The sequence below is a fragment of the Mustela erminea genome, chromosome X (genome assembly GCF_009829155.1).
Source record: "Mustela erminea isolate mMusErm1 chromosome X, mMusErm1.Pri, whole genome shotgun sequence".
Taxonomy (NCBI): Eukaryota; Metazoa; Chordata; class Mammalia; order Carnivora; family Mustelidae; genus Mustela; species Mustela erminea.
In genome coordinates, this window is record NC_045635.1 from 106,949,181 (window position 1) to 107,021,269 (window position 72,089).

Here is a 72,089-nt window from a genome sequence, read left to right on the forward strand (position 1 = left end):
TCTAATGTGTCATTCAATGCTCTTGTTTCTTTACTGATTTTCTGCTTTGATGATTTGTCTATTACTGAGAGAGGCGTGCGTGGGGGCATGGATATTTCCAATAGTTAGATCATCTTGGTGTATAGTACCTTTAAGAATGATTCAGTGTCCTTCTGTATCTCTGACTTCAGTCTTTAGTTTAAAATCTAATTTATCTGATATGAGAATCTCTACCCCGGCCTTCTCTTGAGGCCCATTCGCATGAAAGTTGTTTATCCAATCCTTCACTTTCAGTCTGGGTGTATCCTTAGGTTCAAAATAGGTCTCTTGTAGACTACATATGGATGAGTCCTGTTATTTCATCCAATCTGAAACCCTGTGTCATTTATTGGTGCATTAGGCCATTCACGTTGAGAGTGATTATTGATAGATACATTTTTATTGACATCGTGTTACCTTTGAAGTCTTTCTTTCTGCAGATTGACTCTATATTTCTGTTCAATGATATTTTAAAGATTTTTTTTCTCTTTTATAGAACCCCCATTAATATTTCTTACAGTGTTGGCTTGGTGGTTGCATAGTCTTTTAAGTCTTGCCGGTCTTGGACACTCCTTATCTCTCCATCCAACTTGAATGTCAGTCTTGATGGATAAAGTATTCTTGACTACATGTTCTTCTCATTCAGTGCCCTGAATATATCTTGGCAGCCCTTCCTGGCTCTCCACGTTTCTGTGGATAGGTCTGACATTATTCTGATGGGTTTTCCTCTGTACGTAAGGATCTTCTTTGTCCTGGCTGCTTTCAAGAGTGTTTGCCTACAATTATAATTCTTCATTCTTACTATTAGGTGTCTCGAGGTCTTTTGAGAATCTATAATCTTGGGAAGAAACCGTTGTGCCTCTAGTACATGAACGCTGGTTCCATTCGTGAGACTGGGAAAATTTTCATGAAGAACTTGTTCTACTATATCTTCTAGACTTCTTTCTTTCTCCTCCCCTTCAGGGGTTCCAATAATTCTGATGTTGGAACATTTCATGACATCATTTATTTCCCTGATTCTGTTTTCATGGCTTCTAAGCTGTTTGTTCCAGGCTTCATCCTGATCCTTTCTATCTGTTTGTCCTCCAGATCACTAATTCTATCTTCTGTTTCAGTTACCCTAGCTTTTAGAGAATTTAGATTAGTTTGGAACTCATTGAGAGCATTGTGAACCTCATCCCTGGTGGCTTTCAGTTCTGCCCTAATCAATTCCGTTTTGTCATCCATGGCTTTCTCCAACCTAGCTATTGCCTGGATAATTGTTAACCTGAATTCCCTTTCTGACATATTGTCTATGTCGATAGCCATTAGCTCTGTTGCAGAAGGCCCCTCCTCTGTATTTTTCCTCCATTGGGCATTCCTCCTCCTAGTCATTTTGGTGAGAGATGACTGAACGGATTTAGCTGGATGTATAGACTATGGTGCAGTCAAGGTGTACCCTGGAATGCTTCGGAGCAATCAGGATTCCCCACCCAAATGAGAGAAAATAGAAAAGAAAAAGAAAAAAGAGAGAGAGAGAGAGAGACAGGAAAAAAGAGGGAAGATAGAAGGCTCAGCCCAAATGGGCCTCAAGGTAAGATTTATGAAGTATACAAACAAAAACAGACAAACAAAAAGACTGATAAAAGTATATGGCAAGAGAAAAAAATATATATATAAAAGCAAAAAAAAAAAAAAAAGAACCTCATCAAAAAGAACCCCAAGTATAAGATTTTATATACATCAGGACAAACACCAATACACAGAAACATTCGCAGATGATAAAGATGGGAGACTGGTTATAAATTCTCAGTGTGGGCAAGGAAGGTTATTTTGATTCATCCTGGATGTATCTTGATATCTTTGTTAAAGGACTCAACTTTCCTGAGATAAAGAGGGATTAAAAATTGGTTTACCTATAGGGGTAGCACTGGTTGGGGAGAGGGGGTTACCTTGAAGTTTAACTCTATATGAATATTAGAAAATAAAAATAAAAAAGAATAAACTAGGCTAAACTAAAATTTTTTTAAAAATTAAAAAAATAGAAAAGCAAAAGAAAAACACGGGTGTAAGTATCAAAAAGTTCAGGTTAGAAGGTTATTATGGAATTTGATGTACTGGACATCTCACTGTGATGGTAAATATGTTAAAAAATTATCTATATAAAAAAGGAACCACAATAGTGGGAACGAGTTAAAAATAAAAGTTGTATCTATGAAGTAGTAGTGTTTGTTCTCTTATCATCTTTTCTTTTTTTAATTTCTTGGTTGGTTTTCTGGGGGAGGGGCCTGCCCCCTGTCTTTTTAGTCAGTGAGGTTCCCTGAGTTAAGTCCTCTCGCCCTCCTCAAGGGGGTGGGCTCTGTGTAAACTGGTTTTCAGGCTTTTGTTCTCTGGAGGTTTTTATGTTTGTTCATTTTTTATTTGTTTGTTTGTTTGTTTTTTCTTCTCTCCTTGAAGCTTTTGATGATTTTTGGAAGTTTAGAGGAAAGCAAACTGCACCCCGACCTCCCTCTCAGAGAGAAGCCTCAGTCTGCTCCCTTGTGGGTGCTGCAGAGCTGCTGGCAGAGCAGGTTCTGAGTCTCTGTCCCTGGGGATCAGGATCTCCTGCTTGTACCCAAATCCACAGCAGCAGCAGCTGTCTGGGCAGCTTCAGACCGCCAGAGAGGTTCCAAGCAACAATTGGACACTGAGGTTTTTCCGCTGGCCCAGGCTTGGAGTGCCTGGTCTTTTTGGGTCTGAGAACACCGGGCTGGCACCTATACACACTTCTCCCAGGGGAGGGTGTGGTGCAGGTGCATCTCAGGCTCTGATAGTATGGCGTTGGTCTAAGAGCACTGGCTGGGCCTTCAAGCACCTTTCTCAAGGGAGGGTGTGGGGCACACGCGTCCCAGGCTCTTATAGCACCGCGCAGCGTTCTGCCATGGGGCGCAATCTCTCTGGCTCAGTGCCAGGGGACGTTGTCCTGGGTCTGGGGACTTAAGCCCCTGTCCGTAACCACACCAATTCCCACAATTTCCCCCCAGGATCCTTTGCTCTTTTTGAGTGCTTTCAACCAGACTCCAAGTTAATGCTGGTCCCCAGATGCAGGGCACTCTCATATTGGGGTATTACTTTCCAATCGGTCACCTCTGGTGGCTCCCTCCCCCTTTTGTTTATCTTCCAGTATCAGTCCGACATTCCCACTCTGCTTTACCTGCCCCAGGCACCTTCTGCTCCCGTAGAGATCCATATGTGTATAATTCTGATCTCAGGCTGATTTCATGGATGATCGGAGTTCTTTGGTAGGTAATCAGGTCACTTTAGCATACAGGTTGAAACGGCGACTCCTCCTACTTCCCCGCCATCTTGTCTCCCCTAGAGCCACCTTCCTACTTTTTTTTTTTTTCAGATTCCACATGTAAGTGAAATCACATGGCATTTGTCTATTTCAGTCTGGCTAATTTCACCTAGCATAATACCAACTAGGTTCATCCATGTTGCCACAAATGGCAAGATTTCTTTCTTTGTGGCTGAGTATTGTTTCATTTTGTGTGTGTATCACATCCTCTTTATCCATCCTTCCTTCAATGGACACTCAAGTTTCTTCTATACCTTGGCTATTGTAACCCATACTATAATTAACATAGGGGTGCATATATCTTTTCAAATTAGTATTTTCATTGTTTTGGAGTAAATAGAAGTGAAATTATTGGACCATATGTCATTTCTATTTTTAATTTTTTTAGGGACCTTCATTCTGTTTTCCACAGTGGCTATAGTAATTTACATTCCCACAAGGGTACATTTTTTCCTACCTGCTTTCTAACAGTTGTTATTTCTTGTCTTTCGATTTTAGCCATTCCAACAGGTGTAGGTGATACCTCATTGTGGTTTTGATTTTAATTTCCCTGATGATTAGTGATGTTGAGCATTTTATTCATGTTGCCTGTTGGCCATCTGCGTGTCTTCCTTGGAATAATGTTTATTCATTTTCCTCCAAAAGAAAAAAAGAAAAAAGAAAGGTTGTAACTCTAACGTATGACATAACAGTTTGCACTGACATAAGCTCCTCAGAAAGCAACAGATAATATTCTGCATATTTAAAAATGTACATACATAATTATATATTATTTCAAATCCTAGGTACATTCCCAAGAAAAACTCCTGCATATATGCACAAAGAGATATTTATACACTATTTTTCATATCAAAAGCCATGAAGATCAGTTCAAACACCCATCAGTAGATGCATAAAATTATGGTATATGAACACAATAGAATATTAATATATATGTTAAAATTGGAGAAATAATCTATGTATATCAGCATTGATATAATTAAGAGCACATTAAAATGTAAAAGGAAATTGTACCATGATACGATCAGTATAATGCCATTAATACATATTTAAGACATATAAATACCAAAACCAAATAGCATATAGTTTTTACTTATACACAAATACAGATATGTTACAGAATATTAAATAATATTATAATTATGAAATCATTTACAATAGTGTTATGCTTTGATGAGGTTGAAAGCAGAATCAGACTGAGGAAAGAACAAGGGATTTAAACAATGTTCTCCATGTGAGTACATATCATATACATGTGACATGAATTTAAAAATGAAAAATATTTTTGCTATTATAAAATAATTTTGTTAATTGTAAAAAAGTACTTTCATGCTTGTTTATTATAATTTTTACATATTTTCCCAAATTTTTAGTGAATATTAATAAAGAATAACAACAAAAGAACCTTAACAGAATAATTACATTTAGAAGCACTGAAATTTTCCACAGTGACTGAAAACTAAGATCTAATTGGAGAAATTTCCTTTAAGTCTTAAATTTTCATGTTGTATGACCCTAGGTTCTAGGCTTTGTTATGCTGTTTAAACACAACTGACATCAACTAAAATAGCATTAATAAAAATGTAAGTGTGCCATTACTTAAGACTGAATGACCATTATTCATATCATTTTCTGAAAATACTTTTTTTGCTTTCTGAGTGTAAGACAAGCTTGCTCAAATGTATAAGCAGGTAAGAACTGTTGAGCAGAAGGATGAGCCCTACTGGGAATTTCACAGCTAGTTTCCACTAGGTAAGCACATGATCTTTTAAATTTCTCATGGATGAAAGTAATGTGTATAATACACTAAGCTTTTCCTGAAGTTTAAAATTAGAGTTGATCTTGCTTAAAATGCAAGATTTGCAATCTACCTTAAGGTAAGGAGGTATTGTAGTAATTTACCAACTTTACAAAATCAATAGTCATTTCTAGCCTATCCAGCTCTCCCAATTTTTGCATTTTTTACATTTTTGCAGAATTATCTCCTAGCATCTCTGTAGTAATTCACATTGATTGCAATATACTTGATCAGAGACAAAGCAATAAAATGCACACCCCAATGCTGCTAAAGTCAGCAAATAAGCCAGTTATGGTTTCATTTTCTGTTCTTGCTTTTTGAGACTTTTTTAAAAGTTTTGTGTCAGGGATTTTTATTCTCTTGAACTTAGAAACCATCTTCACACCAGGCTTTGCTAAACCATCTAATCCAACTCATTATCCCAAATGTTAATAATTGCATTTCAATAATGGCTTTCATTAAAGTACTTCCAGGCACTTAACACACATCAATTAAGGTACAGCACACCCCTGTGAAACAGGTCAGGATTATTATATCCTCTGAGACTCAATGAGGTTACTGACTGAAGGTCATGGAGCAAACAACCAAGTAAGTCGAAGACCACAGTTTGAACTAAATTCTTGTTTTCTCCCCTAATATTATATTTGTCTTCCTGAATGATCTCTGCATTTTATTTGCCTTTAATTATAAATGAAGTAGAAAACCATAATTCAAATGGTATGAACTTAAAATATATTACTATAGGTAGCTTAACAAATTCAGATCTATATAATATTGATCAATTTATGTCATAATTTCTAAACATTGTTGGGGTTTTATACTTCCTGTTCATAGTAAATCATTATTTCAACCCACTTGGATTTTAAGTATTAATGCTCTTTAGTCTTATATATAATTTTCTCATGAATTCCCTAAGTCAGATTATACTTATCTATGGGTTAGATTACTCATTATCTACTTCTTATAGAAGCCAAGTCAGTTCTCATAATCCCCCCATGTAATGAATATTTGGTCACTGTCATACCCTGGAAGGTATTAAAATGGTTAATAGATAAATAACTGCTTTTTGATGGAGTATTTGGTAGTACTTACTTTGAAAAGCATTTCCATTTGCCAGTTACTTTATTATGGAGCACTAGAGCAGAGTCCACAGAAACTCATCTGGAAAAGATTTGGTAAGGGGAAACTGAAATAATGGAAAGAATGGTGAGTGACTCATAATATACCCAGGAAACAGTATTAGGACTTGTGTGTATAGAAAGATGAAAGTTATGGGAGATATGATAAAATTTTACAAAACCAAAAGTTCTGTGGCAAATGATGTTCAGGGCTTTGAAATAGGACTGTACCTTTCCTTGAATTTTCAAAGAGTCATCTTAGAACCATGGGATATATATATTAAAACAGTAGGCTATATTCACATGATGTGTTAATCTCCCAAAAATGGCATTATGATACTGTTATGCTGAAAATAAATATATTTTTTAAAAATGGCATTAGCAGAAAGTAAAAGTAAAAGATTCAAAATTGCATTACATACATGCTGTAGCAATTGTTCAAATGCATGCATAATTTACTAGATTATAGATGTTTTAGGAAAACAATCAGATTGTAAAATTTATTGTTTATTTTGAAAAGATGTTATCTGGGTTATTTAGAGCTTATTTCTTGAAAGCTAGATATTGAGTTTTAATTCCATTTATATAAAATGACTGTCCATATAGACCATTTAACTAATTTGAATAAATCACTTGGTCACTGAATATATTGAAGCAAAGATGCACCATGTTCCCTGAGAGCTAATGGTCTTTTTTATCATCCAACCTCTCAATACCTCTATACCAAATTTCTGTTGTAGGATAGAATGTTTTATGTGTTTAGTGACTGAATATCAGAGCTATGCTTATGGGCAAATAGACTTCTAAACCTTTGTATGTTTAGTTCAAATCACTTACTTAATTAAAATATTCTGCATATTTATCTTCCTTTTCGGGGGTTTTCTTGTGCTATAAATATTTTGTTTTTGGTTTTGTGTTTTCATAGTCTACCCAAATATTAATGAAGAAAAGGAGAAAATACTTTTTGAATGAAAACTTAAATGAGTAGAAAACCATAATGCAAAATATGATACATATAACACATGGATAACAATGTTAATGATGAAGTGATTTCATATCTAAAATCTCATTTCACCCTAGATGGTTTCCTTAGCACTTAATTATTTTAGGAGAACCTGAACAAGGAGAACATGATAGGCTCTGGACTCTATGCTTCTCTCCTAATCTACACCAGACATTTTGCAAATTACCTGTGCATTATTTTCCAATTATAGACAAAGTTGGTAATGGTAGGTGGTGACAATGCCTACTAAATTGAAATCCTTTTGAATTTTATATGACAAGCTCTTGCTCACATTTTTGGGCTAGCAAACATGAATAAAACCATGGAATAACTCTAAAACTAATTCTAAAATTTAAAAAATACAACTACTACTACATTATATTTGGAGATTTCTTTAAAACAGAACTGACTAAAATTTCAGTGATATTGTAATATTTCAAAAAGTAGTCTGTGACTACATATAAATCAAGAAAAACTACTATTTCAGGAAGTGGGGCAGTACTCAATAGCAAACTTAGAACAAGTGCAGTTTTCCAGATTTTACTGCATGCCAGTTATGAAAAAAACCTTCTGTGAGCTGATTAAAGAATATGGTGGAAGAAGTGATGGAAAACAGTGAAAACTACTAACTTCAGATGGTTTATTTTGAAATGTATTTCTATATAATATTGAGGTAGTTACTTTATAAAGGTCAAAGAATGCAAAAGAAAATATCAAGAATAGCTGAATATTTTTTTAAAAGATGTTATGTGTTTATTTGACAGAGAGAGATCACAAGTAGGCAGACAGGCAGGCAGAGGTGGGGGGCTGGGGGAAGCTCCCTGCTGAGCAGAGAGCCTGCTGCAGGGCTTGATCCCTGGACCCTGAGATGGTGACTGGAGCCAAAGGCAGAGGCTTAATCCACTGAGCCGACCAGGCACCCTAAGAATAGCTGCATATTAATGTAGATGAATGTTAATTAAATTTCCTTATTCTTTGATAAGAATTTACAAGATCATGCATTCTATTCTGGACACCACATGAAGATAAAGTGAGAAAAGGGAAAGGCCACTGAAATCTTAGGATGGCCACTGAAAATCTTAGCTTTGACTCTTTAACTCCAGGTAAGAAGGAGAAAAGAAGTATAATTAAAACAAAACAAAATGTAAAAACAATTCATTTCATTGATGGGAATTTTTGAGAATATATAACCCAAAACTGCAGCTTTCATTTTAGTGCAGATAACTATAATACGTACTTTTTAAATTTATTTTTTATTTATTTTCAGAATAACAATATTCATTATTTTTGCACCACACGCAGTGCTCCATGCAATCCATGCCCTCTATAATACCCACCACCTGGTACCACAAACTCCCACCCCCTGCCCCTTCAATACCCTCAGATTGATTTTCAGAGTCCATAGTCTCACATGATTCACCTCCCCTTCCAATTTCCTGCAACTCCCTTCTCCTCTCTAACTCCCCATGTCCTCCATGCTATTTGTTATGCTCCACAAATAAGTGAAACCATATGAGAATTGACTCTTGATGCTTGATTTATTTCACTCAGCATAATTTCTTCCAGTCCCATCCATGTTGCTACAAAAGTTGGGTATTCGTCCTTTCTGATGGAGGCATAATGCTCCATAATGTATATGGACCACATTTTCCTTATCCATTTGTCTGTTGAAAGGCATCTTGGTTTTTTCCATAGTTTGGTGACCGTAGCCATTGCTGCTATAAACATTGGGGTACAGATGGCCCTTCTTTTCACGACATCTGTATCTTTGGGGTAAATACCCAGGACTGCAATTGCAGGGTCATAGGGAAGTTCTATTTTTAATTTCTTGAGGAATATCTACACTATTCTCCAAAGAAGCTGCACCAACCTGCATTCCCACCAACAGTGGAAGAGCATTCGCCTTTCTCCACATCCCCTCCAACACATGTTGTTTCCTGTCTTGTTGATTTTGGCCATTCTAACTGGTGTAAGGTGATATCTCAATGTAGTTTTAATTTGAATCTCCCTGAGGACTAATGATGATGAACATTTTTTCATGTGTCTGATAGCCATTTGTATGTCTTCATTTGAGAAGTGTCTGTTCATATATTCTGCCCATTTTTTGATATGATTGTCTGTTTTGTGTGTGTTGAGTTTGAGGAGTTCTTTATAGATCCTGGATATCAACCTTTTGTCTGTACTGTCCTTTGCAAATATCTTCTCCCATTCCATGGGTTGCCTCTTTGTTTGTTTGTTTGTTTTAATAAATAACAATATAAAATAAAAGAACAGAGAGATCTGAAATAATTACTTGAGCTCCTAGGTGAAGTAGCAATAAATGAAATAGCAATTCCTCAAATCACCAGGACACTTACTCTGTTGTCTCTTATAGAATATTCTTAGACTTCTATCAGCTACACTTTTGGAAGGACATATTAAACTTGATTGAATGATTTTACACTACACTATACTCACACTTTAGGGAAATAAGCAGCCAGGACAGTGTAATGTTTAGAATTAATGTATTAAAATGTGAAGAGGAAATTTGCCATTGTGCACTATTTATTGGCATAGAAATTAGAGTAGGACTGAAACTCCATGAGACAGATAAAAAATTGACCCCTATTTCTGTACTCTCTATATATAGATAATGCTGATGTTAGTGTGTAGCTAAAGCTTGACACCTTAACAGAGAAGAAATTTGTCTAAAAATCGTCTCCTATTGGAAAAGAGAAAAATACAGTTCTCGAAATCACAACACAAAGATGGGAAAAGTGTCGTCCTTACTTCCAAAACACTTATATTTAATGAAAGGTAGAGATACAGATATGTGAATAGGTACTCTGAATACAAAGAAATATTACTAAGTTCAAAATAAAATATGTGAAGTACTGTATAAATAAAGAGAAAAAAGTCATTAATTTTTATTACTATCAATAATGATTTCTTTGGGGATGACCGAGTGGCTCAGATGGTTGAGTGGCTGCCTTCAGCTCAGGTCAGGATCCCAGTGTCCTGGGATCAAGTCCCACATTGAGCTTTTTGCTCAGTGGGGAGCCTACTTCTCCCTCTGCCTCTGCCAACTGCTCCCCATTCTTGTGCTCTCTTTCTCTAACAAATAAATAAAATATATTTTTAAAAAGGTAGTAAGGGGTGCCTGGGTGGCTCAGTGCATTAAAGCCTCTGCCTTCAGCGCAAGTCATAATCCCAGGGTCCTGGGATCAAGCCCCACATCAGGCTCTCTGCTCAGCAGGGAACTTGCTTCCTTCTCTCTCTCTGACTGCTTCTCTGCCTACTTGTGATCTCTGCCTGTCAAATAAACAAATAAAATCTTTTTAAAAATAAATAAAAATTAAAAATTAAAAAATGGTATTAAGTACATAAGAAGATGAAACCAAGTGTGTGAAGAATAAAATAAAACATAGAAAGATAAGGAAGAAAATTTTAAAACATTGGAGAATATCTATAATTAAAATGTGAATAAAACTAAAGGAATTAGAAGAAAGAAAGAAGACGTGATCAAATGGAACAGTAGCTAGGAGAGAAATATATCTCATAAAGGAAGGTGTTGGGAGAAAATAATATTAAGAAAAGTGTGCAGTAACCAAATTCTGTGAGAGATAATAAAAATACAGTAAACAAAGTTGGTTAATGAATTTAGTAATTAACCCGTTATTATATCCCATGGGGTTAATAAGAAGGTATGTAGTAAAGAGGTATATAAATAGGATATATTCATCATTTTTTCTATGAGTACAAGAAGACACAGAAAGATAGCTTGAGAAGATGTTGTCCTGAGGAAGTTTTATAATCACTTATTCTCAATGGAGATATTTAAAGTTAATGGGCTAAATAGAATAGCCTAGAAAAGCCTAGAGGCAAAGAATGACAATGAAATACAGAAACGAACACATTATATATGTTCAGAGATCTGAGATGAGGTATGAAGGGATATGGATGAATAGAAGAGACATCACTTCAGAATTTGAATGGAGGAAAGAAAAATCAAAAGAGTATGTGGAGACATTGTGAAGAAGAAGGTTAAAAGAGCTCACACTGGGTAATTGCCATTTTCTTAGTTAATGGGGAATGTAGGAAAGCAAATTTATTTGGAGTTTAAAAGGAATGAGAAACGGGGCTCCTGGGTGGCTCAGTTGGGGAAGCTTCTGACTCTTGGTTTTGGCTCAGGTCATGATCTCATTGTCATGATATCGAGCCTATGTCAGGCTCTGCATTCAACTGAACATAGAGCCTGCTTAGGATTCTCTTTCTCCTCTCCCTCTTCATCCCCCTACAACTGCTCATTCTCTCTCTCTCTCTCTCTCTCTCAACAATAAATGAATGGTTAAATAAATAAATAAATAAATAAATAGTGATAAAGACTCAAAAACACTAACAGGGAGTGTTGAAATAACTAGATAAACTAACTGAACAGTGTTGTTAGGACTTGACTGGGGAAGATCGATGTGGATTTTTTTCCTAAAACTTCCCTGATTTCTAAGCATCCTTAGTGTTCAGTCACCTGGTATCAGGAGCAAGGTACATGGACATCTTATTTGATCAAGGTTTGGAAACGAACCAATGAAGGGAGGTGTGTTAAAAGCAGGAAGGATTTCAGAGATTAAGAAAATAAAGAGAATGTGAGAATATGGCGTTCTGGGTGTAATGGGAGTAAAGGACCACAGGAGATTATGGATTAGAGAGAAATGTCTTATTTTAAATTTCAGATGCAGACAAGTTATATTTGCTGCCACAAGAGAATAAGGCTACATTGAAGTAAAAGTAAATAACTTCTTAATATAAAAAGTAAGTAATTGCAGTGGCAGATAGTCACATGGATTATGCATGTGAAAATTAATGTCACCTTGGAGTGGTGTGGAAGAGTTTGTGTGGAAGAAAACATTTAGAAACATTATTTGGGAGGCGGACATGGGGTGGGTGATTCCAGTAGGGAGGATGAAAACCTGCAGGTGTATTTGAATTACAGTGAGTTTAAAAGAAGGAGTGTTAGCTGAAGGAGAGTGATAGAAACATGAAAGGCAAGCAGTTGATATGAGTGAGAAGGTAGAACTGCTTTCTTAGCCCTGAAATGAAGAGATTGTGCAGCTTCTCTTCTCAGAATAAAATCTAACAAATTTATGAAGATATTTTCCTGTATTAATGTTATGATATTTATTCATTTATCTGTCATACTGTCATCTACAGTTGAGTTAAATGTGTGTGTGTGTGTGTGTGTGTGTGTGTGTGCACATGGTGTGAGTTAGCAGTCTGGTTCTATTTTCCTTAATATCAATATCCAGTTGAATCGACCCCATTTATCAAAAAGCATTTTCTTTTCCTACTTATCTTCCGTGACAGCTTTGAAATTAAATAAAACTCCATGTATATGTGGTTTGTTTCTGGACTCACAATTCTGTTACATTGTTATATTTTTCTATCCTTGAATCAATAACATGCTGCCTTAATTACTGCTTCTTTATAGTTACATGTTTGCTAAAAATTTATTTTATAGTGATTTTTTGACATGTAGTAAATTACATCCTCCTTTTTTTTTTCCTTCAGTAGTAACTTAGGTAATTTTCATCCTTAACATAAGCATAAAATATCTAAATGAGGTATGTCAGTTTGCACAAAAGACCTAATGGAACTTTGTGTGACTGCAATGAGTGAATAGATACATTAAAGAATATATCCAGGGGCACCTGGGTGGCTCAGTGGGTTAAGCCTCTGTCTTCAGCTCAGGTCATGGTCTCAGGGTTCTGGGATTGAGCCCCATATTGGGCTATCTGCTCAGTGGGGAGCCTGCTTCCTCCTCTCTGTCTCTCCGCCTGACTCTCTGCTTACTTGTGATCTCTGTCAAATAAATTATTAAAATCTTTAAATAAAAAGAATATATCCATAAAAATGAGACTTCAAATCAACAAGTATACTATACACTTTATTTATTTACCTATGAAAATTTTTTCTCACTAATACTGTATTATTGTGAGATATTCTCTGTGTAACTCAAGAAATGTCTATTTTAAGAGGCATAGTTTAAAATTTCATGTTTTATTTTTTATAGCTTCTGTGTACATATACAACTGATTTTTACATATTGTCCTCATAATGTGCTACTATGCTAAATTCATTGATTAATTTTAATAATGTATTTGAAGTATATTGTCTGTGGATAATGAGAATTTTGTTTCTTTCATCCTAATCCTTATATATATTTTATTCCTCTTTCATGATTTTGGCACTGGCTATGAATCCAACTACAAAATTATATAGAATATCAAAGAGGTGCTACACAGCATTATTTCAATCATTACCTTACAGAGAAAATTTACAACATTCCCAATTACATATGACATTTTCTGTAAATTTTTTGTTTATAGATTTTTTCAAGTTTTTATTTAAATTTCAGTTAGATAACATACAGTGTAATATTAGTTTCAGGTGTACAATATGGTGATTCAACAATTCCATACATGACCTGGTGCACATGATGTCAAGTACATTCCTTAATTCCCATCACCTACTTAACCCATTCCCCCAGTCTTCATCTCCTCGTAACCAAGAATTTGTTCTCTATAATTAAGAATCTGTGTTCTAATCTCTTTTTTTCCCTCTTTGCTCATTTGTTTCTTAAATTCCACATATGAGTGAAATCACATGGTATTTGTCTATGACTGACTTAGTTCACATCCTAACAAATGACAAGATTTCTTTCCTTTTTAATAGCTGAATGATATTCCATTCTGTGTGTGTGTGTGTGTGTGTGTGTGTGTGTGTGTGTGTGTGTACCATGACATTTTCATCCATTCATCAATCAGTGGACAGTTGGACTCCTTCTATATCTTGGCTATAGTAAATAATGCTGCAATAAACAGGGGTGCATGTATCCATTTGAATTAGTGTTTTTGTATTCTTTGGATACTTAGTAGCACATTTTCTGGATGGGAGTGTAGTTCTATTTTTAACTTTTTGAAGGAACCTCCATACTGTCTTCCACAGTGGCTGCACCAATCTGCATTCCCACCAGCAGTGAATGAACGTTTCTCCACGTTTGTGTTTCCTTGATGGTAAGTGATGAATGACTTTCCATGTGTATGTTGGCTGTCTGTGGGTCTTCTTTGAAAAAGTACATGTTCATGTATTCCGCCCTGTTTTAAAATGGATGATTTGGTTTTTGGGTGCTGAGTTGTAAAAGTTCTTTTTTTAAATGTTAATCGTTTATAAGATATATCACTTGTAAATATCTTCTCCCATTCCATAAGTTGCCTTTTAGATTTGTTGATTGTTTCCTGCTCTGTGTAGAACGTTTTTCTTTTTTAAAATGTATTTCCAGTAATTTATTTTTGGGTTTGTTTCCCTTGCCTCAGAAGGCATCTAGAAAGACGTTGCTATGGCTCATGTCAGGGGTTACTGTCTGTGTTGTCTTTTAGGATTTTTATGGTTTCAGCTCACACATTTATGTCCTTTAATCCATTTTGAGGTAATTTTTTTGTGTATGGTGTAAGAAAGTGGTCTAGTATCATTCTTTTGCGTGTATTGTCCAGTTATTCTAGCATCATATGTACAAAGAGATTTTTACCTGTTGAGTATTCTTTCCTGCTTTTTCAAAGATTAATTGACCATGTAATTGGGGTTTATTTCTCGGTTTGTTATCCAGTTCCATTGATCCATGTGTATCTACTTTTGTGCAAATACCATACTGTTTTGATTACTACAGCTTTGTGATATAACTTAAAGTCCAGAATTGAGATGTTTCTACCTATACTTTACCTTTTTCAAGATTGCTTAGGCTATTCAGGGTATTTTGTGGTTCCATACAAGTTTTAGGATAGTTTGTTCTAGTTCTTTGAAAAATGCTGTTGGGATTTTGATAAGAATTACATTAAATGTGTTGATTGCTTTGAGTAGTATAGACATTTGAATAATAATTCTTTTTTTAAGACATGAGCACAGAATGTCATTCCATTTGTGTCATCTTCAGTTTCTTTCATCAATGTTCTGTAGTTTTCAGAGTCTTTTCAGGTCTTTTTTCAGGTCTTTTACCTTTTTGGTTAGATTTATTCATAGGTATCTTACTGTTTTTGGTGAAAATGTGAATGGGATTGCTTTCTTAATTTCTCATGCTGCCGTTTCATTATTGCTGTATATAAATGCAAGAAATTTCTGTATATTCATTTTGTATCCTGTGACATTATTGAATTTGTCAGATCTAGAAGGTTTCTCTTTCTTTCTTTCTTTCTTTCTTTCTTTCTTTCTTTCTTTCTTTCTTTCTTTCTTTCTTTCTTTTGTAGATCCCCTAGGGTTTTCTATATATAGTATCATGTCATCTGCAAAAAGTGAACGTTTTACTTCCTTACCACTTTGAATGTCTTTTATTTTTCTGTGTTGTCCTATTACTGTGGCTAGGACTTCCCCTATTATGTTGAAAAAAGTGGTGAAAGTGGATGTCTTTGTCTTGTTCTTGACTTTAGTGGGAAAGTTCTCAAATTTTCCCCATTGAGGATGATTTTAGCTGTGGATTTTTCGTATGTGTCATTTATAATATTTAGGTATGTTCCCTTGAAGCCTGCCTTGTTGAAGTTTTTTTTTAAATTAATTAATTAATTTCTTCTTTTAGAGAGAGAGGGAGAAAAACAAGTTTTGAGAATAGGGAAGGACATAGGGACATAGGGAGAGGAGGGAGAAAATCCCAAGCAGATTCTATGCTGCACACAGAGCCCAGTGCAGGACCCAATCTCACAATCCTGAGATCATGACCTGAACTGAAATCAGGAGTTGAACACTCAACTGACTGAGCCACCCATGTGCCGCTGTTGAGTGTTTTTATCATGAATGGATGTTGTACTTTGTCAAATGTTTTTCTTGCATTTATTGAAATTATCATATGGTTCTTATCCTTTCCTTCATTGATACGATGTATCACATTGATTGATTTGTAAATATTGAACCACCTTTGCACCCCAGGATTAAATCCCACTTCACTGTAGTGAAGGTTGTTTTTTTTTTTTTTTTCTCTTTTTAAATGTATTGTTGGATTCAATTTGGTAATATTTTGTTGAGGATTCTTGCATCTATGCAAAATATTAGATTTTTTTCACCTATGTTCATCAAGGTGATTGGCTTGTAGTTCTCTTTTTTAGTGGTGTGTTTATCCAGATGTGGTATCAGGGTAAAGCTGGCCTCACAGAATGAATTTGGAGATTTTGCTTTCTATTCTATGTTTTGGGATGCTTTGAGAAGACTAGGTATTAATTCTTCTTTAAATGTTTAGTAGAACTTACCTGTGAGGCCATCTGGTACTTGACTTTAATCTCAATGTATTTGTGGTTTTCCAGATTTTTTTTCCCTTTGTCCAGGGGCTGATTTCTAGTTTCATAGCATTGTTCTCAGGAAAACTGCATGGTATTGCATCACTCTTGAATTTGTTGAGGCTTGTTTTGTGGACTAATATGTGATCTATTCTGGAGAATATTCCATGTACACGTGAAAGGAGTGTGCATTCTGCTCTTTTAAAATTACGTGTTCTGAGTATAAATGTTTGGAATATAAATGTTCTGAGTATAAATCTTGTTGGGTTATCCCCTTTATGATTATAAAGTGTCCTTCTTTGTCTCTTCTTACAGTATTTGTTTTAAAGTCTTGGAACACATGGCTGGCTCAGTCAATAGCGTGTACAGCTCTCAATCTCAAGGTTATGGGTTCAAGGTCTGCTTTAGGGATAGAGTCTACTTTATAAAGATAAATAAAGTCTTGGGACGCCTGGGTGGCTCAGTGGCTTAAAGCCTCTGCCTTTGGCTCAGGTCATGACCCCAGGGTCCGGGGACTGAGCCCAGCATTGGGGTCTCTGCTCAGCAGGAAGCCTGCTTCTCTTCCTCTTTCTGCTTGCCTCTCTGTCTACTTGTGATCTATGTCCGTCAAATAAATGAACAAAATCTTTAAAAAAATAAAGATAAATGAAGTCTACCTCATCTAATGTAAGTAGTGTAACTGCATTTTTTTTTGGACCTTCATTTGCATAATAGATATTCCCCCACACCCTCTCCTTCAGTCCACAGGTGTCTTTAGGTATAAAATGAGTCTCTCATAAGCAGCCTTGATATTTTTTTTTACCCATTCTGTAGTTTATGCCTTTTGATTGGAGCATTTCATCCATTTAACATTCAAAGTAATTATTGATAGTTATGTATTTGTTGTCATTTCATTATTTCTTTCATGGTTTTTTCTGAAGGTCTTCTCTCATTTCTTCTTGTCCTTCACTTTTCCATGGTTTGTTATTTTTCTTCAGTGATTTACTTGAATCTTTACTATTTAACTTTGCATATTTATTACTGTTTTTGTATATAAGCTTTTCTGCATACAGCAGTCTATATTATTTTGGTGCTCATTTAAGTTTGAATCCTTTCTTTATTCTTCTCCCTCCCACATTTTAGGTATATGTTTTCATATTTTACATCCTATTTAGTCAGTTCCTTTACTGATTTATGAAATAAATATTTATTTTTATTACTTTTGTATTTCTTATATTTATACTGTCAATTTTTGGTCTCTCCTTTCCACTTCAAGAGTCTCATTTAATATTTCTTGAGGGGCTGGTTTAGTGGTCATGAACTCCTTTAATTTTCATTTGTTTTGGAAGCTCTGTTTCTGCTTCTATTCTAAATGATAGCTTTGTTGGATAGAATATTCTTGGCTACATATTTTTCTCATTTAGGATTTTGAATATATCATGCCACCCCTTTATGACTTGTAAAGTTTCTTCTGAATTTTCCCCTGCTAGCCTTATCAGTTTTCCCTTGTAAGTTACTGTCTTCTCCTGCTGTTTTGTTGTTGTTGTTGTTGTTGTTGTTGTTGTTTTGTGGTTTTTTTTAATCACTATATTGTGCAAATTTAACTATGATATGTCTCAGCTTGGATATTCTTTTTGTTGATTTTTATAGTACTTTTCTGTACATCCTAGATCTAGGTATCTGTTTCCTTCCCCAGATTAGGGGATTTTCAGCTATTATTTGTTCACATAAATTTCCTACCCTTATTCTCTCTTTTCTTCTTTTGGCTTTACTATAATGTGAGTGTTATCCAGGGCACCTGGGTGGATCAGTATGTTAAGTGTCTGCCTGTGGCTCAGGTCATGGTCCTAGGGTCCTGGGATCAAACCTTGCATCAGATTCCTTGCTCAGAGGGAGATTGCTTCTCTCTCTCCCTCTGCCTGCTCCTCCTTCTGCTTGTGATCTATTTCTCTGTATCAAATAAATAAAATCTTAAAGATATTATTGTTATCACATGTGATGGAATCACTGAGTTCTCTAAGTTTATTCTCATTTTGCATAATTACTTTCTTTTATTCAGCTTCATTACTTTTGATTGCCTTGTTTTCTAGGTCATTAATTTATTCTGCTTCTTCTAGCCTGCTGTTCATCCCATCAAGTGTGTTTCTTATTTAATGTATTAAGCCCTTTATCTCTTCTTTGTTATCATTCTCATCTCTATGTTAAATATCTGACTCATGTCTTCCACTCGTTCTCAAGTCCAGTGAGTATCCTATGGTGGTTGCTTTAGATTCTCTATTAGGCATGTTAATAGTATCTATTTTGCTTATCTCTCTGGCATGGCCTAGTTCTGTTTTTTTAATTTGTGATAAACTTCTCTGTCTTCTCACTTTAAGTATCTGTGCCTTTTTCTCTGTGTAAATAAAGTCAACTATATCTCCTATTCTTCCACATAATATCCTTATAAAGAAGAGGTCCCGTAGTGCTCTGCCATGTAGTGTCTCCTGTTTTTTCAGGGTCTGGCACTTTTGGGAGTGTCTCCAGTGTTTGCTGCATGTGCTCTATTGTTTTGTTCTAGGCACTTTATCTTTCAGACAAGTTATCTGACTCATTGCCTATTATTTTGCCCCTAGCCTGAATGTTGTATACTTTATCAAGATGTGCACTGGTATGTTTGTGAAATTAGTCCTGTTTCCACTTCTTCCAAAACTGAGGCTCTGCAAAACTCCTGCATTGGGAGACCTGTTGTGAATAAGGGCAGTTTTTCTGGGGGAGTGTGTCCACTTTGGTGGGACTGAAGCAAGTATGACTGGTAGGAGTCGTTTCATTGGAGTGTGGGTAGCAGGGCCTGGTGTTAGCAAGTTATGCAGTAAGTGTTGGTGCTGAGCTGGTTCCCAAAGATAGCTCTGTGCATATGTTGGGTGGAGGGAATGGCACTAACAAGTTCCTTTCTTCCCAGAGGGGTGTCTCCATGAATGCTGCTTCTCTGGGGTAAGCTCTGAAATGAACAAATTACCTCCTTGGTACAAATTACCTCCAAGAGCCTTGAGTGCTCTTCTGATTGCTGTTTCCACACTGTATGCCTATGGGATGCCTTTTCTCCAAAAGCATCTGAATGTCCTCCTTGCTCTATCCTAGCAAAGCCCACTGATCTTTAAAATTCCAGGGTAAAGTCCTGCTGGTTACAAGAACTCATGAAATTTGGCCCCTCTTTCTTTTTAAGCCAAATGTTGTGGAAATTTTTTTCCCTATGTGCTTCCCATGTGTTATTCTGTTTCTTGATCTCTGTGACCATGGTTCTTTCCTAAATGCAGTAGCCATGACCTGTGTCTCCCCCAAACTGTGTCTCCACACTTCCAACTTAACAACCCCAGCTACCATCATAGACCACGCTCAGTTGCCAGGTGCGGTTGATGCAATGTACCCCTCCTAACTGCTACACTATGCCCAGCCATGAGCCTTAAGCCACCCTGAAACACTGGGCCCAGCTGCAGCTAGCCATTATCCCACTACACCCAGCCTTGTGCCACTGGTCACCCTGACAACCTGCCCCCCCCTCCCCGCTATAGTGCTTTGTGCAGTCTGGCATATGACTAGTAGTCCAAAGCCATTATTAAATATTTTATTTATTTATTTGGCAGAGAGAGAGAGAGAGAAATCACATGAAAGAGAGAGAAAACATGAGCAGGGGGAAGGGCAGAAGTGGAAACAGACTCTCCATTGAGCAGGGAGCTCAACATGGGGTTTGATCCCAGGACCTCAAGATCATGATCTGAGCCAAAGTCATATACTTAACCAACCGAGCCACCTAAGGACCCCAATTCAAATTTTTCTAACATCACTGCCCTAATTTCAAGTTCCTCAGTGGAACACATCATAGCTGGCCTGTCTGGGTTCCACTAGCACCAAAGAGAACAAGTGTAGCCCACAATGGACAGAAAGCCAAGGAATACAATTTCACTGAAAGGGCAAGTTACTCAGACACAAAAGCAGGACATAAGCAACTCTACTGAAGTGCCAGGATCTTGTGAACAGGGGACACTGCACTGCAGTGCACGCCAGGAACTCTGCTTCACAAAGTCACTACTTTCAAGAACAAAGGACAAAGTTGACTTTAATAACACAGAGAAAAAGAAACAAAGAGGCAGACAAAATGATGAGACAGAGTAATTTATCCCAAATGAAAGAAGAGGACCAGGCCATAGCCAGAGATTTAAACAGCACAGATACAAGTAATATGACTGATAGATCATTTAAAAAAGTCACCATAAGGATACTCCCTGGACTTGAGAAGAGAGTAGAAGACATGAGTGAGAACCCTTAATGCAGATATAAATAACAACATAGAGGAGAGGGCTCAATAAATAAAATGAGAAACATGCTTGATGTAATGAAGAGCAGGATGGAAGAAGAACACGGACAAATTAGTGACCTACAGAAAGTGTAATGGAAAGTAATCAATTTTCTCTCTTTGAATAAGAGGAAAAAAATACACAATTTGAGATTAGAACAAGGGAACTTATTCACTCCAACAAATGTAATAGCACTCATATTATTAGAGTCCCAGAAGAAGAAGAGAGAAAAGGGGACAGAAAATTTATTTGAAGAAACAAAAACTGAAATTTTCCCTAATCTGGGGAAGGAAGCAGATATCTAGATCCAGGAGACACAGAGAATTCCCATCAAAATCAACCAAGACAGATCAAAACCAGGACATTTTGTAATTAAATGTGCAAAATATAGTGATAAAGAAAAAAATGTAAAGAAGAAAAATAAAAGATATTAGTAACATGCAAGGGGAAACCCATAAGGCTAGCAGGTGATTTTTCAGCAGAAACTTTACAAGTCAAAAGATAAAGCCATGATTATTTAAAGTTTAAAATAGAAAACAAACTGGGGGAGGAGTCAAGATGGCGGAGAAGTAGCAGGCTGAGACTAATTCAGCTAGCCAGAGATCAGCTAGATAGCTTATCTAAAGATTGCAAACACCTGAAAATCCATCGGCATAATGAAGAGAAGAAGAACAGCAATTCTGGAAACAGAAAAACAACCACTTTCTGAAAGGTAGGACCGGCGGAGATGTGAATCCAAAGCGACGGGAAGATAGATCCCGGGGGGAGGGGCCGGCTCCCGGCAAGCGGCGGAGCAACAGCGCACAAAATCAGGACTTTTAAAAGTCTGTTCCGCTGAGGGACATCGCTCCAGAGGCTAAACCGGGGTGAAGCCCATGTGGGGTCAGCGTGGCCTCAGGTCCCGCAGGGTCACAGAAGGATCGGGGGTGTCTGAGTGTCGCAGAGCTTGCGGGTATTGGAACAGGAAAGCCGGCTACAGAGACAGAACCGACAGTAAGCTCACAGCTCGGTGTTACCTTGAACCGGTCGCAGGCTCGGTGAGCTCGGAGCGCGGCCGGAGGTCAGGCAGACAGGAGTAACTGGGCGCTGTTCTCTGAGGGCGCACTGAGGAGTGGGGCCCTGGGCTCTCGGCTCTTCCGGGCCAGAGACCAGGAGGCCGCCATTTGTATTCCCGTCCTCCGGAACTCTACGGAAAGCGCTCAGGGAACAAAAGCTCCAGAAAGCAAACCTGAGCTGATTACTCACCCCGGCCCCTGATAAGGGTGGTGCAATTCCGCCTGGGACAAAGACACTTGAGAATCACTACAACAGGCCCCTCCCCCAGAAGATCAACAAGAAATCCAGCCGACCCAGGTTCACCTACCAAGGAATGCGGTTTCAATACCAAGGAGAGCAGCAGAATTCCAGAGGAGGAGAAAGCAAAACACGGAACTCATGGCTTTTTCCCTGTGATTTTTTTTTAGTCTTGCAGTTAATTTACTTTTTTTCTTTTTCATTTTTTGTTTTTTTCCTCGCCTTCTGGTAAATTTTTTTGGTAACCTTTACCTTTTTCTTTTTAACGTTTTTAAACTAGTTTATCCAATATATATATATTTTTTTTCATTTTTTTAATTTGTTTTCTTTTTTTTAAATTCTTTTCTTTTCTTTTTTTTTTCTTTTTCCTTTTTTTGTTCTTTCTTCCTTTTTGAACCTCTTTTTATCCCCTTTCTCCCCCCTCACGATCTGGGATCTCTTCTAATTTGGTTAAAGCATATATTCCTGGGGTTGTTGCCACCCATTTAGTATTTTACTCGCTCCTTCATATACTCTTATCTGGACAAAATGAAAAGAGGGAAAAATTCAACACAAAAAAAATAACAAGAGGCAGTACCGAAGGCTAGGGACCTAATCAATACAGACATTGGTAATATGTCAGATCTAGAGTTCAGAATGACAATTCTCAAGGTTCTAGCCGGGCTTGAAAAAGGCATGGAAGATATTAGAGAAACCCTCTCGGGAGATATAAAAGCCTTTTCTGGAGAAATAAAAGAACTAAAATCTAACCAAGTTGAAATCAAAAAAGCTATTAATGAGGTGCAATCAAAAATAGAGGCTCTCACTGCTAGGATAAACGAGGCAGAAGAAAGAATTAGTGATATAGAAGACCAAATGACAGAGAATAAAGAAGCTGAGCAAAAGAGGGACAAACAGCTACTGGACCATGAGGGAGAATTCGAGAGATAAGTGACACCATAAGACGAAACAACATTAGAATAATTGCGATTCCAGAAGAAGAAGAAAGAGAGAGGGGAGCAGAAGGTATACTGGAGAGAATTATTGGGGAGAATTTCCCCAATATGGCAAAGGGAAAGAGCATCAAAATTCAGGAGGTTCAGAGAACGCCCCTCAAAATCAATAAGAATAGGCCCACACCCTGTCACCTAATAGTAAAATTTACATGTCTCAGTGACAAGGAGAAAATCCTGAAAGCAGCCCGGGAAAAGAAGTCTGCAACATACAATGGTAAAAATATTAGATTGGCAGCTGACTTATCCACAGAGACCTGGCAGGCCATAAAGAGCTGGAATGATATTTTCAGAGCACTAAACGAGAAAAACATGCAGCCAAGAATACTATATCCAGCTAGGCTATCATTGAAAATAGAAGGAGAGATTAAAAGCTTCCAGGACAAACAAAAACTGACAGAATTTGCAAACACCAAACCAGCTCTACAGGAAATATTGAAAGGGGTCCTCTAAGCAAAGAGAGAGCCTACAAGTGGTAGATCAGAAAGGAACAGAGACCATATACAGTAACAGTCACCTTACAGGCAATACAATGGCACTAAATTAATATATCTCGATAGTTACCCTGAATGTTAATGGGCTAAATGCCCCTGCCAAAAGACAAAGGATATCAGAATGGATAAAAAAACAAAACCCATCTATATGTTGCCTCCAAGAAACTCATTTTAAGCCCGAAGACACCTCCAGATTTAAAGTGAGGGGGTGGAAAAGAATTTACCATGCTAATGGACATCAGAAGAAAGCAGGAGTGGCAATCCTTATATCAGATCAATTAGATTTTAAGCCAAAGACTATAATAAGAGATGAGGAAGGACACTATATCATACTCAAAGGGTCTGTCCAACAAGAAGATCTAACAATTTTAAATATCTATGCCCCCAACGTGGGAGCAGCCAACTATATAAACCAATTAATAACAAAATCAAAGAAACACATCAACAATAATACAATAATAGTAGGGGACTTTAACACTCCCCTCACTGAAATGGACAGATCATCCAAGCAAAAGATCAGCAAGGAAATAAAGGCCTTAAACGACACACTGGACCAGATGGACATCACAGATATATTCAGAACATTTCATCCCAAAGCAACAGAATACACATTCTTCTCTAGTGCACATGGAACATTCTCTAGAATAGATCACATCCTCGGTCGTAAATCAGGACTCAACCGGTATCAAAAGATTGGGATCATTCCCTGCATATTTTCAGACCACAATGCTCTCAAGCTAGAACTCAACCACAAAAGGAAGTTTGGAAAGAACCCAGATACATGGAGACTAAACAGCATCCTTCTAAAGAATGAATGGGTCAACCGGGAAATTAAAGAAGAATTGAAAAAAATCATGAAAACAAATGATAATGAAAATACAACGGTTCAAAATCTGTGGGACACAACAAAGGCAGTCCTGAGAGGAAAATATATAGCGGTACAGCCCTTTCTCAAGAAACAAGAAAGGTCTCAGGTACACAACTTAACCCTACACCTAAAGGAGCTGGAGAAAGAACAAGAAAGAAACCCTAAGCCCAGCAGGAGAAGAGAAATCATAAAGATCAGAGCAGAAATCAATGAAATAGAAACCAAAAAAACAATAGAACAAATCAACGAAACTAGGAGCTGGTTCTTTGAAAGAATTAATAAAATTGATAAACCCCTGGCCCGACTTATCAAAAACAAAAGAGAAAGGACCCAAATAAATAAAATCATGAATGAAAGAGGAGAGATCACAACTAACACCAAAGAAATACAAACTATTATAAGAACATACTATGAGCAACTCTACGCCAATAAATTTGACAATCTGGAAGAAATGGATGCATTCCTAGAAATATATGAACTACCACAACTGAACCAGGAAGAAAGAGAAATCCTGAACAGACCCATAACCAGTAAGGAGATTGAAACAGTCATTAAAAATCTCCAAACAAACAAAAGCCCAGGGCCTGACGGCTTCCCGGGGGAATCCTACCAAACATTTAAAGAAGAACTAATTCCTATTCTCCTGAAACTGCTCCAAAAAATAGAAATGGAAGGAAAACTTCCAAACTCATTTTATGAGGCCAGCATCACCTTGATCCCAAATCCAGACAAGGAGCCCATCAAAAAAGAGAGCTATAGACCAATATCCTTGATGAACACAGATGCGAAAATACTCAACAAAATACTAGCCAATAGGATTCAACAGTACATTAAAAGGATTATTCACCAAGACCAAGTGGGATTTATTCCAGGGCTGCAAAGTTGGTTCAACATCCGCAAATCAGTCAATGTGATACAACACATCAATAAAAGAAAGAACAAGAATCATATGATATTCTCAATAGATGCTGAAAAAGAATTTGACAAAGTACAGCATCCCTTCCTGATCAAAACTTTTCAAAGTGTAGGGATAGAGGGCACATACCTCAATATCATCAAAGCCATCTATGAATAACCCACCGCAAATATCATTCTCAATGGAGAAAAACTGAAAGCTTTTCCGCTAAGGTCAGGAACACGGCCGGGATGTCCATTATCACCACTGCTATTCATCATAGTACTAGAGGTCCTAGCATCAGCAATCAGACAACAAAAGGAAATTAAAGGCATCCAAATCGGCAAAGAAGAAGTCAAATTATCACTTTTCGCAGATGATATGATGCTATATGTGGAAAACCCAAAAGACTCCACTCCAAAACTGCTAGAACTTATACAGGAATTCAGTAAAGTGTCAGGATATAAAATCAATGCACAGAAATCAGTTGCATTTCTCTACACCAACAGCAAGACAGAAGAAAGAGAAATTAAGGAGTCCATCCCATTTACAATTGCACCCCAAACCATAAGATACCTAGGAATAAACCTAACCAAAGAGGCACAGAATCTATACTCAGAAAACTATAAAGTACTCATGAAAGAAATTGAGGAAGACACAAAGAAATGGAAAAATGTTCCATGCTCCTGGATTGGAAGAATAAATATTGTGAAAATGTCTATGCTACCTAAAGCAATCTACACATTTAATGCAATTCCTATCAAAGTACCATCCATCTTTTTCAAAGAAATGGAATAAATAATTCTAAAATTTATATGGAACCAGAAAAGACCTCGAATAGCCAAAGGGATATTGAAAAAAAAGCCAACGTTGGTGGCATCACAATTCCGGACTTCAAGCTCTATTACAAAGCTGTCATCATCAAGACAGCATGGTACTGGCACATAGATCAATGGAACAGAATAGAGAGCCCAGAAATAGACCCTCAACTCTACAGTCAACTAATATTCAACAAAGCAGGAAAGAATGTCCAATGGAAAAAAGACAGCAGGTGATGGGAAAATTGGACAGCTACATGCAGAAAAATGAAATTGGACCATTTCCTTACACCACACACAAAAATAGACTCAAAATGGATGAAGGACCTCAATGTGCGAAAGGAATCCATCAGAATCCTTGAGGAGAACACAGGCAGCAACCTCTTCGACCTCAGCCGCAGCAACATCTTCCTAGGAACAACGCCAAAGGCAAGGGAAGCAGGGGAAAAAATGAACTATTCAATTTCATCAAGATCAAATGCTTCTGCACAGCAAAGGAAACAGTTAACAAAATCAAGACAACTGACAGAATGGGAGAAGATATTTGCAAATGACATATCAGATAAAGGACTAGTGTCCAGAATCTATAAAGAACTTATCAAACTCAACACCCAAAGAACAAATAATCCAATCAAGAAATGGGCAGAGGACATGAACAGACATTTCTGCAAAGAAGACATCCAGATGGCCAACAGACACATGAAAAAGTGCTCCATATCACTCGGCATCAGGGAAATACAAATCAAAACCACAATGAGATATCACCTCACACCAGTCAGAATGGCTAAAATCAACAAGTCAGGAAATGACAGATGCTGGCGAGGATGCGGAGAAAGGGGAACCCTCCTACACTGTTGGTGGGAATGCAAGCTGGTGCAGCCACTCTGGAAAACAGCATGGAGGTTCCTCAAAATGTTGAAAATAGAACTGCCCTATGACCCAGCAATTGCACTATTGGGTATTTACCCTAAAGATACAAACGTAGTGATCCAAAGGGGCACGTGCACCCGAATGCTTATAGCAGCAATGCCCACAATAGCCAAACTATGGAAAGAACCTAGATGTCCATCAACAGATGAATGGATCAAGAAGATGTGGTATATATACATAATGGAATACTATGCAGCCATCAAAAGAAATGAAATCTTGCCATTTGTGACAACATGCATGGAACTAGAGCATATCATGCTTAGTGAAATAAGTCAAGCAGAGAAAGACAACTATCATATGATCTCCCTGATATGAGGAAGTGGTGATGCAACATGGGGGCTTAAGTGGGTAGGAGAAGAATCAATGAAACAAGATGGGATTGGGAGGGAGACAAACCATAAGTGACTCTTAATCTCACAAAACAAACTGAGGGTTGCTGAGGGGAGGGGGTTTGGGAGAAGGGGTGGGATTATGGACATTGGGGAGGGTATGTGCTTTGGTGAGTGCTGTGAAGTGTGTAAACCTGGTGATTCACAGACCTGTACCCCTGGGGATAAAAATATATGTTTATAAAAAATAAAAAATTTAAAACAAAAAAAAAACAAAAAACAACAACAACAAAAAAAAGAAATTAAAAAAGGTGAACACATGATCTAAAAAAATAAATAAATAAAATAAAATAGAAAATAAACAAACAAACAAACAAACAAAAACGGCAGCCAAGAGTACACTATCCAGCAAGGCTATCATTCAAACTAGAAGGAAAGATAAACAATTCCCAAGACAAACAAAAACTAAAGGAATCCATTACCACTAAACCAGCTATGGAAGAAATATTAAAAGGGACTCTAGTGGATAGCAGATAACAAAATTGACAATATAAAGGTAAGAAACACAAAAGCAATAAAAATTAAAGTTTGTGTAAAAAACGAAGAACTCACAAAATAGGATATAAATTATAACATATATGTGAAATATGGGAAGGAGAGGAAAAAAAAAAGCATTCAAACTTAAATCACCATCAACTTAATATAGACTACTCCATGCAGAAGTTACATACAAACCTAATGGTAACCATGTAACAAAAACCACTATTAAACTGTGAATAATAAAGAGAAATAAATCTAAATATGTCACTAAAGAAAATCAGCAAAACATGCAAGAAGGAAAGACAAGAAAGGATCAGAGAAAATCTTCAGAAACAGCCTCAAAACAAGTAATAAAATGGAAATAAATGCATATGTACCAATAATTACTTTAATATACATGGGCTAAAAACACCAATCAAAAGACATAGGGTGACATAATGGATTAAAAAAAATCCATCTATATGCTCCTCACAAGTGACTCATTTTAGGCCTAATGCACCTGGACATTGAAAATGAGGAAATAGAGAAATATTTATCATGTAAATGGATGTCCAAAGAATGCTGGAGTAGCAATATTTATACCAGACAAGATAGACTTTAAGTAAAGACTGTAACAAGAGACAAAGAAGGACACCACATAATCATAAAGGGGACAATCCAACAAGATATAACAATTGTAAATATTTATGCCCCCAACTTAGAAGCATTCAAATATATGTAACATTTAATAACAAACATAAATGAATGAACTGATAATAATACAATAATAGCAGGGGACTATATCACCACAATTACATCAATGGACAGATCATCTAAATAGAAAATAAAAAGGAAAGAATGACATGAAATGAAACAGTGGACCAAATGGACTTATCACAGATATTCAGAACATGCCATCTTAATACAGCAGAATACACATTAATTTAAAGGGCACACGGAACATTTCCCAGAACAAGTCATATATTAGGCCACAAAACCAGCCTCAACAAAATCAGGAATATCATAGTCATTCTACACATATTTTCAGACTGTAATGTTATGAAACTAGAAGTCAAACAAATAAACAATCTGGAAACACCAAAAAATATGGAGGTTAAATAACATGCTACTAAACAATGAATTGCTCAAGCAGGAAGTAAAAGAAAAAAAGAAAAAGTAAGTGGAAACAGATGAAAATGAAAACACAAAGGGCCATGACCTCTAGGAAGCAAGAAAAACAGTTCAAAGAAGAAAGCTTATAACAATACAGGCTTATCTTGGGATGTCTGAGTAGCTCAGTGGGTTAAAGCCTCTGCCTTCAGCTCAGGTCATGATTCCAGGGTCCTTGGATCAACCCAACCCCCACATCAGGGTTTCTGTTTAACGGAGAGCCTACTTCCTCCTCTCTCTCTCTCTGCCTGTCTCTCTGCCTACCTGTGATCTCTATCAAATAAAAAAATAAGATCTTTAAAAAATAGAGACTTATCTCAAGAATCAAGAAAATCTCAAATAAACAACCTAAACTTACATCTACAGGAGCTATGGAAAAAAAAAATAACAAAACCTAAAACCAGTAGAAAGAAGGAAATAATAAAGATTAGAGAAGAAATAAGTGATATAGAACCATAAACAATCAAACAAAGAATAAAACAGGTCTTTGACACCGTGATCTGGTTCTTTGAAAAAAGTAACAGAATTGTTAATTATCCAGCCACACTTATCAGGAAACTAAGAAAAAGAATTCAAATATATAAAATCACAAATGAGAGAGAAGAAATAACAAACACCACCACAGAAATATCATTATAAGAGAACATTATGAAAAACTATATGACAGCATTGAATAACCTAGAAGAAATGGGTAAATTTCTAAAATCATGTAAATTATCCAACCTGAAAAAGGTAGAAGTAGAACATTTGAACAGACTGATAACCAGAAAAGAAATTAAATCAGTAATCAAAAAATTCCCCAAAAAAAAAGTCCATGATCAAATGACTTCTTAGGTGAGTTCTATCAAACATTTAAAGAGTTAAAACCTATTCTTCTCAAAGTAGTTCAGAAAAGTGAAGAAAAAAGAAAATATTTAAATTCATTCTATGAGGCTAGCATTATCTTGATACCAAAACTGGATAAAGACACCACTATAAAAGAAAACTACAGGGGCGCCTGGGAGGCTCAGTGGGTTAAGCCACTGCCTTCGGCTCAGGTCATGATCTCAGGGTCCTGGGATCAAGTCCCGCATTGGGCTCTCTGCTCAGCAGGGAGCCTGCTTCCTTCTCTCTCTCTCTCTCTCTGCCTGCCTCTCAGTGTACTTGTAATTTCTGTCAAATAAATAAATAAAATCTTTAAAAAAAAATAAAAAAAAATAAAAGAAAACTACAGACCAAAATACCTGATCATCACAGATGCAAAAATCCTCAATAAAATACTAACAAATAATATTCAACAATACATTAAAAAAATCATTCACCACAATCAAGTGGGATTTACTCTTGGTTTGCAAATTGTAATTTTAATATTTTCAAATCAATCAACTTGGTACATCACATCAATAAAAGGAAGGATAAAAACTATTTGATCATTTCAATAGCTACACAAAAAAAAATTAACAAAGTACAGCATTCATTCATGATAAAAACCCTCAATAAACTATGTTTCAAGGGAATATACCTCAACATTTATAAGGGCCATTGATAAAAAACCATACTTAACATCTTCCTTAATAGAGAAAAACTGAGCTTCCCCCTAAGGTCAGGAACAAGACAAGGATGTCTACTATCACCACTTCTTTTTTTTTTAATTTTTTAAAATTTATTTTCAGCATAACAGTCAAGATAAAGAGTCATATTGATATGAATACAGTAATCGTTGGAGATCTTAACACACCTCTATATACAGAACATTCCACCCTAAAACAACAGAATACTCATTCTTCTCAAGTGCACATGGAACTTTCTCCAGAATAGACCACATACTGGGTCACAAATCAGGACTCAACTGATACCAAAAGACTGAGATGATTCCCTGCACATTCTCAGACCACAATGCTTTGAAACTGGAGCTCAATCACAAGGAAAAGTTCCGAAGGAACTCAAACACCTGGAAGCTAAAGACCACCTTGCTTAAGAATGCTTGGATCAACCAGGAGATCAAAGAAGAACAAAAACAATTCATGGAAACCAATGAGAATGAAGACACTTCAGTCCAAACCCTATGGGATACAGCAAAGGGGGTCCTAAGGGGGAAATACATAGCCATCCAAGCCTCCCTGAAAAAAAAAAAAAGAAAATTGAAAAATCCAGAGCACAGCAGCTGTCTGGAGAATCAACAACAAATTAAACCAACTCCACACATAAGAAGGGAAATAATCAAGATTAGAGTTGAGATCGATGAGGTAGAAAACACAGATACAGTAGAACGTATCAATGAAACTAGAAGCTGGTTTTTTGAAAGAATCAATAAGATCGATAAACCATTGGGACTCTAATCCAAAAGAAAATAGAGCTCAAATACATAAAATTATGAATGAAAAGGGAGAGATCAAACGAACACAAAGGAAGTAGAAATAATCTTCAGAAGTTATTATCAACAGTTATATGCCAATAAGATAAGCAACCTAGATGAAATGGATGCATTCGTGGAAAACTATAAACTCCCAAAATTGAAACAGGAAGAAATTGACAACCTGAATAGACCAATATCTAGTAACGAGATTGAAGCGGTGATCAAAAACCTCCCAAAAAACAAGAACCCAGTACCTGATTGATTCCCTGGGGAATTCTACCAATCTTTCAAAGAAGAAATAACACCTATTCCCCTGAAGCTGTTTCAAAAAATTGACGCAGAAGGAAAACTTCCAGACTCTTTCTATGAAGCCAGCATTACCCTGATCCCCAAACCAGGCAAAGACCCCAACAAGAAGGAGAATTTCAGAACAATATCCCTGATGAATATGGATGCTAAGATTCTCAACAAGATCCTAGCAAACAGGAACCAACAGCACATTAAAAAGATTATTCACCATGATCAGGTGGGATTCATCCCTGGGTTACAAGGATGGTTCAACATTCTCAAGTCAATCAATGTGATATAACAAATTCATAAGAGAAGAGAGAAGAACTACATGGTCCTCTCAATTGATGCAGAAAAAGCATTTGACAAAATTCAGCATCCATTCCTGATTATAATGCTTCAAAGTATAGGGATAGAGGGAACATTCCTGAACTTCATCAAATCTATGAAAGAACCACAGCAAATATCATCCTCAATGAGAAAAAGGCTGTGTCCTTCCTGTTGAGATCAGGAACACGACAAGGATGCCAACTCTCATCACTCTTGTTTAACATAGTATTAGAAGTCCTAGCAACAGCAATGAGAAAACAAAGGGAAATAAAAGATATCCATATTGGAAATGAAGAAGTCAAACTCTCTCTCTTTGCAGATGACATGATTCTTTATATGGAAAACTCAAAAGACTCCACCCCCAAACTCCTAGAACTCATACAACAATTCAGCAACGTGGCAGGATACAAAGTCAATGTACAGAAATCAGTGGCATTCTTGTACACTAACAATGAAAATACAGAAAGGGAAATTAGAGAATCGATTCCATTTACTATAGCACCATGAACCATAAGATACTTGGAAATAAACCTGACCAAAGAGGTAAAGGATCTATACTCGAGGAACTAAAGACCACTTATGAAAGAAATTGAAGAAGACACAAAAAGATGGAAGACCATTCCATGCTCTTGGATCAGAGGAATAAACATTGTTAAAATGTCTATACTGCCTAGAGCAATCTATATTTTTAATGCTATTACGATCAAAATTCCACCGGTATTCTTCAAAGAGCTGGAGCAAATAATCCAGAAATTTATATGGAATCAGAAGAGACCCCGAATCGCTAAGGAAATGTTTAAAAACAAAAATAAAACTGGGGGCATCATGTTACCTGATTTCAAGCTTTACTAGAAAGCTGTGATCACCAAGACAGCATGGTACTGGCATAAAAACAGACACACAGACTAGTGGAACAGAGTAGAGAGCCCAGATATGGACCCACAACTCTATGGGCAAATAATCTTCGACAAAACAGGAAAAAATATCCAGTGGAAAAAAGACAGTGACATCAATAAATGGTGCTGTTTAAACTGGACAGCTATATGTAGAAGAATGAAACTCGACCATTCTCTTACACCGTACACAAAGATAAACTCAACATGGATAAAGGACCTCAACTTGAGACAGGAATCCATCAGAATCCTAGAGGAGAACATAGGCAGTAATCTCTTCGATATCAGCCACTGCAACTTCTTTCAAGATATGTCTCCAAAGGCAAAGGAAACAAAAGCGAAAATGAACTTTTTGGACTTCATCAGAATCAAAAGCTTCTGCACAGCAAAAGAAACAGTAAAGAAAACAAAGAGGCAACCCACAGAATGGGAGAAGATATTTGAAAATGACAGTACAGACAAAAGGTTGATATCCAGGGTCTATAATGAACTCCTCAAACTCAACACACAGAAAACAGACAGTCATATCAAAAAGTGGGCAGAAGATATTGACAGACACTTCTCCAAAGAAGACATACAAATGGCTATCAGACACATGAAAAAATGTTCATCATCACTAGCCATCAGGGAGATTCAAATTAAAACTACATTGAGATATCAAATTACACCAGTTAGGGTTTTGAAGGGACGGGGGGTGGGAGGTTGGGGTACCAGGTGGTGGGTATTATAGAGGGCACGGATTGCATGGAGCACGGGGTGTGGTGCAAAAATAATGAATACTGTTATGCTGGAAATAAAAATTAAAAAAAAAAAAGAAAAAAAATAATAAATAAATAAATAAATAAATAAATAAATAAATAAATAAAAGAATGGCCAAGATTAGCAAGACAAGAAACAACGTGTGTTGGAGGGATGTGGAGAAAGGGGAACCCTCTTCTACTGTTGGTGGGAATGCAAGTTGGTGCAGCCTCTTTGGAGAACAGTGTGGAGATTCCTCAAGAAATTAAAAATAGAACTTCCCTATGACCCTGCCATTGTACTCCTGGGTATTTACCTCAAAAATACAGATGTAGTGAAAAGAAGGGCCATCTGTACCCCAATGTTTATAGCAGCAATTGCCATGGTCGCCAATCTTTGGAAAGAACCAAGATGCCCTTCAACAGATGAATGGATAAGGAAGATGTGGTCCATATACACTATGGAGTATTATGCCTCCATCAGAAAGGACAAATACCCAACTTTTATAGCAACATAGATGGGACTGGAAGAAATTATGCTGAGTGAAATAAGTCAAGCAGAGAGAGTCAATTATCATTTGGTTTCACTTATTTGTGGAGCATAACAAATAGCATGGAGGACATGGGGAGATAGAGAGGAGAAGGGAGTTTGGGGAAATTGTAAGGGGAGGTGAACCATGAGAGACTATGGACTCTGAAAAACAATCTGAGGGTTTTAAAGGGGTGAGGGGTGGGAGGTCTTGGTACCAGGTGATGTGTATTATAGAGGGCACGGATTGCATGGAGTACTGGGTGTGGTGCAAAAATAATGAATACTGTTATGCTTAAAATAAAAAATAAATAAAAAAACAAGATAGCTGATCACAGATCACCACAATAAATATAATAATAATAATAATAATAATAATAATAATAATAAATTTTGAAATGTAAGCATTATGAAATTACGACACAGTGACACAAAGTGATCAAATTCTACTTCAAAAATGATGCTGACAGACTTATTTATTGCAAGACCATCACAAACCTTCAGTTTGTAAAAAATGCAATATCTATGAAGCACAATAAAGTGAACAGTGAAATGAAGTATGCCTACAGCAGGCTAGTCTCTTTAGATAATGAATAATTTTAGAAAAAACATCAGACAGTACTCAAAAATAATAAGATTTTTAAGTAACATTTAAGGTATTTACCTTGATACTATAGTCATAAGTCTAATGATTTTGGTACTTAAAACATTAAATATAGAAAATACAATTACTTAAGAAACAAGAAATGACAACAAATGTAATGGTGAATATTCTCAATGTGGATATAATGTAAATGAAATAAAACAAACAAAAATTAAATCTGTTACATTTACTTCTGAATCCATAAGAAATGCCTTAGGTACAAAAATGAATCTCCAGAACTGATTTCCACAAAAATGTGAGGTTTTTTTTTTTTTTATTTTCCGTTTTCTTTTCTGTTTGTTTTTGTTGTTGTTGCTGTTGGTTTTTTTTGGTCTTTGTTTTGTTTTGTTTTGTGGAGGTGAAGTGAGGATTGGATAAAGCCCTTTTTCAGGGATTCTCATTACTCTTTACATAAGAATCTATGTTCTTGGGCGCCTGGGTGGCTCAGTGGGTTAAGCCGCTGCCTTCAGCTCGGGTCATGATCTCAGGGTCCTGGGATTGAGTCCCGCATTGGGCTCTCTGCTTAGCAGGGAGCCTGCTTCCTCCTCTCTCTCTCTGCCTGCCTCTCTGCCTACTTGTGATCTCTCTCTGTCAAATAAATAAGTAAAATCTTTAAAAAAAAAAAGAAACTATGTTCTTTGCTTACATATAGTACTTAATTTTGAATCATACGTAACAGACCATCTGGATTTCTCATTAATTAATGTAGGCCCACAAGACAAATTATCTAAGTAAAAGGAAGAACAATCACATATATATGCAATTATGCATGTATCTTTATGCATAGGTTCATCTATTAAATATTTAATAATTTCCTACAACATATAAGACAATATTCCAGCCACTGCAGTAAGAAGAGTAAGCATGTACAGAAAACACAATGATGTAGTAGTGTGTGTGATATAAGAGGTTAACGATTTCAGTTCGGAAGAGGAGCAGATAATTTATTACTCGAAGAAAACCATAAGATTGAGGAGTGGGAGAATGCTATTCTGTCAGCTATGTTTGATGAAGCTCTAACTGGTCAATATAAGGCAGTTTGGAGAATAAAGTGCTTGGAAGCAAGGAGACAAAATATGAGCCTCTATAATGATGGTTTATGTGAGAAAAATTATTTCTTTTTTAAAATTTTAAAAAATATTTTATGCATTTGAAAGAGAGAAGGAACATCAGTGGGGGAGGGGCAGAGGAAGAGGGTGAAAAAGGCTCTCCACTGAGCAGGGAGCCCAAGGTGGGGCTTGATCCCAGGACCCTGAGATCATGACTTGAACTGAAGGAAAACACTTAATTGAGTGAGGCACCCCAGCATGAGAGGAATTTAAGACTGAATATATAATGGTAGCTATGCAGATGAAAACTAAATTACAGGGATCCTGGGTGGCTCATGATCCCATGATCTTGGGGTCCTGAGGTTAAGTCCCACACTGAGCTCTCTGCTTTTCCCTCTCAATCTTTCTCTGTGTTCTCCCTCTTTCCCTCCAATAAATAAATAGATTCAGTAATGAATCATTGAACATTAAATAAAAAACCAATGATGTACTATATGTTGGCTAATTGAATTTAAACTAAAAAAGAAAGAAAACTAGATTACAGAAAAAAAAAAAAACACAAATCATCACAACATTAAAAGAAGCAGGTCCTAACAGGACCTAAGAGGGCTAACAGTGTTTGGATATTGAATAATAATAAAGCAATAAAACCTCAGGATATTTGGTAAGAAAAAAATGTATAATTAGCAAAAAAAGGAAGGGCAGAAGAAAACACAAGTATGGGGAACAGTGTATCTGATGAATGCTGAAAACCTAGGTTGGTAAGAACTATTAATCCTGATGTTCCATCAAAAATGTTCACCCCACTCATGACCAAAATTCTGTTAACATTAGACTAATGAAGCTCTTACCTCACTTTATGCCCCAGAGGAGTTAAGTTGTGCAAAAATCCTGTCTTTAGCATGCTATTAAAGTGAATAGCGAGATATGTAACACATGAAAGAAAAAGGTTTACAACTAAAAGTGTATTTTAAGTACAGAAGAGAAAAATACTTTCTTTACATCTGTGTTTAACCTTATGAGACTGCTAGGTTTCTAATACAATAAATTTGGATTGAGAGTATCTATTAACATATACCAGTGTTTGGTACATGAGAGGAATGTATTGCCATGGTTTATTTTCATTGTGTAAATAATACAGGCTGAGTCAGAGGATAATACGAATTTGAGAAAAGTCCTTAAAGAGAATTTTTATAGCTTTTCAATTCTGTAACTTCTTTGTTCTCTCCTCTGCTTCAGACCCATGTGCTTAAAGTCTATTAAAAAAAAGAAGAAGAAGAAGGAATTTAAGTTAGTGTTTACCTACTGTTAACTTAGCACTTTCTATCTGTGAGATTGTACCAGTAACCACAATACAAACTAAACTTTAAAAATGAATTTTTAGAAGTGTAATGGATAAAATGAAAATGTTAATTCAGAACACTCATCATTACTTCTATAATAGTGGTTAAGTAAGAATCATCAACACAATGCCAAGTGGTAAGTAGGAATCATCAACACAATGCCAATATCTTATTAATGAAAATAAGACAGTAAAACCATATTGATATACTGAGGAAGACCTTTGTAAAGAAAGACTGGTAAAATAATTATCCATGAAATTCAAGAAATATTGGTAAAAATGTATTAGATAATTCACATCATTTATAATTTATGTGGGAAAAGTGGATTTAAGTCTGGATTATTTTTATATTTGGCCGTGGATATAGCTCCTTTAAATTTTCTGGTGTCAGTTTCCCATTAATAATAAATGTTCCAAACCAGCTCTCAACTTTCTGATTTGGGATGTGGTATGCTCTTTGATTTTATGCCAGTTATTTTTAAATCTTCAAATGAGTCACACATTCAAACAAATGTCATTACTTAATTCCAATTTAAAATTGTTTTGATTTAAATTAAATTTAGTTTGACAACTCTGAAAACAAGTTAAAAAAAAACTAATCCATTTATTGGTATTAGGTTCCATAATTACTCTCTTTCACCTGTCAGTTATTAAATCTATGTGACCTTTATAAAATGTTTCCCAGATTAATGAATAAATTATTTAGTTTGAATATAATTTATGCAAGTTGTTTTAAATTTGTCAGTTAAATCAGAATTTACTTGCTTAAATAAAACATTAGTATTTACAATACTGTACCCCATCACTCCTTTTGAGTGTATTCTTCTCAAAATTGAGGCTGATGACTTGATGGTTAGAAATGTAATTAAGAAGAAACCTTTAAAAGCCATGAAGTACAGAGAAACAACCTTAGTTTAGCTATCAAGATTGTGAGTGCAAGATTTAACTGTACAAACTCTACTACTACAAAACTTCAAGATTTGGAAAACTTGCCATTACACTGGGGCATGTTGTATGTGAATTAATGATATTACATGATTGCCAAAATGCTAGTTTTCTTTCCTTCCTCTTTCAACTGTTTATGCTATCCAAAGTAAGAGAGATGATGATTTATATATTCTTTCTGTCTCAATCTAGCAATATACAATTTATTATTATACTGTTTATATACATACAGACATACCCAGAGCATATATGTCTATTATTACGCTTGCACATATATACCTATTTGTGTAATACATACATATATATGTAAAATGGGTATGACATACACAATTTAATAATGTAGAATCAAGAAAATAATGTTGAGAGGAGTCAAGATGGCGGAGAAGTAGCAGGCTGAGACTACTTCAGCTAGCCGGAGATCAGCTAGATAGCTTATCTAAAGATTGCAAACACCTTAAAATCCATCGGCAGATTGAAGAGAAGAAGAACAGCAATGCTGGAAACAGAAAAACAGTCACTTTCTGAAAGGTAGGACCGGCGGAGAAGTGAATCCAAAGCGACGGGAAGATAGACCCCGGGGGGAGGGGCCGGCTCCCGGCAAGCGGCGGAGCAACAGCTCACAAAATCAGGACTTTTAAAAGTCTGTTCCGCTGAGGGACATCGCTCCAGAGGCTACCTGGGGCAAAGCCCACACGGGGTCAGCGTGGCCTCGGGTCCCGCAGGGTCACAGAAGGATCGGGGGTGTCTGAGTGTCGCAGAGCTTGCGGGTATTGGAACGGGAAAGCTGGCTACAGAGACAGAGCTGACAGTAAGCTCGCAGCTCGGGGTGACCTTGAACCGGTCGCAGGCTCAGTGAGCTCAGAGCGCGGCCGGAGGTCGGGCAGACGGGAGTAACTGGGCGCTGTTCTCTGAGGGCGCACTGAGGAGTGCGGCCCTGGGCTCTCGGCTCCTCCGGGCCAGAGACCAGGAGGCCGCCATTTGTATTCCCGTCCTCTGGAACTCTACGGAAAGCGCTCAGGGAACAAAAGCTCCTGAAAGCAAACCCGAGCGGATTACTCACCCTGGCCCCAGGTAAGGGCGGTGTAATTCCACCTGGGGCAAAGAAACTTGAGAATCACTACAACAGGCCCCTCCCCCAGAAGATCAACAAGAAATCCAGCCAAGACCAAGTTCACCTACCAAGGAGTGCAGTTTCAATACCAAGGAGAGCAGCAGAATTCCAGAGGAGGAGACAGCCAAGCATGGAACTCATGGCTTTTTCCCTGTGATTTTTTCAGTCTTGCAGTTAATTTAATTTTTTTCTTTTTCTTTTTTTTTTTTTTTTTCTCGCCTTCGGGTAAATTTTTTTTTTAACTGTTACCTTTTTCTTTTTTAACGATTTTTTACTAGTTTACCTAATATATATATTTCTTCTTTTTTACATTTTTCTTAGGTGTTTTCTCTTTTTTAAATTCTTTTCTTTTCTTTTTTCTTCTTTTTTCTTTTTTTTTTCTTTCTTTATTCCTTTTTGAACCACTTTTTATCCCCTTTCTCCCCCCTCACGATTTGGGATCTCTTCTAATTTGGTTAAAGCATATTTTCCTGGGGTTGTTGCCACCCTTTTAGTATTTTACTTGCCCCTTCATATACTCTTATCTGGACAAAATGACAAGACGGAAAAATTCAACACACAAAAAAAGAACAAGATGCAGTACCGAAGGCTAGGGACCTAATCAATACAGACATTGGTAATATGTCAGATCTAGAGTTCAGAATGACAATTCTCAAGGTTCTAGCCGGGCTCGAAAAAGGCATGGAAGATATTAGAGAAACCCTCTCGAGAGATATAAAAGCCCTTTCTGGAGAAATAAAAGAACTGAAATCTAACCAAGTTGAAATCAAAAAAGCTATTAATGAGGTGCAAATAAAAATGGAGGCTCTCACTGCTAGGATAAATGAGGCAGAAGAAAGAATTAGTGATATAGAAGACCAAATGGCAGAGAATAAAGAAGCTGAGCAAAAGAGGGACAAACTGCTACTGGACCACGAGGGGAGAATTCGAGAGATAAGTGACACCATAAGACGAAACAACATTAGAATAATTGGGATTCCAGAAGAAGAAGAAAGAGAGAGGGGAGCAGAAGGTATACTGGAGAGAATTATTGGGGAGAATTTCCCCAATATGGCAAAGGGAACGAGCATCAAAATTCAGGAGGTTCAGAGAACGCCCCTCAAAATCAATAAGAATAGGCCCACACCCCGTCACCTAATAGTAAAATTTACAAGTCTCAGTGACAAAGAGAAAATCCTGAAAGCAGCCCGGGAAAAGAAGTCTGTAACATACAATGGTAAAAATATTAGATTGGCAGCTGACTTATCCACAGAGACGTGGCAGGCCAGAAAGAGCTGGCATGATATTTTCAGAGCACTAAACGAGAAAAACATGCAGCCAAGAATACTATATCCAGCTAGGCTATCATTGAAAATAGAAGGAGAGATTAAAAGCTTCCAGGACAAACAAAAACTGAAAGAATTTGCAAACACCAAACCAGCTCTACAGGAAATATTGAAAGGGGTCCTCTAAGCAAAGAGAGAGCCTACAAGTGGTAGATCAGAAAGGAACAGAGACCATATACAGTAACAGTCACCTTACAGGCAATACAATGGCACTAAATTCATATCTCTCAATAGTTACCCTGAATGTTAGTGGGCTAAATGCCCCTGTCAAAAGACACAGGGTATCAGAATGGATAAAAAAAGAAAACCCATCTATATGTTGCCTCCAAGAAACTCATTTTAAGCCCGAAGACACCTCCAGATTTAAAGTGAGGGGGTAGAAAAGAATTTACCATGCTAATGGACATCAGAAGAAAGCAGGAGTGGCAATCCTTATATCAGATCAATTAGATTTTAAGCCAAAGACTATAATAAGAGATGAGGAAGGACACTATATCATACTCAAAGGGTCTGTCCAACAAGAAGATCTAACAATTTTAAATATCTATGCTCCCAACGTGGGAGCAGCCAACTATATAAACCAATTAATAACAAAATCAAAGAAACACATCAACAATAATACAATAATAGTAGGGGACTTTAACACTCCCCTCACTGAAATGGACAGATCATCCAAGCAAAAGATCAGCAAGGAAATAAAGGCCTTAAACGACACACTGGACCAGATGGACATCACAGATATATTCAGAACATTTCATCCCAAAGCAACAGAATATACATTCTTCTCTAGTGCACATGGAACATTCTCCAGAATAGATCACATCCTCGGTCCTAAATCAGGACTCAACCGGTATCAAAAGTTTGGGATCATTCCCTACATATTTTCAGACCACAATGCTCTAAAGCTAGAACTCAACCACATTAGGAAGTTTGGAAAGAACCCAAATACATGGAGACTAAACAGCATCCTTCTAAAGAATGAATGGGTCAACCGGGAAATTAAAGAAGAATTGAAAAAAATCATGGAAACAAATGATAATGAAAATACAACGGTTCAAAATCTGTGGGACACAACAAAGGCAGTCCTGAGAGGAAAATATATAGCGGTTCAAGCCTTTCTCAAGAAACAAGAAAGGTCTCAGGTACACAACCTAACCCTACAGCTAAAGGAGCTGGAGAAAGAACAAGAAAGAAACCCTAAACCCAGCAGGAGAAGAGAAATCAAAAAGAGCAGAGCAGAAATCAATGAAATAGAAACCAAAAAAACAATAGAACAAATCAACAAAACTAGGAGCTGATTCTTTGAAAGAATTAATAAAATTGATAAACCCCTGGCCCGACTTATCAAAAAGAAAAGAGAAAGGACCCAAATAAATAAAATCATGAATGAAAGAGGAGAGATCACAACTAACACCAAAGAAATACAAACTATTATAAGAACATACTATGAGCAACCCTACGCCAATAAATTTGACAATCTGGAAGAAATGGATGCATTCCTAGAAACATATAAACTACCACAACTGAACCAGGAAGAAATAGAAATCCTGAACAGACCCATAACCAGTAAGGAGATTGAAACAGTCATTAAAAATCTCCAAACAAACAAAAGCCCAGGGCCAGACGGCTTCCCGGGGGAATTCTACCAAACATTTAAAGAAGAACTAATTCCTATTCTCCTGAAACTGTTCCAAAAAATAGAAATGGAAGGAAAACTTCCAAACTCATTTTATGAGGCCAGCATCACCTTGATCCCATATCCAGACAAGGATCCCACCAAAAAAGAGAGCTATAGACCAATATCCTTGATGAACACAGATGGGAAAATACTCAACAAAATACTAGCCAATAGGATTCAACAGTACATTAAAAAGATTATTCACCACGACCAAGTGGGATTTATTCCAGGGCTGCAAGGTTGGTTCAACATCCGCAAATCAGTCAATGTGATACAACACATCAATAAAAGAAAGAACAAGAACCATATGATACTCTCAATAGATGCTGAAAAAGCATTTGACAAAGTACAGCATCCCTTCCTGATCAAAACTCTTCAAAGTGTAGGGATAGAGGGCACATACCTCAATATCATCAAAGCCATCTATGAAAAACCCACCCCAAATATCATTCTCAATGGAGAAAAACTGAAAGCTTTTCCGCTAAGGTCAGGAACACGGCCAGGATGTCCATTATCACCACTGCTATTCATCATAGTACTAGAGGTCCTAGCATCAGCAATCAGACAACAAAAGGAAATTAAAGGCATCCAAATCGGCAAAGAAGAAGTCAAATTATCACTCTTCGCAGATGATATGATACTATATTTGGAAAACCCAAAAGACTCCACTCCAAAACTGCTAGAACTTATACAGGAATTCAGTAAAGTGTCAGGATATAAAATCAATGCACAGAAATCAGTTGCATTTCTCTACACCAACAGCAAGACAGAAGAAAGAGAAATTAAGGAGTCCATCCCATTTACAATTGCATCCAAAACCATAAGATACCTAGGAATAAACCTAAGCAAAGAGACACAGAATCTATACTCAGAAAACTATAAAGTACTCATGAAAGAAATTGAGGAAGACACAAAGAAATGGGAAAATGTTCCATGCTCCTGGATTGGAAGAATAAATATTGTGAAAATGTCTATGCTACCTAAAGCAATCTACACATTTAATGCAATTCCTATCAAAGTACCATCCATCTTTTTCAAAGAAATGGAACAAATAATTCTAAAATTTATATGGAACCAGAAAAGACCTCGAATAGCCAAAGGGATATTGAAAAAGAAAGCCAACGTTGGTGGCATCACAATTCCGGACTTTAAGCTCTATTACAAAGCTGTCATCATCAAGACAGCATGGTATTGGCACAAAAACAGACACATAGATCAATGGAACAGAATAGAGAGCCCAGAAATAGACCCTCAATTCTACAGTCAACTAATATTCAACAAAGCAGGAAAGAATGTCCAATGGAAAAAAGACAGCCTCTTCAATAAATGGTGCTGGGAAAATTGGACAGCCACATGCAGAAAAATGAAATTGGACCATTTCCTTACACCACACACAAAAATAGACTCAAAATGGATGAAGGACCTCAATGTGCGAAAGGAATCCATCAAAATCCTTGAGGAGAACACAGGCAGCAACCTCTTCGACCTCTGCCGCAGCAACATCTTCCTAGGAACAACGCCAAAGGCAAGGGAAGCAAGGGAAAAAATGAACTATTGGGATTTCATCAAGATCAAAGCTTTTGCACAGCAAAGGAAACCGTTAACAAAATCAAAAGACAACTGACAGAATGGGAGAAGATATTTGCAAATGACATATCAGATAAAGGACTAGTGTCCAAAATCTATAAAGAACTTATCAAACTCAACACCTAAAGAACAAATAATCCAATCAAGAAATGGGCAGAGGACATGAACAGACATTTCTGCAAAGAAGACATTCAGATGGCCAACAGACACATGAAAAAGTGCTCCATATCACTCGGCATCAGGGAAATACAAATCAAAACCACAATGAGATATCACCTCACACCAGTCAGAATGGCTAAAATCAACAAGTCAGGAAATGACAGATGCTGGCGAGGATGCGGAGAAAGGGGAACCCTCCTACACTGTTGGTGGGAATGCAAGCTGGTGCAGCCACTCTGGAAAACAGCATGGAGGTTCCTCAAAATGTTGAAAATAGAACTGCCCTATGACCCAGCAATTGCACTATTGGCTATTTACCCTAAAGATACAAACGTAGTGATCCAAAGGGGCACGTGCACCCGAATGCTTATAGCAGCAATGTCCACAATAGCCAAACTATGGAAAGAACCTAGATGTCCATCAACAGATGAATGGATCAAGAAGATGTGGTATATATACACAATGGAATACTATGCAGCCATCAAAAGAAATGAAATCTTGCCATTTGCGACAACATGCATGGAACTAGAGCGTATCATGCTTAGCGAAATAAGTCAAGCAGAGAAAGACAACTATCATATGATCTCCCTGATATGAGGAAGTGGTGATGCAACATGGGGGCTTAAGTGGGTAGGAGAAGAATCAATGAAACAAGATGGGATTGGGAGGGAGACAAACCATAAGTGACTCTTAATCTCACAAAACAAACTGAGGGTTGCTGGGGGGAGGGGGTTTGGGAGAAGGGGGTGGGATTATGGACATTGGAGAGGGTATGTGCTTTTGTGAGTAGAAGTGTGTAAACCTGGTGATTCACAGACCTGTACCCCTGGGGATAAAAATCTATGTTTATAAAAAATAAAAAATTTAAAAAAAAAGAAAAGAAAATAATGTTGAATAAATTCACATGACTAAGTTTAAATGTTGGTTCTAATTCTTACCTATTGTGTGACCTTGAACAAATTAATTAATCTTTCTAAAACTCAGTTTTGTCACCTATGAAATGCATATGATGATACCTCTTATAGCATAAAATTATGAAGAATAATCAGCATAATCCTAGAGAACACTTAGCATACTGAATAGTATATAAATATATAATGCTAGCCATCTTATATACATGCACACATGAAATAATCCAAAAAAATTTAAAATTCCACAATAAAAAGCCCTAATCTACTTTTAAAATCCAAAACTATTTCAAAAATACACATCATCAATTTTATATCATGGTACCTCAATAATTCTAATGAAATAGGCATTAAATTTCTGTCAATGTCTACTGTGAATTCAACTATAGACTAAGTTTTGCAACATGATAGAATGCTGGGCAATAAACAATAAACTAATTCTTAAGCTTTAAAAAATTAAACTAGCTTATTTTATAAATTTCAATCTGTAATCCCCCTCAAGTAACAATGCGGCTTTCATTGATTCAAACAAAAAGTCACGATCATTTGTGTCTTTTTACTGCTGATTTTAGCTGTATGCTAAAATCAAACAATAAACAACCATGAGTGTAAGTAAGCAGAAACAACACATGAGTTCAGTATGCAGTTTCCTCTGTTAGAACACTGTTTTACATTTCAACTGCACCCTTCCTTCTTAGTTTAGTTAGCTTTACTCATCATTTAGGAGTTGAGCCAGGTGTGCTTTCCATAGGGAAGGCTTCCCTGGTTCCTAAGACTGGGTAAATTCCACAGTTGCTTTCCTAGAGTCTATCTCATGGTCAGAATTCAGGACATATTTACTAGTTACTTATATCCTAGATCATCAGTTTCCAAAACCGTATTTAGATGTGTCCCAGGCTCTCTCAAATTTGCTCTTGGGGAATGAGGGAAAAATATAATATAATGGATATAATATATAATATAATGGATAATTTGAATTATCCATCATACTTTTTCATTGCTATAATGTTATGTTGGTAGCACCCTAAGAATTTTAGCTTGAAAAAAATATTAGACTTTATTCCAAGAGCTTTATTTTACATATGAAGAAATGAAGGTTAAAAGATGGAAGAAATACTCATTTAAGATCACAGTCAGGACACAGCAGAGTTGGAATTAAAACAGGCCAGGTTCTCAGTCCAACATACTCAAATACTCTTCTGCGAATCAGTACTCTGTATGGTTTCATTGTACCTTTTATTATCAGGAATTTGGAGGATTCTGATAGCAAATAGGCAAATCATCAGGGAGACTCAAATCTCCTAAAGATTAAGGATCATGTAAAATCACCACCCCTATAATAATGGCAGGAATGCAAATAGCACATGATTTCTTACTCTAATTTGTAATTTCTAAAAACCTGAAGTGTTCAATATGATGGTATAGAAAGTTGAGCTGAAATGGGCTATTGTGACACACTACTCCAGATTTTTTTTAAAGGGGAGAAAGTCTGTTTTTATCATAAATGCATAGGCATAGTTCTATATTTAGTATAGTATTTTCTGTCAACAATGAACACTGAACTATATTATTTGGATTGGTTTTATTGATTCACTTTTATGGTAATACCACAGTATTTGGTTTTCATTTGAATTTGCAGATGAATTACAGGGAAGATTGTCAGATTTTAGCTAACAATTTCCCTAAACTTCTGTAACCAGCAAATGAATCCATCTGCTTATCCCCTTAAACATAAATATTTCAAGTACATACACATATAGAAAGAAACAAAAAGACACAGAGATACAAATAGATTTTTTCCAGTTCTACTGAGATATAACTGACATGAAAATTGTATATGCTTAATGTTCACAACATAGTGACTTGATGTATGTATATATTTAAAAATGATTATTACAGTAAGCTTTAAACATCCATCCCTTCACATAGTTACAAATTGTTTTTCTTGTGATGAAAACTAAAATCTCTTAGCAACTCACAAATATACAATACAGTATTGTTACAAATATACAATACAGTATTGTTAACTATAATAATCATGTTGTACATTACATATCCAAAAATTATTTTATAAGTAGAAGTTTGTATCTCTTAATCACCGTCACTCAATTTCCCAAAACCCTTTTCCCCATTTCCAGGAGCTACAAAGCTGACATACATTGTTTTTATGAGATCTTTTGTTTTGCTTTGTTTTTAGCTTCTACATATAAATGAGATTGTACAGTATGTGTCTTCCACTGTCTGCCTATTTCTCTTAGCATAATGCCCTCAAGGTCTATCCATGCTGCCACAAATGACAGGATTTCCTTCTGTTTTATGGTGGAATAGTATTCTAACATATGTGTGTTTGTATACACACACCACATTTTTTAATCCATTCATCCATCAATAGACATGTAGGTTGTATTAATGTATTGGTTACTGTAAATAATACTTCAGTGAACATGGGAATTGAGCTATCTGTTTAACATAGGGGTTTGATTTCTTCCAGATATACACCCAGAAGTGAAATTGCTAAAGTGGTAGTTTGATTTTTAATTTTTGAAGAACCTCAATACTGGTTTTCATAGTGTCTGCACTAGTTTGTATTCCCACAAACAGTGTGCAAGTCTCCCCTTTTCTCCACACTTGCACCAATATTTATTGCTCGTTTTAGGTAACAGCCAACCTAAGAGCCACCTATGGAGGTGATACCTCATTTTGGTTCTGATTTGCATTAACCTAACTATTAGTAATATTGAGCACCTTTTCATGTACCTGTCATCTATTTCTCTATCTTCTTTGGGAGAAAAAATGTCTATTCGATCATTTGCCCCACTTTTTACAACTGCTTTTTTTTTTTTTTTTTTTTTTTTTGCCTTTGAGTTCTATGGGTTTCTTCTATATTTTGGATATCAACACCTTATCAGATATCTGGTTTACAAATTTCCTCATTCTGTGGGTTGCCTTTTCATTTTCTTGATCATTTCTATTTCTGTGAATAAACTTTTAGCTTGATTTAGCACCAACTCTTTGTTTGTTTATTTGATTTTGTTGCTTATGTGTTAGGTGTTATACCCAAAAAATCATGGCCAAGACCTATGTCAATTATTTTTTTTCCTGTTTTCTTCTGGGTTTTTATGGTTTCAGGTCTTAGACTTAAGCCTTTAACCAATTTGAGTTAATAATATTTGAGTGATGTCCAATGTTCATTGACAGAAATGTCCACAATAATCATTCCTGGAAGGAGGCAAGATATCCTTTGACAGATGAATATATAAAGAATATGTGGTTTATATATACAATGGAATATTACTCAGCCATCAGAAAGGATAAATATACTTACCACTTACACCATGATGGATGAACTAAGTGAACTAAGTGAACTATGTTCACTTATGGTAAGTGAACTAAGTCAATCAGAGAAAGACAATTATCATATGGTTTCACTCATATGTGGAATATAAGGAATAGTGCAGAGGAAAATAGAGAAAAGGAGGGAAAACTGAATGGGAAGAAATCAGAGAGGGAGACAAACCATGAGAGATTCTTAGCTACAGAAAACAAACAGCGTTGCAGATACGGAAGTGTATGGGGGGATGGGGTAACTGGGTGATGGTCATTGAGGAGGGCACATCATGTGATGAGGACTGTGTCCTATATGCAACTGATGAATTATTGAACACTACATCTGAAACTAATGAATTTAAATAAAGAAATATTTGAGTGGTGTAAGAAAAGGGTCTAGCTTCACTATTTTTCATGTCATATCCAATTTTCACAGCACCATTGACTGTTTCTTCTCCATTGAGTACTCTTGGCTGTATGTAATATATTAGTTGGAAAAAAATACATATATATGGTTATTGGTTATTTATGGGATTTCAATTCTATTCTCCTGGTCTATGTGTCTGCTTTTTATACCAGACCATACCATTTTAATTACTATAGTTTTGTAATATGATTGGAGTCAGAAGTATGATGCTTCCAATTTGTTCTCCTTTCTCAGTTTTGTTTTTGCTATTCAGGGTCTTTTCTATTTTTGTATGAATTTTAGAAATGTGTTTTCTGTTGCCTAAAATATAACAGTAGAATATTTACAGGAATTTTAATGAGTCTATAGATTATTTTGAGTAGTAGGGTATTTTAATAATATTATTTCTTCCAATTCATGAATATAATATATATTTCCAGTTACTTGCATCTTTTTCAATTTCTTTTGTTAAGTATTTTGTTACTTTTTGTGCTATTGTAAATGGAATTTTTAAAAAAAATTATTTTACAAATTATCCATTGTTAGTATACAGAAAGACTACTGATATATGCATGTTGATGTTATATTGTGAATATTTGCTTAGTTTGTTTATTCATTTTCACAGTGTTTTGGTGGAGTCTTCAGAATTTTAATATTCAAAATCATGTCATCTGTACTCAAAGATATCCGTTCTTTTCTTTTTTCTGATTATTATGTCTTTAAATTTTTTCTTGCCTGACTGCACTGATAGAACTTCTAGTAGTATATTGAATAGGAATGGTGAGAGTGCACACCCTTGTCTTGTTGCTGATCTTAGAGGAAAATATTTTAACATTTCACCACTAAATATGATGTTAACTACAAGCTTGTCATATATAGTCTTCAATATGTTGAGGAATGCTTCTTCTATACCCAAATTGTTGACTTTTTAATCATGAATGGATGTTGAATATTTCAAGCACCTTTTATGCATCTCTGGGAATGATTTTATGATTTTTTTCTTTTATTCTAATAATGTGATGTATCACTTTTTTTTTTTTCCATCGCATATATTGAACCATTATTGCATCCCAGGGAGGAATCCTAGTTGATTGTGGTGTACAAACTTTTTAATGTATTGTTGAATTCAGCTTGCTAGTAGTTTTTTTAGAATGTTTCCATCTACATTAATCAAGGATATTAGCCAGTATATTTAATCCTACAGGGCTTTTATTTAGGTTTTGAATCAGGCTAATGCTAATCTTATAAAATGAGTTTGATATGCTCTCTTTTATACACTATTTTGTTTTGTTTTGTTTTGTTTTAATTCCAGTGTGGTTGCATATAATGTTATATTAGATTCAGGTGTACCACATAGTAACTCAACAATTCAGTACATCACCCAGTGCTCATCACAAGCTCACTACTTAATTCACATCACCTATTTCACCCACCTCCTCTCTGATAACCAAAAGTTTGTTCCCTATAATTAAGACTTTTCTTTTTTTAGTTTCTATTCAGCATAACAGTATTCATAGTTTTTGCACCACACCCAGTGCTCCATGCAATCCGTGCACTCTCTAATACCCACCACCTGGTTCCCCCAACCTCCCACACCCCCGCCCCTTCAAAACCCTCAGATTGTTTTTCAGAGTCCATAGTCTCTTATGGTTCATCTCCCCTTCCAATTTCCCTCAACTGCCTTCTCCTCGCCATCTCCCCTTGTCCTCCATGCTATTTGTTATGCTCCACAAATAAGTGAAACCATATGATAATTGACTCTCTCTGCTTGACTTATTTCACTCAGCATAATCTCTTCCAGTCCCATCCATGTTGCTACAAAAGTTGGGTATTCGTCCTTTCTGATGGAGGCATAATACTCCATAGTGTATATGGACCACATTTTCCTTATCCATTTGTCCATTGAAGGACATCTTGGTTCTTTCCTGTTTGGCGACCATGGCCATTGCTGCTATAAACATTGGCGTACAGATGGCCCTTCTTTTCACTACATCTGTATCTTTGGGGTAAATACCCAGGAGTGCAATGGCAGGGTCATAGGGAAGTTCTATTTTTAATTTATTGAAGAATCTCCACAATGTTCTCTGAAGAGGCTGCACCAACTTGCATTCCCACCAACAGTAGAAGAGGGTTCCCCTTTCTCCACATCCCCTCCAACACACGTTGTTTCCTGTCTTGCTAATTTTGACCATTCTAACTGGTGTAAGGTGATATCTAAATGTGGGTTTAATTGGAATCTCCCTGATGGCTAGTGATGATGAACTTTTTTCATGTGTCTGATAGCCATTTGTATGTCTTTATTGGAGAAGTATCTGTCCATATCTTCTGCCAATTTTATGATATGATTATCTTTTTTTTTAATAATTTTTTTATTTTTTATAAACATATAGTTTTATCCCCAGGGGTACAGGTCTGTGAATCGCCAGGTTTACACACTTCACAGCACTCACCAAAGCACATACCCTCCCCAATGTCCATAACCCCACCCCCCTTCTCCCAACCCATCTCCCTCCAGCAACCCTGTTTGTTTTGTGAGATTAAGAGTCACTTATGGTTTGTCTCCCTCCCAATCCCATCTTGTTTCATTGATTCTTCTCCTACCCACTTAAGCCCCCATGTTGCATCACCACTTCCTCATATCAGGGAGACCATATGATAGTTGTCTTTCTCCGCTTGACTTATTTCGCTAAGCATGATACGCTCTAGTTCCATCCACGTTGTCGCAAATGGCAAGATTTCATTTCTTTTGATGGCTGCATAGTATTCCATTGTGTATATATACCACATCTTCTTGATCCATTCATCTGTTGATGGACATCTAGGTTCTTTCCATAGTTTGGCTATTGTGGACATTGCTGCTATAAACATTCGGGTGCACGTGCCCCTTCAGATCACTATGTTTGTATCTTTAGGGTAAATACCCAGTAGTTGCAATTGCTGAGTCATAGGGAAGTTCTATTTTCAACATTTTGAAGAACCTCCATGCTGTTTTCCAGAGTGGTTGCACCAGCTTGCATTCCCACCAACAGTGTAGGAGGGTTCCCCTTTCTCCACATCTCACCAGCATCTGTCATTACCTGACTTGTTGATTTTAGCCATTCTGACTGGTGTGAGGTGATATCTCAATGTGGTTTTAATTTGAATCTCCCTGATGGCTAGTGATGATGAACATTTTCATGTGTCTGATAGCCACTTGTATGTCTTCATTGAAGAAGTCTCTGTTCATATCTTCTGCCCATTTTTTATATGATGGTCTGTTTTGTGTGTGTTGAGTTTGAGGAGTTCATTATAGATCCTGGATATCAACCTTTTGTCTATACTGTCATTTGAAAATATCTTCTCCCATTCTGTGGGTTGCCTCTTTGTTTTCTTGACTGTTTCCTTTGCTGTGCAGAAGCTTCTGATTTTAATGAAATCCCAAAAGTTCATCTTCGCTTCTGTTTCCTTTGCCTTTGGAGACATATCTTGAAAGAAGTTGCTGTGGCTGATATCAAAGAGGTTACTGCCTATGTTCTCCTCTAGGATTCTGATGGATTCCTGTCTCACATTGAGGTTTTTTATATATTTTGAGTTTATCTTTGTGTACGGTGTAAGAGAATGGTCGAGTTTTATTCTTCTACATATAGCTGTCCATTTTCCCCAGCACCATTTATTGAAGAGACTGTCTTTTTTCCACTGTATATATTTTCCTGTTTTGTCGAAGATAATTTGCCCATACGGTTGAGGGTCCATATCTGGCCTCTCTACTCTGTTCCACTGGTCTATGTGTCTGTTTTTATGCCAGTACCATGCTGTCTTGGTGGTCACAGCTTTATAGTAAAGCTTGAAATCAGGTAACGTGATGCCCCCCGTTTTATTTTTGTTTTTCAACATTTCCTTAGCGATTTGGTTTCTCTTCTGATTCCATACAAATTTTTGGATTATTTGTTCCAGCTCTTTGAAAAATACTGGTGGAATTTTTATCAGAATGGCATTAAAAGTATAGATTGCTCTAGGCAGTACAGACATTTAAACAATGTTTTATCTACCGATCCAAGAGCATGGAATGGTCTTCCATCTTTTTGTGTCTTCTTCAATTTCTTTCATGAGTGTTCTGTAGTTCATTGAGTACAGATCCTTTATCTCTTTGGTTAGGTTTATTCCCAGATATCTTATGGTTCTTGATGCTATAGTAAATGGAATCGATTCTCTAATTTCCCTTTCTGTATTTTCATTGTTAGTGTATAAGAAAGCCACTGATTTCTGTACATTGATTTTGTATCCTGCCACATTGCTGAATTGATGTATGAGTTCTAGTAGTTTGTGGGTGGAGTCTTTTAAGTTTTCCATATAAAGAATCATATCATCTGTGAAGAGAGAGAGTTTGACTTCTTAATTGCCAATTTGGATACATTTTATTTCTCTTTGTTGTCTGATTGCTGTTGCTAGGACTTCTAATACTATGTTGAACAAGAATGGTGAGAGTGAGCATCCTTGTTGTGCTCCTGATCTCAACGGAAAGGCTGCGAGCTTTTTTCCAATGAGGATGATATTTGCTGTGGTTCTTTCATAGATTTGATGAAGTTCAGGAATGTTCCCTCTATCCCTATACTTTGAAGCATTTTAATCAGGAACGGATGCTGGTTTTGGGCAAATGCTTTTTCTGCATCAATTGAGAGGACCATGTGGTTCTTCTCTCTTCTTTTATTAATTTGCTCTACAATATTGATTGATTTGTGAATGTTGAACCATCCTTGTGGCCCAGGGATGAATCCCACCTGGTCATGGTGGATAATCTTTTTAATGTGCTGTAGGATCCTATTTGCTATGATCTTGTTGAGAATCTTAGCATTCATATTCATCAGTGATATTGGTCTGAAATTCTCCTTTTTGTTGGCATCTTTGCCTGGCTTGGGGTTCAGGGTAATGCTGGCTTCATAGAAAAAGTCTGAAAGTTTTCTTTTTGCTTCAATTTTTTGAAACAGCTTCAGGAGAATAGGTGTTATTTCTTCTTTCAAAGTCTGGTAGAATTCCCCAGGGAATCCATCAGGTCATGGGCTCTTGTTTTTTGGGAGGTTATTGATCACTGCTTCAATCTTGTTACTAGATATCAGTCTATTCAGGTTGTCAATTTCTTCCTGGTTCAATTTTGGGAGTTTATAGTTTTCCAGGAATGCATCCATTTCATCTAGGTTGCTAAGCTTATTGGCATATAACTGTTGATAATAACTTCTGATGATTGTTTCTACTTCCTTGGTGTTAGTTGTGATCTCTTCCTTTTCATTCATAATTTTATGAATTTGGGCTTTCTCTCTTTTCTTTTTGATTAGTGTGGGCAATGGTTTATCAATCTCATTAATTCATTCAAAAAACCAACTTCTAGTTTCATCAATATGTTCTACTGTATCTCTGGTTTCTACCTCATTAATCTCTGCTCTCATCTTGATTATTTCCCTTCTTATGTGTGGAGTTGGTTTGACTTGTTGTTGATTCTCCAGTCTTTAATATGTAGAGACAGCTGGTGAATTCTGGATTTTTCCATTTTTTTGAGGGAGGCTTGGATGGCTATGTATTTCCCCCTTAGGACCGCCTTTGCTGTATCGCATAGGTTTTGAACCGAAGTGTCTTCATTCTCATTTGTTTCCATGAATTGTTTTAGTTCTTCTTTGATCTCCTGGTTGATCCAAGCATTCTTAAGCAAGGTGGTCTTTAGCTTCCAGGTGTTTGAGTTCCTTTGGAACTTTTCCTTGTGATTGAGCTCCAGTTTCAAAGCATTGTGATCTGAGGATGTGCAGAGAATCATCTCAGTCTTTTGGTATCGGTTGAGTCCTGATTTGTGACCCAGTATGTGGTCTATTCTGGAGAAGGTTCCATGTGCACTTGAGAAGAATGAGTATTCTGTTGTTTTAGGGTGGATTGTTCTGTACATATCTATGAGGTCTGTTCCAATGTACCATTCAATTCTCTTGTTTCTTTCTTGATTTTCTGCTTCAATGATCTATATATTCCTGAGAGATGCATGTTAAGATCTCCTACTATCAATATATTCATATCAATATGTCTCTTTACCTTGATTAACAGTTTCCTTGTGTAATTGGCTGCTCCCATATTGGGGGCATAGATATTTACAAATTGTTAGATCATCTTGGTGTATAATCCTTTTAAGAATTATGTAGTGTCCTTCTGTGTCTCTGACTACAGTATTTAGTTTAAAATCTAATTTATCTGATATGAGAATCGCTACCCCGGCCTTCTTTTGAGGCCCGTTGGCATGAAAGATGCTTCTCCATCCCTTCACTTTCAGTCTGGGTGTATCTTTAGTTTCAAAATGGGTCTCTTGTAGACAACATGTGGATGGGTCCTGTCATTTTATCCAATCTGTAACCCTGTGCCATTTTTATGGGCACATTTAGGCCATTCACAATGAGAGTGATTTTTTATAGATACATTTTTACTGACATCGTGTGACCTTTGAAGTCTTTCTTTCTGTAGATTGTCTCTATGTTTCTGTTCAATGCTTTTCTTAGGATTTTTTCTCTTTATAGAACCCCTCTTCATATTTCCTGCAGTGTCAGCTTGGTGGTTGCATAGTCTTTTAAGCCTTGCTGGTCTTGGAAACTCTTTATCTCTCCATCCATTTTGAATGTCAGTCTTCCTGGATAAAGTATTCTTGGCTGCATGTTCTTCTCATTTAGTGCCCTGAATATAACTTTCCAGCCCTTTCTGGCTTGCCAGGTCTCTGTGGACAGGTTTGACGTTATTCGGATGAGCTTTCCTCTGTAAGTAAGGAGCCTCTTTTTCCTAGCTGCTTTCAAGAGATTATATATACAATTATGATTCCTCAATTTGACTATGAAGTGCCTTGATGGGTTTTTTTTTTGGGGGGGGGGAATCTATAATCGTGGGTGGAGTTTTTTCAGCCTCTAAATGCTCTTTCCATTTGCAAGATTGGGAAAATCTTCATGAAGAAATTGTTCCACTATATCTTCTAGACTTCTTTCTTTCTCCTCCCCTTCAGGGATTCCAATAATTCTTATGTAACGTGACACGGCATCATTTATTTCCCTGATTCTGTTTTCGTGGCTTCTAAGCTGTTTGTTCCAGTCTTCCTCCTGATCCTTTCTCTCTATCTGTTTGTCCTCAAGATTATTAATTCTATCTTCTGTCTCAGTTACCCTAGCTTTTAGAAAATTTAGATTAGATTGAATTCATTAAGAGCATTGTGAAGCTCATCCCTGGTAGCTTTCAGCTCTGCCCTAACATTGTGAACTTTATCCCTGGTGGCTTTCAGTTCTCCCCTCATCAATTCCATTTGGTCATCCATGGCTTTCTCCAACCTAGCTATTGCCTCGATAATTGTTAGCCTGAATTCTCTTTCCGAAATATTGTCTATGTTGATAGCTGTTAGCTCTGTTGCAGAAGGCCCATCCTCTGTATTTTTCTTCTGTTGGGCATTCCTCTTCCTAGTCATTTTGGTGAGGGATGACTGAACAGATGTAGGTGTATGTATCGACTGTGGTGCAGTCAAGGTGCATCCTGGAACGCTTCTGAGCAAATGAGAGAAAAAAAATAAATGAAAAAGAAAAAGAGAGAGACAGGGGAAAAAAAGAGATAAAAGAGAAAGTTCAGCCCAAATGGGTCCCAAGGTAAGATTGATGAAGTATACAAAGAAAAACAGAGAAACAAAAATTATATGACAAGAGAAAAAAATATATATATATGCAAATAAAGGAATAACCTCATCAAAAAGAACCCCCAGTACAAGATTTATATACTATCAGGACAAACACAAAAACACAGAAACACTGGTGGAAGAAAAAGAAGGGAGAGTGGTTATAAATTCTCAGTGTGTGCGAGGAAGGTTGTTTTGATCCTTCCTGGATGTATCTTGATATCTTTGTTAAAGTACTCAACTTTCCTAAGATAAAGGGGGATTAAAAATTGGTTTACCTATAGGGGTAGCATTGATTGGGGAAAGGGGATTACCTTGAAGCTTAACTCTATATGAAGATTAGAAAATATAAATAAAAAAGGAATAAACTAGACTAAACTAAACTAAAATTTAGAAAAAAATTAAAAAATAGAAATGCTACAGAAAAACACAGGTGTATGTATCAAAAAGTTTAGGTTAGAAGGTTATTATGGTATTTGATGTACTGGACATCTCACTGTGATGGGAAATAGTTTAAAAATTATCTATATAAAAAAAAATAAACCAGAATAGTGGGAACGAGTTAAAAATAAAAGTTGTCCTATGAAGTAGTGGTGGTTGTTCTCTTGTAGCCTTTTTTTGTTTTTCTTTCCTGGTTGGTTTTCTGGGGGAGGGGCCTGCCACGTGGGTTTTCAGTCAATGATGTTCCCTGAGTTAAGTCCTCCTGTCCCCCTCAAGGGGATGGGCTTTGAGAAAGCCGGTTTTTTCAGGCTTTTGTTCTCTGGAGGTTTTTATGTTTGTTCACTTTTTTTTTTTTTTTTTTCCTCTCACCTTGACTGTTTTTTTTTTTTAATTTTTTTTAATTTATTTTCAGCATAACAGTATTCATTATTTTTTTCACCACACCCAATGTTCCATGCAATCCATGCCCTCCATAATACCCACCACCTGGTACCCCGACCTCCCACTCCCCTCCCCCGCCACCTTGACCGCTTTCGATGGTTTTTGTAGGTTTAGAGGAAAGCAAACTGCACCCTGACCCCCTCTCAGAGAGAAGCCTCTGTCTGGTCCCCTGTGGGTGTTGCAGAGTCCATATAAATTCCCCCTTGGCCTCTGGCAGAGCAGGGTCCTAGTTGTGATCCCTGGGGACATAGGATCTTCTGCTTGTACCCAAAACCCCGGCAGCGGTGGCTGTCTGGGCAGCTCAGAACCACCAGAGAGGTTCCAAGCAGCGATTGTACACTGAGATTTTCCCGCTGGTCTGGGCTGGGTGTGCCTGGTCTTTCTGGGTCTATGAGGGCCGGGCTTGTGTGCACCTCTCTCAGGGGAGGCTGTGGGTCTCGCCTGCATCTCAGGTTCTGAGAGCAGGGCACCGTCCGAAAGCACCAGCCTGGGCCTTCACACACCTCTCTCACTCTCTCAGGGTAGGATGAGGGGCGCGCGCATCTCAGGCTCTGTAGCCAGCTCAGCATTCTGCCAGCTGGCAAGGCTCCCAGCCCCTCACAGGAGCTGGACCCCACACATTCTTGGGCGCGCTGGCTGCTCAGGGACCAAGACTTGGTTTCTCCACCGCACTTTCTCTGTCTCAGCACCAGGGGAGGCTGTCCTGGGTCTGAGGACTTAAGACCCTGTCCCTAGCCACCCTGATTCCCACAATCCCACCCCCCCGCAATGCTTTGCTCTTTCTGAGTGCTTTCAACCAGACTCCAAGTTAATGCTGGTCCCCAGATGCAGAGCACTCTCGTATTGGGGTATTACTTTCCAATCGGTCACCTCTGGTGGCTCCCTCCCTCTTTTGTTTATCTTCCGATATTAGTCCGACATTCCCACTCCGCTTTACCTGCCCACTGGTGTCTTCTGCCCATGTAGAGGTCCAGACGTGTATAATTCTGATTTCAGGCTGATTTCATGGGTGATCGGAGTTCTTTGGTAGGTAATCAGCTCACTTTAGGGTACAGGTTGAAAGGGCGCCTCCTCCTACTTCCCCGCCATCTTGTCTTCTCCCCTAAGATTTTCTTTCTTGGTTTCTCTCTCTCTCTTTTTCTTCCTTTGCTTACTTGTTTTGTTTCTTACATTCCACATATGAGTGAAATCGTATGGTGTTTGTGTTGCTCTGACTTATTTCACTTAGCATTATACTCTCTAGCTCCATCCATGTCATTGCAAATGGCAAGATTTCGTTCTTTTTTATGCCTAAGTATTAATTTATTATATATATACTATTTTTCTATTTTTCTATCAATGGACACTTGAACTGCTTCCATAATTTGTTTATGGTAAATAATGCAGCTATAAACATAGGGAGCATGTATCCTTTTAAATAGGTGTTTTTGTATATTTTGAGTATATATCCAGTAGTGCGATTACTGAATCAGAGGATAGTTTGATTTTTAACTTTTTGAGGAATCTCTACACTATTTTTCAGAGTGGCTGTACCAGTTTGCATTTATACCAATGGTGCAAGAGTGTTCTTTTTTCTCCATATCCTTACCAACACATTGTTTCTTGTGTTTTTGACTTAACCATTTTGACAGGTGTAAGGTGATATCTCATTATCGTTTTGATTTCTATTTCCCTGATGATGAGAGATTTTGAGCATATTTTAAGGTTTCTGTTGGCCATCTAGATGTATTCTTTGGAGAAATATCTGTTTATGTGTTTGGCCAGTTTTTAATTGGATTGGGGGGGAGTGTTGAATTTTGTAAGTTTTCTTTAAATACATTTTGGATACTAACACTTTATAGATATGTTATTTGTAAACATCTTCTTCAATTTAGTAAGTTGCATTTTAGTATTGTTGACAATTTCCTCATTGTGCAATGCTATTTATTTTGATGTCCAAATAGTTTATTTTTGCTTCTACTTCCCTTGACTCAGGAGACATATCTAGAAAATATTGTTATGGCCAATATCAAACATTACTGTCTTAAATCTCTTCTATTATTTTTATGGTTTCAGGTTTCATATTTAGATCTTTAATCCATTTTGAGTTTATTTTTGTGTCGGCTGTAGGAAGTGGCCCAGTTCCATTCTTCTGCATGTAGATGACCAGTTTTCCCAACACCATTTGTTGAAAAAACCTGTCTTTTCCCCATTGATAATTGTTTTCTCCTCTGTCAAAGTTTAATTGACCATATAATTGTGAATTTATTTCTTGGATTTCTATTATGTTCCATTGATCTATGTGTCAATTTTTGTGCCAGTACCATTCTGTTTTTGATTACTATTACAAGCTTTGTAATACAACTTGAAATCTGGAATTGTGATACCTTCAGGTTTATTTTTTCTTTTTCAAAATTCTTCTGGCTATTTGAAGCACTTTGTGGTTCAATATATATTTCAGAATTGTTTATTCTAGTTCTGTGAAAAATTTTCTTGGTATTTTGATAGAGATTGTATTAATCTGTAGATTGCTTTAGGTACTATAGACAGTTTAACAATATTTTTTCTTCCAATCCAGGAGCATGGAATGTCTTTCCAATTCCTTGTTTTATCTTCATTTCTTTCATGTTTTATAGCTCTCAGAGTAAACGTGTTTTACCTCTTTGGTTAGGTTTGTTCCAGGTATTTTACTATTTTTAGTGCAATTGTAAATGTTTTTTTTTTCTTTTAATTTATTTCTGCTGTTGCATTACTAGTGCATATAAATGAAATAGATTTCTTTAAACTTATTTTGTATCCTGTATTTTACCAAATTAATTTATCAGTTTTAGCAGGTTTTTTTTTTTTTTTTTTAGTCTTTTCGATTACCTATATAGAGTATCTTGTCATCTGCAAATAGAGAATGTTTTATTCTTCCTTACTAATTTGGATGTCTTTTCTTTATTTTTGCTGTCTGATTGCTATAGCTAGGACTTCTAATACTATGTTGAAGAAAAGTTGTAAAGGTGGACATTCTTGCCTAGTTCCTGTTTTTAGTGGAAAGGTCTAAGATTTTCTCCAGTGACTATGATACTTAGTGTGGGTCTTTGACATAAAGCTTTTATTATGTTGCAGTATATTCCCTTGAAACCTAATGTTGAGGGATTTTACCATGAATGGCTGTAGTACTTTGTCAAATGCTTTTTCTGCATCTATTGAAGTGATTCTATGGCTCATGTTCTTTCTCTTATTGAGGTGATGTATCACACTGATTCATTTGTAAATATTGAACAATACTTACATTCCATGAATAAATCCTATTTGATTGTGGTAAATGATTTTTCTATTGTATTGCTGGATTCAGCTTCCTAGTATTTTTTGAAGATTTTTACAGGTATGTTCTTCAGAGATATTGGCCATTAGTTCTCTTTTTTGTGTGTGATATATATTTTTTAATTTTTTATAAACATATATTTTTATCCCCAGGGGTACAGGTCTGTGAATCGCCAGGTTTACACACTTCACAGCACTCACCAAAGCACATACCCTCTCCAATGTCCAAAACCCTACCTCCCTTCTCCCAACCCCCCTCCCCCCAGCAACCCTCAGTTTGTTTCATGAGATTAATTAAGAGTCATTTATGGTATGTCTCCCTCCCAATCCCATCTTGTGTGGTATTTTTATTTGGTTTTGGTATCAGGGTGATAATGGTTTTATAAAATAAATTCTGAATTTTTTTTCCTTCTTTTTATATTTTGTTAGTGTAGAGAAGAACTAACTCTTCTTTAAATGCCTGGTAGAATTCACTTATGAAGTTATCTGGTCCTGGACTTTCGTTTATTATTACGAGGTTTTGATTACTGATTCAAACTCCTTACTGGTAGTTAGCCTGTTAAATTTTCTATTTCTTTTTGTTCAGTTTGGTAGGTTATATGTTTCTAGAAATTTATCTATTTCTTCTAGGGAGTCTAATTTGTTGGTATATAGTATTTCATAAAATTCTCCTACTTTTTTATATTTCTGTGGTATTGGTTATTTTTCCTCTTTTCATTGAGATTTTGTTTATTTGAGGCCTCTCTCTCTCTGTGTGTGTGTGTAGAGTCTGGCTCGAGGTTTATCATTTTTTGTTGTTGTTGTTGTTGTTTTCAAAAACCAGTTCTTGGTTTCATTGATCTGTTCTGTTTGTTTTTGTTTGTTTGTTTGTTTGTTTTTTGTTTTTAGTTTCTATATCATTCATATCTGCTGTAATCATTATTTCCTTCCTTCTTCTGGATTTGGGTTTTGTTTGTTCTTTTTCTAGCTACTCTAAGTAAAAGGTTATGCTGTTTATTTGAGATATAGTTTTCTTTTTTTTTTTATTTGTTGCTTGACACATTCACTCTTTAGTAGCATATTATTTAACTTCCATATGTTTGTGGTCTTTCCAGATTTTTTTCTTGTGGTTGATTTCTAATTTCACAATATTGTTGCCAGAAAAGATACGTGGTGTGACTTACATCTTCTTGAAGTTGTTGAGGCTGCTTTTATGGCCTAATAAATAATCTATTCTGGGAAATGTTCTGTGTGCACTTGAAAATAATGAGTACTCTGCTCTCTTAAGATGAAATGTTCTGAATGTATCTGTTAAATCCATCTAGTTCTGTATGTCATTCAAAGCCAATGTTTCCTAGATAATCTGTGAATCAATGTACGTGTGCTGTTAAAGTCCCTTTCTATTATTGTTTATGATTGATTAGTTCCTTTATAATTGTTTTTGACTGTTTTATGTACTTGGGTGCTTCAATGTTGGTTGCATATATATTTGCAATTGATTTTGTTGTTGTTGTTGGATAGACCCTTGTCATTATATAGTTGTTATTTGTCTCTCTTTACAGACTTTGTTTTAAAATCTATTTTGGCTGCCCCTTTCAGGGTTGCTTAACCTGTTCACGCCCCTTTGGCCTGGTACACCCAGATGGCAGGGAAGTGGCTGGCTCCAGGTCAGGTGGTGCCCAGGGTGAGGATGATGGAATGGCTTTGGAGCACAACTGGGGCCAAGCAGCCCTCTCCTGGGCCCACTGGCCTACACAACCCACATGCCCCCACCCATCCTCTGCCTGGCTGTTCCACCCCACTACAAGCCCCAGCTGCCTATGAAGCCACAGGGGGACTTCCAGTAGTAGTCAGACATTATAATCTTGTCATACTATGGAGTCATGTTCATCAAATGAATTTTTCCGAGGCCTTAATCATGAAACATTTAAAAAGATGAAAAACTATTTGAGACATAGAGAGTTATGTGATATCATTCTAGTTGTGGAGACTGCAGAATTTTAGCTAATAGATTAGAGCTCTTCTCTGTCTCAGATTATTTTGCTGCCATGTTTACTAAAAATGTCAGGGAAGCAAAACAAGAAGAAATAAAAATAGAAGGTGTTGAACTAAATTCACTATGGTCCTTAATTCAGTATGCATATACAGGCTGCCTTGAATTAAAAGAAGGAGATGCTGAAGGCCTACTATCTTTAGCTAGCCTCCTTCACCTTTCACAGGTTGTGGAAGCTTGCTGTAAGTTTTAAATGAAACAGCTTCACCCATACAACTACCTTGGAATCCATTCTTTTGCTGATGCCCAAGATTGTACAGACTTGCATAAAGTGGCTCACAATTATACCATGGAACATTTTATGAATGCAATCTGAAACCAGGAATTTGTATTATTATCAGCCAGTGAGATTTCAAAGCTCTTGGTGAGTGATGACATGGGAACACACCTAATGAGGAGCCAATACTAAATGAACTTCCTATTAGAGTCTATCATGACATGAAACAGAGATGGAAAGATCTCAGTAAAATTTGGCTTATATTAGGCTACCTCTTCTTTCATTACAGATTAAATAAAATAAAATGAGAAAACTCCTGGTAGACTTTGAAAATATTTGTGCATTTAAATAACCTGATGATTGACTTCAGTTCTTCAGTCTCAAATATTTATTATACTATATTTATATGATTCTGAGAGACATTCAAAATGTCTGCTCACCAGGATATACCTGATAATCATAACCATAAGATTATAAAGTTGAAAAGCAAACAGTTAGCCCAATATGTGCTGTACAAATGAAGTAACAGACCACAACAGTAAAACCATATGCTCAAATCATAAAAGACTAGCATAAATTTCAGTTGTTCAACATTGTAGTTTTATTTGCCTTTGCTGCTTGGCTAATCACTAAGAGAAAACTGAAATAAACATTAAATATAATCCTTTAATTTAAGAGAGAGTTCAAAAATAGCATAGATCAAAATGGAACAGAGAAAATATACAAAGACAATGACATTACAGGTAATATGATGGCAATAAATTCATATCGTTCAATAATTACTCTGAATATAAATGGGGCAAGTGTTCCAATCAAAGACACACGTATCAGATTGGAGTTTTTTTAAAAGACCCATTGATATGCTGCTTACAAGACATTTATTTTAGACCCAAAGTCACCTCCAGATTGAAAGTGAGGAGGTGGAGAAGCACTTATCATGCTAATGGACATCAAAAGAAAACTGGGGTAGGAATCCTTATATCAGACAAACTGGATCTTAAATGAAAGACTGTAATAAGAGATGAAGAGGGACATTATATCATAATTAAAGGGTAAATCAAAAAAGAAGATCTAACAATTGAAAATAGTTATGTCATTAACATGGTAGCAGACAAGTCTATAAATCAATTAGTAACAAAATTAAAGAAACACATGGATAACAATGCAATAATACACTCCATTCACAACACTAGACAGATTATAAAGCAGAAGATCAACAAGGAAACAAAGGCTTTGAACTACTCACTGGGCCAGTTGGACTTCACAGATATATTCAGAGCATTTTATCCTAAAGCAACAGAATACACATTCTTCTCCAAGACACATGGAACACTCTTCAGAATAGATCACATAATTGGTCACGAATCAGGTCTCAACCAGTACTGGAAGAGTGGGATTTTTCCCAGCATATTTTCAGACTACAATGTGTTGAAACTTGAAATCAATCACAAGATAAAATTTCGAAGGGACACAAATATATGGCGGTTAAAGAAAATCCTACTAAAGAATGAATGGGGGCACCTGGGTGGCTCAGTGGGTTTAGCCTTTGACCCAGGTCATGATCTCAGGGTCCTGGGATTGAGCCCTGCATTGGGCTCTCTGCTCAGTGGGGAGCTTGCTTCCTCCTCTCTCTCTCTGCCTGCCTCTCTGCCTACTTGTGATCTCTCTCTCTGTCTGTCAAATAAATAAATGAAATCTTTAAAAAAAATAGATGGATCGAATTGGAAATTAAAGATTTAAAAAAATATATAATGGAAACAAAGGAAAATGAAAACACAACAATTCAGAACTTCAGGATGCAGCACAGGTGTCATAAGAGGAAAATGTATAGTATATACAAATACAAACATATATCAAGAAATAAGAAAAGTGTCAAATTCATAACTTTACACTGAAAGGAGCTGGAGAAAGAACAGCAAATAACGCCTAAATCAAGCAGGAGAAAATTATATTAAAGACTAGAGCAGAAGCCAATGAAATAGAAACCAAAACAACAGTAGAATAGATCAACGAAACTAGGAGCTGGTTCTTTGAAAGAATTAATAAGATGGATAACCCCCTAGTCAGACTTATCAAAAAGGAAGGAAAAAAGGACCCAAATAAAATTATTAGTGGAAGAGGAGAGACCACAATCAATACTGAAAAAAAAAAAAAACAATTATAAGAATATACTCTGATGAGAGCCTGGGTGGCTCAGTGGGTTGGGTCCTCTGCCTTTGACTCAGGTCATGTTCCCAGGGTCCTGGGATTGAGCCCAACTTTGGGCTCTCTGGTCAGCGGGGAGCCTGCTTTCCCTCACCCCGCCTGCCTCTCTGCCTACTTGTGATCTCTGTCTGTCAAAAAAAAAATAAATAACAGATGGCCCTTCTTTTCAAGGCATCCGTATCTTCGGGGTAAATACTCAGGAGTGCAATCGCAGGGTCATATGGAAGTTCTATTTTTAATTTCCTGAGGAATCTCCACACTGTTCTCCAAAGAGGCTGCACCGACTTGCATTCCCAGCAACAGTGTAAGAGGGTCCCCCTGTTTATAGCAGCAATGGCCACGGTCGCCAAACTGTGGAAAGAACCAAGATGCCCTTCAGTGGATGAATGGATAAGGAAAATGTGGTCCATATACACTATGGAGTATTATGCCTCCATCAGAAAGGATGAAAAAAAAAAAAAAGAAAAAAAAAGAAAGGATGAATACCCAACTTTTGTAGCAACATGGACAGGACTGGAAGAGATTATGCTGAGTGAAATAAGTCAAGCAGAGAAAGTCAATTATCATATGGTTTCACTTATTTGTGGAGCATAACAAATAGCATGGAGGACATGGGGAGTTCGAGAGGAGAAGAGAGTTGGGGGAAATTGGAAGGGGAGGTGAACCATGAAAGACTATGGACTCTGAAAAACAATCTGAGGGGTTTGAAGTGGTGGGGGGGTGGGAGGTTGGGGTACCAGGTGGTGGGTATTATAGAGGGCACGAATTGCATGGAGCACTGGGTGTGGTGAAAAAATAATGAATACTGTTATGTTGAAAATAAATTTAAAAAATAAATAAATAACATCTTTTTTAAAAAAGAATATATTCTGAGCAACCATATGCCAACAAATTAGGTAATCTGGATGAAATGGATGCATTCCTAGAGACATATAAACTACAAAACTGAAACAGGAAGAAATAGAAAACCTGAACAGAGCCATAACCAGCAAGGAAATTGAAGCAGTAATCAAAAATCTCCCAACAAGCAAGAGTCTAGGGTTAGACAGATTCCCAGGAAAATTCTGCCAAACATTTGAAGAAGAACTAATACTTATTCTTCTGAAGCTGTTTCAAAACCCACTCTATTATGCGGTCAGCATTATCTCAATCCCAAAATGAGATAAAGACCCCATTAAAAAGAAGAATTACAGACCAATATCTCTGATGAACATGGATGCAAAAATATTCACCAAGATACTAGCCAGTAGGATCCAACATTACATTAAAAAGGATTATTCACCACGACAAAGTGGGATTTATTCCTGGGCTGTAAGGGTTGCTCATAACCACAAATCCAACAATGTGATACATTACATTAATAAAATAAAGAACAAGAAACATATGATCCTCTCTATAGATGCAGAAAAAGAATTTGACAAAGTACACCATCCTTTCTTGATTAAAACTCTCCACAGTGTAGGGATAGAGGGAACATAGCTCAATATCATAAAATATATCTATAAAAAGTCCACAGCAAGTATCATTCTCAATGGGGAAAAACAGAACTTTTCCCCTAAGGTCAGAAACATGACATGGGTTTTCAGTCTCACTACTATTTTTCAACATAGTACTAGTAGTCTTAGCATCAGCAATCAGAAAACAAACAGAAATAAATGCATCCAAATAGGCAAAGAAGTCAAATTCTCACTCTTTGCAGATGACATGGAAGTCTATGTGGAAAACTCAAAAGTCTCCACCCAAAAGTTTCTAGATCACATACAGGAATTCAGTAAAGTGCCAGTAAAATCAAAACAAAGAAATCAGTGTGTGTGCATACACACTAACAATGAGACAGAAAGGGAAATTAAGGAATGAATCCCATTTACAGTTCCACCAAAATGCATAAGATACCTAAGAATAAACCTAACCAAAGAGACAAAGGCTGTGTACCCTGAAAATTACAATACACTCATGAAAGAGATGGAAAAATGTTCCATGATCATGAATTGGAAGAAGAAATATTATTAAAATGTTTATGCCACCCAGAGCAATCTATACAATCAATGCAATTCCTATTAAGATACACTCAGTATTTTTCAGAGTTGGAACAAATAATCCTTAAATTTTTATGGAACCAGAAAAGACCCCAAATAACCAAAAAATGTTGAAAAAGTGAACTAAAACTGGTGGCATCAAAATGTCTGACTTCAAGCTACATTACAAAGCTATAATAAAAATGACAGCGTGGTGCTACAGTAAGTGGAATTGATTATCTAATTTCCCTTTCTATATTTTCATTGTTAGTGTATAAGAAAACAACTGGTTTCTGTGCATTGATTTTTTTATCCTGATACATTACTGAATTGCTGTATGAGTTCTAGTAGTTTGGGTGTGGAGTCTTTTAGGTTTTCCATATAAAATATCATGCCATTGGCGAAGAGAGAGAGTTTGACTTCTCCTTTGCCAATTTGAATACCTTTTATTTCTTTGTGTTGTCAGATTGCTATTGCTAGGACTTCTAGTACTATGTTGAATGAGAGTGGGCATCCTTGTTGTGTTCCTGATCTCAATTGGTAGGCTGTCAGTGTTTCCCCATTGAGAATGATATTCACTATTGGATTTTCATAGATAGATTTTATGAAGTTGAAGAATGTTCCCTCTATCCCTCTTCTTTGAAGAGTTTTAATAAGGAACGAATGCTGTATTTTGACGAATGCTTTTTCTGCATCAATTGAAAGGACCATGTGGTTCTTCTCTCTTCTTTTATTGATTTGTTCTATCACATTGATTGAATTGCAAATGTTGAACCACCTTGCATCCTGAGGATAAATCCCACTTAGACATAAGATACCTTGAAATAAATCTAACCAAAGAAGTAAAGGATCTGTACTTGAGAAACTACAGAATACCAATGAAAGAAACTGAAGAAGACACAAAAATGGAAAAGTAGTCCATCCTCATGGAACAGAAGTATAAACATTGTTAAAATGTCTATACTTCCCAGAGCAATCTACACTTTCAATGTGAGCCCGATCAAAATTCCACTGGCATTTCTTTCTTTTGTAATTTGATTTTTTTTTCCGTGTTCCAAGATTCATTGTTTATGCACCACACCCACTGCTCCATGCAATACATGCCCTCCTTAGTACCCACAACCAGGTTAACATAGCCCACCACCCCTCTCCCTCCAAAACCCTCGGTTTGTTTCTCAGAGTCCACAGTCTCTCATGCTTCAACTCCCCCTCCAATTTCCCCCACATCACTTGTCCCTTTTTTTTTTAAGATTTTATTTACTTATTTATTTGACAGAGCAAGAGAGATTGCAAGTAGGAAGAGAGGCAGGCGGGGGGTGGGGGAAGCAGGTTCCCCACTGAGCAGAGAGTCCAATGCAGGGCTCAATCCCAGGACCCTGAGATCATGACCTGGGTCAAAGGCAGAGGCTTAACCCACTGAGCCACCCAGGCACCCCTCAGTTTTCCTTTCCTTCTCCTAATGTCCTCCATGTTATTCCTTATGCTCCACAAGTAAGTGAAACCATATGATAATTGATCCTCTCTGTTTGACTTAATTCACTCAGTGTAATATCCTCCATTCCCATCCATGTTGATACAAAAGTTGGGTTATCATCCTTTCTGACGGAGGCATAATATTCCATAGTGTATATGGATCATATCGTCTTCATCCATTCATCTGCTGAAGGGCATCTTGGCTTTTTGCAAAGTTTGGTGATTGTGGCCATTGCTGCTATGAACATTGGAGTACAGATGGCCCTTTTGTTTTCACTACCTCTGTATCTTTAAGATAAATACCCAGTAGTGCAATTGCAGGGTCATAGGGTAGCTCTATTTCTAATTTCTTAAGGAATCTCCACACTGTTTTCCAAAGTGGCTGTACTAACTTCCATTCCCACCAACAGTGTAAGAGTGTTCCCCTTTCTCCACATCCTCTTCAACACTTGTTGTTTACTGTGTTGTTGATTTTGGCTGTTCTAACTGGTGTAAGGTGGTATCTCAATGTGGTTTTCATTTGAATCTCCCTGGTGGCTAATGAGGCTGAACAAAATTTTTCTGTGTCTCTTAACCATTTGTATGTCTTCTTTGGAGAAGTGTCTGTTTATGTCTTCTGCCCAATTTTTGAAGTGATTATCTGTTTTGAGTGTTGAGTTTGAGGTGTTCCTTATAGATCTTGGATAACAACCCGTTGTCTGTAGTGTCATTTGCAAAGTACCCACTTTCTTTTCATCAATGAGGGACTGCTCTCATCACTTAGAGACCATTCTTGGGTCTTTTCCTATGATGCCCTCTGTCTCAGCAATGAAAAACCACCTTAATGTCAAGTCCTCTCACACTTTCGATCTCCCCAAAACTTTATTCTGCTACTGTCCAGATAAAACTACTTTAAGGGCATATATTATATCTTGGGCTCACCTGGATAATCTTCCTGAGATCAGTTCATTGCTAACCTTAATCACATATCCAAAATCCCCTTTGTCAGATAGCATAATAGAATAAAGATAGTTAGAGAAGAGGGACAAAAGTCATGGGGACTATCTTAAAATTATGTCATACAAGAAAAAAACAACAATGAAAATAGGAAAAAAAAAGGAATAAAAGAAAAACAGTAAAAATAAACTGAAAGTGAAAAAAAAGAAACATGAAAACAATTTTCAGATTTCAAATTTTAGATTATGGTAATATTTAGAAGCAGAGGAAAAAGTGTATTTTTGTAAATAACCTTATGAGCTAGGTTCAATGTTATTTTTTTTAATTGAAAAAATTTATTTATTTATTTATTTGTTTGTTTGTTTATTTATGGTTTCATTTATTAATTTGACAGAATGAGAGATCACAAGCAGGCAGGGAGGCAGGCAGAGAGAGAGGAAGAAGCAGGCTCTCCTCAGAGCAGAGAGCCCGATGCAAGGCTCAATCCCAGGATGCTGGGATCATGACCTGAGCCGAAGGCAGAGGCTTTAATCCACTGAGCCACCCAGGTGCCCTGACTGCCCTACTCTCTGCTTGTGCCTTCTCTATAGAAAATAATAAATAAATAAATAAACAAACAAACAAACAAATAAATAAATAAATATTTTTATTTTTACTTTTTTTAACTCTTAAAATATTTTTAAAAAATATTCAAGTAAGAAAAGTTATGTTATAAAACTGAGTTACAGAAATGTAAGTGTAGAGGATTGATTGGAAAAAGTCATAACTTGAGGTAGGAATACCTGATAGCTTAGTTAAGTTATGTAAGAGAGATGACCTGAGTTAAGGTGATGAAAGTAGAATTAGAGAGAAGTAGATGGGTTCAAAACCTATTTCAAATGTGTATGTGAATTAGAAATTGAATTAAGCTATATTTCAAATAGAGCTTAGTTATGTATTCAATTTGATGAGTAAAGAAAAGATAGGACTCTAAGAAGATTATTTGTGTTCTGAATTTAATGGAGGATTATAATGCCATTCACCAAGATAGGAAAGTGGTTTGTACTTTCTTATTCTAGGGCCCCATTGTTGCTGATCAGTCTTCCTGCTAGAAACATTTCTAACTTATTTTTTCACAGCTGCTTCACCTTCCATAGAAGTCTTACTCATGCTTTGTGGAGCTTTTGATGCTTTTGACTTTTTCTCCAAACAATTGTATATTTTCATTATTAACATTTCCTTTTTATAATGTTTATAATATCACATAATATATTCCATATGGAAATTCTGTACGTACCTCAATATCAATTATCATTAATTTTCTTATGTATTAATTTGTTTTATATTAATTTTCTGAAATAGATTTTAAATGTCTTGGGAGAAGGAAATATAACACTCAACAACAGCATTTATTAGAAAGGTATTCAATGAATGTTTATTGAATAAATGAACAGATTAATAATTGCAACTGCCCCTCAGAACAATGTATTGCTTAAAATATAACCCCCGGGAAATTTTACTAGTTACCAAGCACATTTAGGTACAGACTTAAGAAAAACAGATACTGCAACAGTCCTCTGGGGGAGAGGACAATATACAGCCTTGAAGCTGAGCAGCTGGGGATTCCCGGCTTGCTCAGGGTGGAATGCCACCTGCTTCATGGAAGCCCAGCAGCTGGGAATGCCTGGCCTGCTCAGGGTGGAATGCCTCCTGCTTCATTTTTCTGTCATTTCCCCTTTCCCCTGGAGAGCACCTGTGGCTACTTAGATAAGTCCTTTGAATGTGCTTGTTCAACTATAAATTTTATACTACTTGTACAGACATATTATGTCCACCTTCTTGTTTATCTACAAGGCATATGACTAATGTTTGACTTTCATTGACTCTTTTGTTATTTACTGCTTCTATCTAATAAAAGTGAGACTGAGGAGTTGCTCAGGGCAGCAGTCATTTCGACTGTTGTTCCCTGCTCCCAATCCGACTTGTTTGTGCCTAATTCTTCTCCCGTTCACTGACTGGAAGTGGCAAATAATAAAATTTAATAAATAAATGAAATTAATTATAACTGCATATACACCAGAGTAGTAGTAATAACATTGAGGTTTTTTTTTTTTTTTTCCTAGTAGAGGACATTCTAGATGTCTATCACATAGAAATGTTGAAAATTACTCTGCATATAGAATACATACCCAAACACACACAAACACAGACACAAATGAAATAAATAACACTATCCCTACCTAACCATAGCCACAATAGTACTCACTATTTATATAAGTATAATTCTCTTCTTTCAAGTCATATTTACAAAGCAGCATTATTTTATTTTATTTATTTTTTAAGTTTTTTTAAATTTATTTTTTATTTATTTTCAACATAACAGTATTCATTATTTTTCCACCACACCCAGTGCTCCATGCAATCTGTGCCCTCCATAATACCCACCACCTGGTACCCCAACCTCCCACCCCTGGCCCATTCAAAACCCTCAGATTGTTTTTCAGAGTCCATAGTCTCTCATGGTTCACCTCCCCTTCCAATTTCCCCCAACTCTCTTTTCCTCTCTATCTCCCCATGTCCTCCATGCTATTTGTTATACTCCACAAATAAGTGAAACCACATGATAATTGACTCTCTCTGCCTGACTTATTTCAC